The sequence below is a fragment of the Lepidochelys kempii genome, chromosome 17, assembly GCF_965140285.1.
Source record: "Lepidochelys kempii isolate rLepKem1 chromosome 17, rLepKem1.hap1, whole genome shotgun sequence".
NCBI classification, from domain to species: domain Eukaryota; kingdom Metazoa; phylum Chordata; order Testudines; family Cheloniidae; genus Lepidochelys; species Lepidochelys kempii.
The window spans coordinates 8,309,136-8,381,224 of NC_136396.1; the positions used below are offsets into that span (position 1 = coordinate 8,309,136).

Consider the following 72,089-nt stretch of genomic DNA (forward strand, 5'->3'; position numbering starts at 1 on the left):
GGTAAACAAGGGTGGGAAGAGGGGACACACCCTATTTTCAGGTGCCGAGACTCATCCTTGTATTCCTTCAATCTGTGAGGACAAGCCACCAGCAGGCCTGATCTTATGAGAAGGGATCTCAGCAAAACTGGCTGAAAACACTGGGGACAGGGACATGAGTTAAGCAATCTTATAGAGACATAGGAATGCCTTGTTAGTTAAGTTTAGGCTCCAGAAATCGTGTTATGAATTTGTTTTATATGAAGCCATTTGTTTCCAATAGTCTATCACTTGAATATCTGGTCTTTGAAAATAAGCGTATTCTTGTTTTCACTATCTCTGCATGTGTGGTGTGTTAAGTAACGTGATGATGCTGAGTTGAATCTTACCAGCTGGTGTGTATTATTCCTTTGGGAACCGTGAATCTAAGAGTTCCTGAGTGCTCATTGGAACATGGGTTGCTGTACGCTACGGCTAACCTGTACAGGGAGCGAGGTCTGTGAGGCAGTGTTTGTGTTCCCAGAAGCTCATGGTTTCAGGGAGCTGATCCACAGCAGGCACGGACACGACTTCCTCACGTGACGGGCAGGTGGGGGCCAGGTGCCTCACAACCCTGGGTACCCCTTCCCTCCTCGGAAGCATCACCCACAGCTGTGCCTATCTAAAACACAGATCGCTCAATGGGGAAGTCAAGCCAGGCAGCAGTCCTGCTGCAAGCTATCAATTGCAAGGTGGGAGCCCAGTACCTGTAAACATACTCCATAATAAAAGTAACCAAAATAATAGTTTATACTCAAGAGGTGATGTGTCCAGCTAAATCGTAGAATGGGAACAAAATCTGAAAGACAAAACCACGTAGTGCTTAAGCACTATATCTATGCAGAGATCAAATGAACAGAAACCATGCCTGGGATTTTCAATACAGCCTAAGGGAGTTAGGCTCCCAAATCCTCTATGCCAAAATCTCAGCCTACATTCTATGAACATGGTTACCCCCAAGAAACCAGCTGCAGCTCTTGGGCTGGTCGGATAGCATCAGGGCTGCTATACTTGGGACTAAAAGTCCAAGACTCGGGCAGGAGTTTATTTTTGGAGAGCGGTGAAGTCAATGGTCCTGCACTGGTAAAGCAGTCCACCTGTGCAGGAGGGGGGCTAGAGTAGTGTGTGTGAATTGATTTGCATCAAGCTGTTGTTCAAACATTCCAACTGATATTTGAGTTTATTGTACAAGTGCAATAAATGTGACAAAATGGCATGCTAAGAAGAGTATACCAACTCTCCATATTTATGATCAATCTGATTTCCAGAAAAGTTAAGGCAGAAAATACCAATTCTGCCCGTGTCCGCTGTGGGCAAGCTTTTGAAGATAGCAGTCAACTGTGATAAAAGGCTTTAGAAACAAACTCATAAAAGGCTCTGTTCTTATAAAATATACAAAGAATAAAAAGACATTTGTTTTCAGAGTGATAACTCTATATCAGATCAGTTACCAGCCAAACCAAATGGAGACAATTTACAGCGAACTAAATAGTCGGAAAGTAAATGAGATTAAATGTTTTTTCTCAGCATTGTAGAACTTTTCTCAAGAGTTTCAACTGATTCAAATAAGTTTGAAATAAATGTTTTAATGTTGCCAATAGGAAATCTCTCTCCTGGACATCTTGCATACATGGAAGCGGTGTACTTCCCTCTGGATATAATCAGAAGGCACAATTTACTGGTCATTAAAGCAATGGATTTCTCTTCCTAAGCCTCCGTCAATTCAATGGAGTTGATGTGGTTTGTCAAGATATCTTCTAGATAAGCAGCTACTACTACTTTAGCTTTGCCTTCTGACAGTTCCTCAATACCACAAATATGCTCAATAGCTCTTTTCAACAATCTGTCTCTTCCATGGGAGTTTGTGTGTATTCCTGCTTCATCTTCTTCAACCCCTGATTTCATATATTGCAAGACATAGGATCTGATCACATCCCCATTTTCTGCTATAGTTTTCCTAATGAATGGCAGGTCTGTACTGTTTGCCAAGCTTAACAAATGAATCAGAGCCTGGCAGATCTGCGTTCTCAGGCTGGCACTGTATTTGAACTCCAGAAAGTCCTCGGTGTCTTCACTCTTCTGCAAAGCGATAACCAAGGCACTCCAGATCTGGGAAACCTGTTCAGTGGTTCCGTAGCGCTCCCTTTGGGTAGGAATGGAGAGGGCCATGGCAGATTTGATTCGGACTTTGAAATTCTTGCATGATTTCACCACTGATGTAAGAGCATTATAGGCTTGTGCAGTCCAAGGAGCTTCTCCTGGGAAGCGCACAGGTTTGCAGTCAATAAAACATGCAAAATCAATGTTACAAAAGCAGCTGTTCATAGAGATTTATTACACTGATCAACCTTGTCTTCATTTGAAGACTCAGGATTTTTGCCATAAACAGAAAATTATCAATTGATTTATTGAAATAAAAAATAATAATATTCTAGCCTTTTCCTCTATATCTGAAAAAAATATACTCAAGTGATGCTACATTTAGACTCCACCTGTGTAGCTTATATAACAATTCTTCCAGATAATTAGAATGATACTTTTTGGAAGCTCAGTGATTGAGTAGATGCCATTTATTACAAGGCAGAGGCCTTAACTTATTTTGGTTTCACTGAAGGATGAAATTTATTAGTGAGTCCAATATTTTTACATTATCCTGAGTCACTAACCCTCAAATCTAGCACCTGCTATTGCCCTGATTCTTCAAACATGCACACACTTTACTACCATGAGTAGCCACATTGAAATCAATGTAGTCAAGTTAAGCATGTACGTAAGTGTTTGCAGGAATGAGGTCTATTTAATTTCAAATGTACATTCTGGGCCAGATTCTGCCCTTGGATGTGAGAGAAACATTCAGCCCTTTGAGGGTTTCTTTCTTTCTTTTTTTAATTCCAAACACATGCATATGCCAGATCAATTCTTAGTAAAAACACAACCTTAAAAGATTTTTCTTTTGCACAGCTCGTTGTGCATTCCCCAAAGAGGTCAGTGAAAAAATTTTTAAAAGGAAGATTTTACTTACCAAGTGGCAAGGCAGGGTTTTTAAATACGTTTCCCAGCGCATAACATGCATTCCACCGTACTTTCATGGTGGCCTCACTCTGGACAGTAGAAATAAGGGCCTGAATAGATTCCTTAATGGTTTCACTGAATCTGGGTTTTACTATGTGATATGGTTGAAGGAAATGAAGCAGATTTCCTAGGGCCCGAACTGCATTGCTCTTTACCTAAAACACAAAGCAAAAAAAATTTTTTTTTTCCAATTTATACACATGCATCTGGCGAGGCCTCTCAGTGCATATACAGAAATAATTAAGTGCATATGGTGCTGAAATAAAGTAATTTCAGGGTTTTTTTTTTTGTTTTTTTAAAAACCTTCCCATACCCTGTCAGAAAAACAACCCCTCAAACTGCCTCTTCAAAAAGTTCATGGGAAAATAAGACAGGCTTTACAAAATGCCCAGAACTTCAACCAACTTAGGCTGTGTCCAACGGACAAGAAAAAGCGACACTTTGCACTTCACTCAGTGCAAACATCTAGGTGCCAGCAGTCCATATCTCCAGATGAGATAGCATTATTTTATTCTACACTAATCTAATGGTAGATGTGGGTTATGGTAATTCCAGTTGGCGGAGTCTTGACATATTTTGCAGTATGGCACACAGGATTTGTTTGTATGCAAGTACTGCTGTTACCTTCCCCGGTTACGCCATTCTTTTTATGTTGTAATAAAAAGTCAAAAGCAAGTAATGAGTGATTTTAATTTTGCTCTTGGCTTTATGCTTGGATTTATTCCTTTCCCTGCCCCACTCCAGCGTACCTTGTCTTTGTCCTTGGATGCTTCAGTTGCTGACCGTAACATTTTCAATAGTAGGAGATCTGAGAATTCCTCTTGGAAGCTCTGCCCCATCATTTCCCTAACAAAATAAAGCACACATCATCCAGGATCAGAGCAGTTAGAAATGAAAAAGACCAGATCAGAGTCAAGCCTCCTGTGAAGATAAGATACAGTCCCCCTATGTAGGATACATAATTGACTGAGTTGACAATACTCTTGACTTTAACTAAAATGCTGAGATGTAAGACAAACACACTGAGCATAGTAAAAGCATATGATATTACACTTAATGCAATGATGATTTACATTTTACAGGAAAGCCTGCTGGTAGCGCAATAAGACTAATGAAATACAAAGGTTAATAAACTGCTATCTGAGAGACAGAAAATGGCATAGGAATCAATGGTAAATTTTCAATATGGCAAAAAGTTAATAGCAGGCTGGTCCACCATTCTGTACTAAGACTTGGTTTGATTAATAAATACATTCACAATCCTATTTACCCTTTTATGTAACATAAGAATAAAGGAATATTCAATGAAATCAAAATGTAATAGATACAAAAAGGATAAAAGGAAATCTTTCTTATGCAGTACATAACCTGTGGAACTAATTGCTCTAAAATATGAAACTAAGAGTTTAATAAAAAGAAAAGGAGTACTTGTGGCACCTTAGAGGCTAACAAATTTATTTGAGCATAAGCTTTCGTGAGCTACAGCTCACTTCATCGGATGCAAGAGTTTAATGGAATTCAAAAATTGATTAGATCTGGATAATGAAAACATTCACAAGCTACAGAAGGTAGGAATACAAATCCTCACGCTTTGAGGCATAAGGCAAACTCTAATTAAGAGTGGCTAGGAAGAAGCTTCTGGTACAGGCACATTCTTGCACCTTTTTCTGACATTTATGGTAATGAACACTGTCAAATACAGGATATTGATCTATTTGGACACTGGTGGCCAGCCTGAGAAGGAGCCAGAATTTACCAATGTACATTGCCAAAGACCCACAGTAATACGTCAGCAGCCCCCACATCAGCTCCTCCCCCTCCCAGCACCTCCCACTCACTGGCAGCTCCACTGATCAGCGCCTCCCCCTCCCTCCCCACACCTCCCAATCAGCTGTTTCCTGGCATGCAGGAGGCTGGGGGGCGGGAGGGGAGCGAGGGCATGGCAGGCTCAAAAGATGGGGTGGAGTGGGGGCAGGGTCTGTGGCAGAGCCAGGGGTTGAGCAGGGAGCACCCCCCGGCACATTGGAAAGTTGGCGCCTGTAGCTCTGGCCCCGGAGTCGGTGCCTATACATGGAGCCGCAGATTAACTTCTGAAAAGCCGCATGTGGCTCCGGAGCGACAGGTTGGCCACCCCTGCATTCGGACCATTGGTCTGCCCAGGTATGGCAATTCATATATTACTGGGGGGACTAACAATAAAGATCTCAAGCCATTTATAAAGTTCTATTAGCTAATATGTTGCTACCTACATGTTGACAATCAGTGTGTCTGTAAGGTTGCCCAAGGACCAGGCTGCTTTGGCACGGACGTTTGGAGACTTGTCCTGGAGGGAATTCAGGATAGCATTTGCTGTGTCGGCAACAAACATCACATCCTAGAAAATTTAAAGTTTTGTCGTTTTTTAAAAATGTATGGAAGTTCTTTTTTTAAAAGTGGATGGATTTCCTTAGCTCTGTATGCTTCACTGTCTTTATTGTCTCAGTGAAATCTGCACAAACACCAGCTCTATTAAAGCAACCTTCTGTGCTAAGTAACAACTTTATAGTATCTCTAATGTTCCCGGTACAGCTTTGTTTGATCTCTAGTTAACAATCTAACTCTAAAGTGTCCAAATTTGCTCCTCTCTTGGGTGACTGCTTCTACATGATTTCACTGCATATTTTAATTTCATTGGTACTTTAAGTTACTTTGATTTAAACATAATTACCTGGACTGACAATCTCATACTCATCAAATGCCATTGTCGAATAAGTAATTGCTTTTCCAAACTCCCTGTTGAGCTGTCTCTCTAATCTTCTCTTTCATGGCATGTTATATTTCATTTCCATTTCCTTGTCTATGATTAAAGCTTTTCTTTCACAATATTTTAGACTAAAATTTCTACTTCAGCTACGATTCAAGTTTGTCAAAATAGTCACCCATGTAAGACTTCACAACCATGTGGCAAAAACAACGGAATCCTCTCTTGCAACCAGGTGGGTTAACATGGCTCCAAAGGGCAGTTTGGTCCACCTGCACAGTTGCAAATCCACCAGCCATACGCACACACTTCCCCCGGGCCCTGCTGCATGCTGTGCTGAAGGGAGCTTTACAGTACACAGGGACAGACTCGGGCTAAGATGTTATGCTGCACCTCCTGAGACAGAACTCAGCACAGAACTCGCAGTCCTGACAAGGGCTATCCTTGCTCTGAACTAACTTTGCACCTTCCCCATTCTGGGCTGCTCCACAGCCCCTGCCATAACAGACAGTTCTAGGCCTGTCTAAGTTACGGCAACCTGTCCCCAGCTGCTCATGGGCCACAACCCTGCCTGGAAACTCTGCAGCACTACGTGCTCTGACTCTATTCCTGACATGCCCCTCCTGCTCCAGCCCCACCCTCACCATGCCCCCTAACCGAGGGCTTGTGTAGGAGTCTTCAGCCATACAGCTGCCTTCTGCAGTTCTTGCACCAAGGCAATCCTCTCCCAGCCAGATCCAGGGCTTTTAGAGCTTCCTCATACCTAGCTGGCCCTTTCACCTGACAAAGGGGCTGGAGGGAAGGTGAGGACCTTGCACTGCACCAACAGACACTCCACCTCCTGCCACATTTCACACAGCAAAAACTGCGCGGGTTCCATTGCCCAGAGTGCCCATAGAACAGAGTGGGCAGGGTTGGAAGAAGTACCAGCAAACCTCCAAAAAGATTTCGAGCTAATATCTCAGCGTGTTGTATTACCATTGGCCTAAGAGGGAGGCCTGCTTCCCACAAAGAAACCTCATGTTCTACAGCTTGCTGCTCAACAAATGCATTGTGAAGAGCTCCGAGTAAGATAATAATGGCCCACTGCTAACCTGCCTAAGACATGAGAAGAGGACGTAGACTCCAAGGGCTCGGGCAGCAGCAGCTTTCACCAGTGGATTCTCACTGTGATTCAGGCCCAGCAGTAGCGTGATGCACAGTATCTGCTGGTCATCCTGCAATTAGCAATGGAAACAGAGAGAAGCATTCCTTAAAAGAGAACAGCGGTGACAATATTGTACTGCAGAGCCCGCTCTTTGGGGGAAAAAGAAAAAGCTAAGAACTGATGTGTGTTTTAAACAATGAACACCAGGAGTCTGCAGAAGCAATGAGAATGTCCCGTATTCCCATACAGCAAATAAGTGGAAGAGCTGGCTGGCATTTGGATGCCACCCAGGAGACAGGAGTACTCCCCACTTTTAACATAAATTACCCCAAGGCTGGTAAACAGGGCATTGTTGATTTCACCAAGCTGTATCTTTGTAATACAATGGCAACCAGTTAGGGCATGTGTGCTGGGGGAAAAGGAACAACAAAAAGGATTGGGGCAGACAATAGGTTCACTACCCACCTGGATAGAACAGGAACGATTGTAACTGTAGGGGAGCCAACATGCCATGAGAGAGAGTGACTCTTCAGTGTGAAAGCATTAAAGAGGGATCATAAAGCATGTTAAAGTTCACATTTGTACGGTTTGTGAGTATACAAGCCTGCAGCCAAGTCAACTGTGCTGCATCGGAGCCCTAGGTCAAAGTGGGCAATGACTGACACCAAAGGCTGAAAGGGAAGTGGGATCAAAGTACAGAGATGAAGTACACACTGTGCTTGGAGAAGCCAGACCAACAGAATTCCAGGGATATTGCTGCATTAGCAGTTCCTCTGTAAATGAGACCTGGCAGGATTCTCTGAGGCAAGCAGGGCACAGTGACATGAATGGAGCTGCACAATACAGTGGCTATATGCTGCCAAGGCTTTAAAGCACAGAAGCATATTTCATTGTGTAGAAGGAGAGTAATGCCATCAGATTCAGTTGCAATTGAGAGAGAGCAAACATTACAGTTTCAGCTACATTTTGCTAGCCAGCCAAATGAAAAAAACCAAGTGTGTGAACAACATCAGTCCACTGCCTTCAGTTCAGCTGTCTGCATGCTTCGCTGAACTTTATCAGCAAAATAGCAATATCTTCCACATCTCACACACAGAATGAGATTCTAAAGGCCTTTGTTTGCCATGCCACACAACCAGGCTATTCAACGAGGCTATTAATATTCAAGGCTTTGAAACAGTCTATTGCTTCCTTGAGTAGCCATCTCCTAAAATGCCTCTACAATCAAACTTTTTGAATATTCCCAAGCATGCCTTTTCTAATCTTAATCGGTCATGGTTTACACAGGGTTTTTGAATGTGAAGAGTGGATGTAAAAAAAAGCAGTGACCATCCTTCATGTGAATTTAACATAGGTTCAGTATTAATATAGTTAGCGGGATAAAACCAGAGGACTCTAGTACTTAAAAAAAAGACAACCAAAAGACATTGTATTTTACCCGCAGACTGCTAAAAGCTTCCGGTAAGATAGACGAAAGAGCATCACAGGCACTTGTCTGAAGGGTAGGATGCTGAGCATTCTGAAGGGCACCAGGTAAAGGGCCATTTAGCATCATAGTCCAGAAAGTTACAACCTGTAGTGGAGAAACTATGTTTACCAACTGAAACCATTAAACAATTGATGCTGATGTCAGGTGAACTTGACAATATTGCCCACATCTCTGATCTCTGAAATGGATGGTCTTTTCTAAGATCATCTTTAAAACATACCTAGTACCACATCAGTGGATATAAATGAGCAGGAAATTGACTACTCCAACTATTGGAAATCTTAAAATAGTTATCAGAGTAACAGCCGTGTTAGTCTGTATTCGCAAAAAGAAAAGGAGTACTTGTGGCACCTTAGAGACTAACCAATTTATTTGAGCATGAGCTTTCGTGAGCTACAGCTCACTTCATCGGATGCATACCGTGGAAACTGCAGCAGACTTTATATATGCACAGAGAATATTAAACAATACCCCCTCCCACCCCACTGTCCTGCTGGTAATCACTTTAGATAAGCTATTACCAGCAGGACAGTGGGGTGGGAGGGGGTATTGTTTCATATTCTCTGTGTATATATAAAGTCTGCTGCAGTTTCCACGGTATGCATCCGATGAAGTGAGCTGTAGCTCACGAAAGCTCATGCTCAAATAAATTGGTTAATCTCTAAGGTGCCACAAGTACTCCTTTTTTTTTTTTTAAATAGTTAGTTGTACAAATAATGTTTTGGCTCGAGCTGCTTGTTTCATTTCTGTTTTATTTATTAACATTCCCTAAAATCGTTTTAAAAATAGCCTTCAGTTCACAGAAAGAATATTCTAACAGACCTACATTATTGCCAGAATCCCAATTTCTCAGCTTGAGCAAGCTTGTCAAAAACAGCCCCAAACAATGGATTTCTCCGTGATCACACGCACTAGCATATCAGCCACCTACTTAGTTCTTGTAGCAGGCAGAATACTGACGTGGGCTCTTGGAGCACTTTCCTATGGACATGTCACTGAGGCTGTAGTGTGTCTCTATCTAGGGTTTTATATAGCACCCCATCATATGTGGTATCTGAGCTCCTTGATATTCTTCCTGATCCCAAAGTTACAGCAGAAAGCAGGAGCAAAGGGAAAGTGTACAGTGAATACTGGTGTCTCATAACAAGCATTTGTCCATGAATCTAAACAACGCTAGTAGGTCTAATTTTAGGCCTAACCAAATGTGACAGAGCCCCTTTATGTATAAAATTTCTGACTCAAGTAGTCAGACAAGAGATGCCCATCATACCTTGCTGTCACTTTCTTAAATTAGCTTGATATTTATCAGGAGATTTATTCAGCTTTGACAAAGGTTGCTGTATCTATCCTAGGATAGAACATGAACACACACACACACACACACACACACAGTGTTAAAATGATGAGTATCAACAACAGCAGTTCCTGTCAGTTCATTTTAATAGCAGGAAACAGCCTATCACAATAAAATCCTACAATCCATGCTTATTTGTAGATCTTTACACTATCATAGTTTGCCGACCTCAGTGTATACCATACCAGCATCTAAAGGTACTTTGTACTCTCCCTCCACTTTACATCAGATTGCTAAACATTGACATTCAGGGTCAATCACTTTGCAGCAGCTTTCACAACATGAGGCTTAATCAGGTGGAATCCCACCTCTAAAGTCCATATACTTACCAAGTTGACAGGTACTTTCTCATTGACAGCAATGGTTGAATCTGGTTTATGCTGTTGTACTATGCCTGTGCCCAGCTCCTCCAGAAGCTGCCAAGAAAAAGAAAATGAACTGGCTCCTTATCAAAGCAAACTCAAGTATTATTTGACTATGGAAATATTTAGCAGAAACCACAGTCATTTACAGAATGAATGAAATCTGTTGTTACTTTACATTATTTTATATTACACTCTCTGACTGCTAGCTCAGAGTTAGTGGAAAAGCTCTCCTAAATAAAGTCTCCAAACTTTTATGCCAAAATGGCTAGAAATGTCTTATGGTATCCAGAACAAAATGAAAACTCCCAAATCAACTGTTGTTAGAGTAATAAATAAGGGTCCAATTCTGGAATGCTTCCATAGCATTCAATGGAATTATGAGGGTGAAAAGAATGCAAGATTGGGGCCCAAACTTGTTTTTCTTGATGTCCTAGAGTACAGTATTGCACAATTAGCTACAGAATGGAGAAGGTATAGGTCTTGTTTGTAGTGTACTGCATGAAATAGACACATAGAAGCACATTCAGAGCTCTCCTTCCATACAATTGTCTTGAATTATAATAAAGGTATTGTCACATCAAGCTTAGCTACAAATACTTTTAGAGCATATGTACAGAGCAACACTATCTAGAGTAACACTTTACTAGATAGTAAAAAGCTATCTGGATTTCTCCAAGCTCTTACTTTGGCACCGTGGAGCTGAATGGACGGATCTGTTTCCTCCATGCATTTGCAAGCCACCTCTCCAAGCTCTAATAAATAGCTCTGAGCCACAGAGAAATAGCCCTTCACAAGAAGTGCCAAGACCTGCAGAATAGGAAAAAAAAAAAATACTGAATGGAATTTACCAAAATGAAAAGAGAGAACATTTTAGTCAATGCAGTAACCATACACTAAACTCTAACATGAGAGCTAGAAAGTACAACACAAACTAGCGAACACAAAGGATATTTGGACTCTGTAGAGTCTATTGTCTTGTTTAACAGAACACGTCAAAAGCACTATCAAGCAGGAACTTGCAGTAAATTCATTTCTCTCATTTAAGCGAGCTCTCCTGTAGCTAACAACTACCTAAGCAAAAGAAAATCTGCAAAAGTGACAAGCCTTGAATCTCCTGTAGTTTGGCTGTCCGGGTTAACGAAGCCAGCTGTGACAAGCATCCATTACTCTGACAAGGAAATGAGGTTGCTTAATTTCCTTGGGATGGAAGCGACAAAATTATACTTTTCTACATTGTTGCATAAAGAAAAACAGAGGTGAGTTTATGAGTCTCAACCTTCCTATACCGTGCTTTATACAGGCCAAAGTCATCTACTGTTAGTATTTCACTGATAGCAGATCTTTCTAGTCAAGATTTAACTTATATGCAACACTGGAAAGAGAGAACACAGAGAACACTCCCAATTCTTACCAGGTGCATACACGCCCCATCATCAAACAAGGTTACCAAATCATAAGGGTAGAAGAACCGGCTGGTACTGGAGAGATTTGCTATTTATTCTTAGTTTCATACATTTAGTTGGCTCGTCTAGTAGTTTTCCATTCCTACCTGTAAAGATTCCAGTCGAACAGGAGATGGTTCATAGACAGTACCAGCTGTGAAGCTAGTATCGCTATCAGAATAGGAATCCTCTCTGGGCAGAACAACAGTGGAGATACAAAGACGTATGAGCCAGCAAGGCTCTGAAGATGAACTCTCCCAATTGTCCATGGGTGCCCCTTGTGAAGGTGGTGCTCTTCTCCACCACTCAGAGGGACGGAAGCAATGAGGGGTTGCCGCACCGCTGCTACTTAGTCCGGAAGGACTAGGCTGTTGCAGAAGTAACTGTACTTCTGGAGAAGGAGCTTGAGCAGATACTACAGCACCTAACAGCGTGAGGCTAGAAACCCGAACATTGACATCTGTTAAAGAGAATAAAGGAAAATAAAATAAAAGGTAAACACCACTGCGCGGTGGAGTTATTTACATAGTTACCAATCATGGGAAATGTTTCTAAATAAATAACCAAACAAATAAATAAAATAAAAAAAAATACTAGCAATTAAGAATTCGTGCTGAGTTAAGAATCAACATATACAGCGAGAAAATAATCCAGCCCAGTGCAATGCAAACCTTTATGACGAATGCATGGCTTTATCTGGTTCCAAACTCTTGTCAATAGACCAGGTTTTAAACGGCTGTATGGTGCATTCGATACCAAATTTGCCAGGCACTAAAACACACAAGAGATAACCACATGAGAGATGACAGAGGCCAAACTGAAAACGTGGCTCTCTCGTTTTGTACTGTGGAGTTAGGTCATTTAGGCAGCTACATTGATTAAATTTGCAAATAACTGAAGAGAGTTGGTCAGTATTCGAAAATTTGGCCCAAAAGCTTTGCTTCTAGAACAATTACTGTGATCACACATGATCAATCATAAAAATCGAGCTAGGGAAGGAATATTTTAGATTAAAAACTCAAATAAAAATTGCCATTAAAAAACCAAAACCCTTTACAACTACAGCACTATTTTGTACATCTGCTCAGCCCAGAAGCCATAAGAGAAATATGGAAACAAGAAAACTGTGTTCAAGAGAAACAATGGGAATTTCCAGGCAGACTCAATTTGCCAAGCCTTGTAAGAAAGAAAAAAAACCTGCTGTTGTGACCCAGGCAGCTCTCAGGATTTTTGCATAATCACCCTGTCTCAGGCATGTCTGGAAAGCATGAGGTCTGCTGTGAAGGTCATTAGAAAATTGCTTTGAGGCTGAATCGGAGACACTTACAAAGCGTAAGCACGTTCAAAATAAGTGTACGTACCTTGATGATTTGAGTAAGGGTTTGTGAGGAGGATTCTGCCACTAGGGCTAGCAGCAGACAGCGATGCAACTCTCTGATGCTGGAAGCAATTGTTACCGAGAAAGGAGTGAAAGCTCTTTTATGGTCATGTGCGTCTTCAGCAACAGAAAGAAACTGCTTAGAACCTTCCAAGGTGGCGGAGAGAACTTGAAGAGCGCAGGCCCGAGTCTGAAACAATACAAGATTTCAGTTCTGTTTCAATGAAAGAAACTGTGGGAAAATGTCAAACCTTCCTTATCCTGCTGCTTCACATTCTGTATGTGCCTGTTACACAGCACCTTTCTCCTCGCTGGGAAAAAAAAGGTCAGTGTGTGTGTCCAGGCTGCAGGATATGCTAACATCATGGAACCCAGCTCTGCTGAAGCATGACAGCATTTTGCAACACACTTAAGACAGAATGTCCCTGGCCTCCAAAAAACATGTTAATATGCAGAGTATGTACTCTATTAACTGCATAAAATGTTATGACTGCAGGTCAACAGCAGATATTCACAGGCCTGGCTTTGAAACTCAATTATCATCAAGTGTCCATTTCTTTTCATTATTGGGGTATTGTGATTCAACACCTCGTCCCCCAGGTTTTCTTGGATTCTCCTAGCAAAAGCTTATAAATGTTCTGCCCTTTACCATTCAGGCGTCAGCAAAGAGACCTCCACATCTGGAATTCAGGGCATTCTAAAATGCGCAATTCTGGACCTTGCAGATCTTTACCATGCATCAACTAGCAGTTTGTAAATGCTATGGGAAAGTGCCCACCCAACTCAAAACACATTCCTTTTTGGGGGTTGGTTTAACTAACACTTTCCAGCTTTTTCACCACTCACCTTACTGGACGCCTCCTCTAGAAACAAACTGAGATATCTCAAATTCACATTCTGCTTCAATTGCCTTCCCTGGCACAGCAGTCCATGTATTTATTTATCCTGTGTGTGTGAAGCACCCCCATTTCTCAATTTGAAGGGACCACCCTCACTTTTTGAACCTCTTAGGGCTTGTCTAGATAGAGAAAACGCCCACAATAACCGGTGAGCACTAGCTACTCCACACTAATTCCCCATGTGGACACACTGAGTGCGCAGTAAAAGTGCCTTTGTGCACATTAGCTTAATACGCTTTGGAAGTGTGCTACACTAAACCTCCCGAGGGCACTGTTAGTGCACAAGAAGAGAGTGTCCACAGGCGGAATTAGTGCAGAGTAGCTACTGTGGTTTAAATTCACACAGTAGCTTGCTGCGCACTAACTTTCCTGTGCAGACAAATCCTTAACATAGTGTGAAAAGTTTTCTTTTATCTCTTCTAATTTGACCAACCCCTTTCATACATTTTGGAAACTCTTTGGTCACTTCAAAATTTTCTCCAAAAAAAATATGTTTAACTCCAATAACCTGGTCTCATAATTTTAGAGTCTACATACATAACAGATCTTTTGTTATCCTAATAATGCACCTGCTCTTCGTCCAGTACAGTGATACAGGCCACAAAGACCCCAGCAAGACTGCTCTATTATATTAAAGATCAAGGAAGGCAAATCTGAAGACTAGTTCTTGAAAAACAAGGCTTTTAGGACAGCAATTTCACTTACCTTTGGAGAGGGATCCTTCAATGCAATAGTCATCAAGGACACAGACTGTGGGCTGCCTATTCCAGGTGTATCAGGAACAAATGCTGACCAGTAGCCATAAAGAACTTTTTTTTCTATTGATTTGATAGTGGAAAGGAAACAGGCTAAAGCCCCTTGACGAACTTTGGCTTGATAAGATCTTTAATTAAACAAAGAGATGAATTAATAGCAGCTCTGAAAAAATAATTGATTTGACCTCATTTATTCAGGTTACTGACTAGCTATATGAACTTCAAGTAGAATAGCTAAGGCCAAAAGGAAAAAAAAAGAAAAGAAAAAGCATCAGTTTACTTTCAAACTACTACTAATTACCACCTTTTAACTTTCTTAGTTAATAAATTATACAAATCACATTAAATGATTTCTCTAAGAGTTTCATTTAAGAATCCAGTACTGGGATTGTGTGAGTGGGAGAGTGAGTAAAACGCTGCACATGGGCAAAACTGGTGCCAGATCTACAAAAAGGACAAAGAGCATTATTTAACATGCCACGCAAGCATTATTGTTATGAACCACAGTATTATTTGCTTCCATGTTTTACATTTACATGAACAACAATAACCTCATTTTGCTCTGTATTCCACCTTCAGCATCAGAATACTCCGACTCACTGCTGCTGATCCTTTTCCAGCTGGAACAGCATGATGATAAGTGATCCTTTCCAGCAGGCATGTATGCAGCATCTAATGTGCGATTCCAGGGATTTAGACAAGGATTGTTTTGTGCATCGCCTGAACGTAACTGAAATATATCTACTGCATGGATTGCTCCATCTCCTACATCACTTTCTAATTCTTCTTTCACTTCTTCCCCCAACTGTCCTTTCTTTTGTTTCCCCTTGGACTTTTTTCTTCGGGTCTGTGTGAACAGGAAAAAACAACACAAAAGGCTGAGACGAAAGTAAGAATTTTGCACGCAGAAAAGATTTTATTATTCTGCAAATCTCTTCAAATGACAACACGGTCACTTGTGAGAAAAATAGAGACTCTAAAATCCCCAAAAGTAGAATAAACTCTAGTGTGTTCAGTACTTAAGTTCACCAACATGGAGTTGCACACTTTATAAGCACATCGATGGCATATTTTAGGGAGACAGATTGATTTTAGCTAGTCAAAGAAAAAGTTTTGGTCACAGGTATTTAGTTACTATTATGAAATAGTGTTACATAAATGAATTATACATACTCTGACACAATCAGATCTTAATCGATTTCAGCTTGCATACTCCATTTTTTAATAAGACAAAATAAACTTAATATTAACACCTTAATGTCCCATAGGTACATGTCACAAGACTGGTTTGCTTGGACATTTTGGATGCAAACCTCTAGATATACATAAACGCTAACCTCCAACTATTAGTGTAACTACAAGAGTTTCCACAATTCTCCTTTATTTTTCTTTAGAAAAATGTATTTTTACTCTGAGACACTTAACAGTAGGATATCTTTTCAGGTGTTTTATTTATGTATTCCTGTAGCTCTTTTGGATTTATCGGAGATACTCATTAACTTTAAAAGAAGATTACAAGCCAACAAAATGACCCTACAGCTTTATTTTGTTTAACGCCTTTCATGCAATCTGTAACCCAAAACATTTTACAGGGTTAAATAATAAACAGCAAAGGGAGAGAGAAACAGAGATACACAAACAAGGGAGGAAACTCATTTTTAGATGAGCCTGACTTCCCCAGGAAAAAGTAAAAGTGATTGTGTGTTAGAAGTAATGTAACTTGTGATGGAAAATGCCACCATCAGTCCCACATCTTCAGGCCACAAGTTCTTGACTACAAATGAATAACTGATGCACACAGCTAGAGTCAATCAAATCAATCTCTGCAGAACCCTCTGTTTTAGTCATCTGACTTCACAGAGCAATGTGTTATTCAATGCAGAAATTTATAATCAATGCCATTTAGGCAAGCAATGTGAAATACACCAAATTCCGAGAATGTGAAGGAACTTTCAGCCATTAACACCATAATAGGAAATATACAGTCAAAACAAATAAACACACAGAAAAATCGACATGTGGTATAATTTAAGTTTACCCCTGTTTGTTTAATGGTGCTCAATTCCGACTGCTCCTGTTTGACAGGTGATCGTCCATCATACTGAGGAAGTGGAGCTGGGTACAAGACTGTAGGCATTTCCACGTTCAGTCCAGGAAGCCCATAGAACATGCATTTCTAAAACAGTAACAAGAACACCAGCGTTCTGGTCCATTTGGATGTGCAAAGAATTGTCGTATATTCAGGTGCTCACCAATTCTTTTCAGTTTACCTTATGACTTTCTTCTCTGGGACTTGTCTCCCTACGCTCACACCCTAGCTGCCAATGGCAGATAAGTCAGCACAAGGAGACTCAACTAGCACAATAAAATGCCTGTATAGTAATTCTGATTCTCTAATCAAACAAATTTTGGCAACCAAATTCAACTATTTCTAGAAGGATTTTAGCAAGGGTCCAACACTGAAGCTAATGAGAGACTTGCCTCTTAACCATCAAGGCGTTGCCACCACTTTCTTTGTGAGGGAAGTCCAAGTGAGAGAACTGAAGGCTTTATCATATTCTAGAGAGAATTTTCCCCTTCTTCCATGTCTTTCATTCCATTTTTCAATCTTACCCTCCTTCCCCACACATCAGCTCTCCATCTGATTCTTTTTTCTGTCTTCTCTACCTTTTCCCACTTAAAGTGAAACAGGAGCACACACTACACAGTCTCTCTCTCTAAAAGTGGATTTAAACCAAGAAACTATTCACCTTTAACACAGCAAGAAGGGACCCAAGCTGATCAGTCTGCATTAGCTTCATCTTCCCACCGTTTAAGAGCGACTGGATACCTTTCAGAGCATTCTGTAACAGCTGAAAATAACTTCAAATTAGCCAACACACACAAATACAGCATCTGTTAACTTATGAACTTCATACCTTATATAGTGCAAAACAACATAACTGCTTAGCATCACTGAGATACTTGGAACTGTTTTCATGTTACTCAAGTAAAATGAAGTTAGAGATATTAGCCAAGTCTTAGCTGGCAATATTCCAACTCACAAGACGTGTACAGCCTCTGGCAAACAGGAAGCCTTTGATTATAACAGATTTACTTATTTCAAATCAAATTTTAAAAGCTGTCTAGATGTTCCACTGCAGATGTAGTATAACTTTAAAATTAGTGTATTTCAGCATATTAGCCTCATACGTACCATACAAAAAGTGATGTCATCTACATCAGAGGTTTTTGAAGACTGTAACATGTTTAGGAAAGTTTGAAAGCACTGACTTCTGTAAGACTCATCTAAGTATGGCTGTCCAGGCACACTAAAATGAAAGCAAATACAGCTAGTCAAGCTGTGGCTCTCAATATAAAGCTATACAAATTGTTCTTACAGATAACGTTACAAAAGCTCAGATCTCTCCTTCCCCAGCATAGCAGAGACACGGAGTGGGACTGCACATTGGCACCTAAGAAGGATGAAACTCTAGCACCGTAAATACTATCTGGAAACACTGGTTAGTAAAATTTCAGTACGCCTAAAATTTACTCTAGCTTCTGGCTTCTCCTGCCTGATTAAAGTGGATTCCTATGTTTGGTATTCCAGGCTGCGAGTAGGTGCAGAATGACACTAATGGGAGCAGTGTCACTATTCTGCTGGGAATGTCCTCATATACAGGTGCACAGGTGATTTAATGAAGCTGCGTGCGTATATCTTGGGATACAATTTAGCCCTTACTAGGACCTTGAAAGGTTTTTACATTTTCCTTCGTTTTCACAAAAACATAGACTGCCTTAATGCCGTGACAAGTTTACCTTTTTTTAATTTAAATAGCCACCCATCTTTCTTTACTAATGAATATAAAGAAGGCAATCACTACACCACTTCAATCTGTGCTACCTGCATATCATCTTATCATAACATGAGCATTACTGGAGTGGCTCTAGACTCATTAAACAACTTTTTTTGTGCTGGATCCCTAAGCAGCTGGTCCCATATGTTTAATTACCTCAAGTCACTGGTGTGCAAGTTTGATAAGGTTCACAATAAGGCTCAAATACTGCAAGTGATTTTCCTGACAGTAGAATCCAATTAGAAAATCACATTCAAAAGCGCCAGACGCTGCACTTTGCTCATATTTAAGTGACCTCATCGGTAGACTCTTCCTTTTTAAGGGTCCCATTCTGTGGGACATCAAACCTTCCTTCATAATTGCAAAGCTCTTTAGAGCAGCTCCAAACTCCTGCTCGCTTAGACTGATTGTCATAGACAAACAAGAAAAAGCTTCCCTCTGTATTCGAATAGTTTAGTGAAGGTTTTCAGAAGTAATGGGATTTTGCTCTGGCATCAACTTATTAATTCTTGGAATCTTATAACAAATCGTTCATAGACCAAACATTCCACTGCAACAGATAATCCCAATGCAAGATGTAATCAATTGTTTCATAAACATTAACAACCACCACATCAACCAACTACTGCCTGCATAGACAGGTAGTAGCACAACATACCTGCCTTTTTCCCCCCCTCCCTTAAATTAAATGTCTTAAGAAATAATTTTAGTTTTGGAAATCTGAGAATTCCTGGTTTTCCCCAAAATGAGTATGACAATGGCTAGGAGCACTGCAGTTTTAACTTTCACACACAAGTCATGTTTATAACTTCCAGGATGCAACACAAAACAAAGCTGTTAGAGAAAAAAATCTTCTCCTTTTGGCTTTCATCAAAAGGCGAAGTCCCATTAATCAATGGGACTGTTCAAGGCAATGGGACCTGTCATAAATATAAAGGGAAGGGTAAACCCCTTTAAAATCCCTCCTGGCCAGAGGAAAACTCCTCTCACCTGTAAAGGGTTAAGAAGCTAAAGGTAACCTCGCTGGCACCTGACCAAAATGACCAATGAGGAGACAAGATACTTCCAAAAGCTGGGAGGAGGGAGAGAAACAAAGGGTCTGTGAGTCTGTCTTTATGCTGCCTTTGCTGGGGATAGACCAGGAATGGAGTCTTAGAACTCTTAGTAAGTAATCTAGCTAGGTATGTGTTAGATTATGATTTCTTTAAATGGCTGAGAAAAGAATTGTGCTGAATAGAATAACTATTTCTGTCTGTGTATCTTTTTTGAAACTTAAGTTTTTGCCTAGAGGGATTCTCTATGTTTTGAATCTAATTACCCTGAAAGGTATCTACTATCCTGATTTTACAGAGGGGATTTCTTTACTTCTATTTACTCCTATTTCTATTAAAAGTCTTCTTGTAAGAAAACTGAATGCTTTTTCATTGTTCTCAGATCCAAGGGTTTGGGTCTGTGGTCACCAATGCAAATTGGTGAGGCTTTTTATCCAACATTTCCCAGGAAAGGGGGGGGTGCAAGTGTTGGGAGGATTGTTCATTGTTCTTAAGATCCAAGGGTCTGGGTCTGTAGTCACCTAGGCAAATTGGTGAGGCTTTTTACCAAACCTTGTCCAGGAAGTGGGGTGCAAGGTTTTGGGAAGTATTTGGAGGGAAAGACGTTTCCAAACAGCTCTTCCCCAGTAACCAGTATTTGTTTGGTGGTAGTAGCGGCCAATCCAAGGGCAAAGGGTGGAATATTTTGTACCTTGGGGAAGTTTTGACCTAAGCTGGTAAAGATAAGCTTAGGAGGTTTTCATGCAGGTCCCCACATCTGTACCCAGCGTTCAGAGTGGGGGAGGAACCTTGACAGGACCTATTTATATAGCCCTGAAACCATTGCATTGATCTCACCTTTACTGTGCTTAGCAGGTGGACTGAACAGGCTGGCTGTCAGCATTTCCAGATGCCCATCTTTTAAAGCACCCATAAAATCACTGAAAAGACTTGATTTAATACCTGAGACATAGATTTGCCATGCTGTGTACTGCTGCCCTCCTGAGTTCCACATCAGGCTGAGCAAGATCACTGAACTGTACCAAGAGTCCACTCTTCCCCAGCAAATCCGGGAGATACTAAAATAAACCATTAACAGTCACTACGGGCCAACAAGATACACAGTCAGGTCTGGTGAATGCAAATCAATTGGCAAATTTCCTTTTTACTTCAGAACAACAGATCTACAGTCAATATGATATAAATCAAGCTACTCCTTAAATCTTATAGCTAGATATAGATATACCAACTACAGAATAGGTTTGACTGATATTCAAACAGAACTAGGATTTACATATCCTCTGATTAGAAATGATGTTCATTTGCAAAGTTGTCATCCATTATTATGGAGGCATTGGTCATGACCCTATAGTTAAGACTGAGTTCCATTTTGTACTTAAGCAGAGATGCAACCTCCTTGTTTTGTATGAAAAATATAGCACACCCTTCCCAAATTTACAGCACTTGCTCTTTGGGTATAGACTGAATTTTCTGAGCATTTAAAAGTAAATCCGTAAAAGTAAAGTAAAATTAATTTAAAAACGTATTAAGAAATGTACTGTCTGTGTCAGTCTCTTCTCTGCCCCAGAAGATCTTAACAATGGAACACAGACACTTCACATTTTGCAGATAATTAAAGTTAATTAATACCTCGTACAGAGACTATATTTGAAGACACTAGGTTGTAATTAAGCTAAGTTATTAACGATTGTTGTATCTAATTGCTATTGTTATACAGACTTCAGACAGGTTCAAGTCAACAGCTCAGGAACTCTTAAGAGGTATCTTTGTGACATCATAGATAACTCAACCCATTAATACCTGTCTTCTACACCTAATTTGCAAGCAAAAATTCTATTGGTTGTAATGAGTCAGTGGTGTCAGGGAGACTGTATGTGTGTCACGAGTTCACAGTGGTAGGCCACTTGGTGCAGCTGTCACTGCTCTTTAAAAAGCCCATAGCTTCATGCTAACTCTGGCATCTGTGCTTGAAAGGCTCTCATGGCACTGCTATTTCAGCTCCATTCTACAATGAGGGTTTGATCCTTCTGCTGCGTGAACCTCAGGTTCCCGCTGAGCGCACGGAGCCCCAAGGGAACATGCTTAACACCCTGCAGTGGCGCATAATCCAAAGCCCACTCCTGTGATGGAATCTGCCCTTATAGCAGGAAATAACTCTCACAGGGAGGCGGGGCACATGCTACAGCAGGGCAGTTCTGTCTAGGTCACCTCTCCATCTGGCTGAGATGGGGACACCATGGGCTGGCCAGTCTTCACACAGCACTGGTCTCATCAACACAACCCTTTAAACCAATAAGTCAACTGCAAATTAAGGTCCACATTCACCAGTGTGCTGTAGCTGCTTTGTGCTGATCTGGCGATGCAAAGCAGCTGTACAAGCAGATTAATTGGCTCATGTGCTCTGGGGTTACTTTGCCCTATAATGATGCTAAAAGTGGAAAAAATATGGAAAAAAATCTAAAGTAAAGTATATTAAAACAGTTTAATCTCATCTGGAACAACAAACAGTAAAACAACACTATGGTTATTGTACAGCCTCACTATAGGGCAAAGTTAAAGTTGTTTGGTGCCTTAACTGTGCATTTCTTACCTTAATATGTTTGGATTTTTCTTCAGTGCAACCTTAACTTTGAATTTCATGGAGTTGTAATGCTTGATTATAGAATTATTACAACATCCCTGTAATGCATTTTACCCTTCAATTACTGACACTGTGTTAAGATGGAGTTAATGTTGAGAGTATGTGTGTCTGGGAATATGACATTTTTATTTTCTTTTGGAGGAAAGACACGGGAAGGGAGTCTAGGGATCTGAGGCTTTGGAGATCACTTTCTCTTAGCAATAAATTCAGGACAGCTTTCAACCTACCTTCTGACAATTTGGTCCATTATTGTAAAGAAGAGCTGCTAAGGCTTGCAGAATTTCAGTGTGTGTCCAAGAGCTGCACTGTTTGAGAGCAGAGATGGAATAGGATACAAGAAAATCCAAATTCTGTTCATCAACCACTACCTGTCATCATATAAAAACACAGAATTAAAAAAGTTTCCAAAAGGCATCCTTATTATATTGCACATTGTTCAAGTCAGGGTAACATTCCTCTAGCTGGGTAGTGACCCAACTGATTTGGCTGTTAGAAATTCATGCTGCTACAGAAATAGCCTACATTTAGGAAACGGCCATGGGATCTTGGTTTCCCCAAAACTGAAGGCATAATACACAAGCTTTTCCGTCTCCTGTGAGAGGGTCAGCACATGTAGTTCTTACATCAGCAACCCTTTAGCCAGGCATAGCCAAGCTAGGACTGTAGACCAGAAGAATGGTAGGATGAATAGGAAGGTGAAAATCCAAGCACGTTCATATTAGATCCTCTTTATTGGTTCTGCCTCATGGAGACGAGAGCCCTTTTGGCCCACATCCATGTGCTTGGAAGGGTAGGAACAGAACCATCAAATTTTCCATACCTGGAATCTGTTAAGTAAATGATGAATGAGCTGACAAACTTTGTTGACAAGATGTTCCTGATTGAGATGAACCAGTTGACAGGCTTGAACAAGTAGAGCACAAACATCCTGGAAAAAAAAATCTGTTAAAGAAAAAAGCCAGAAGCCTTAATGATTATTTATCATTGACCCAATACAAAATTGTGGCTTCAGAGTAGAGACCATCCCATCAGCTAAGGTCTCAATTGTGCAAATGGATTTGCATGGGCAGAACACCTGGATCCATGGTCTAGATAATATTTAGTCCTGTCATGAGTGTAGGGGACTGGACTAGATGACTTTTCGAGGTCCCTTCCAGTCTTATGATTCCGTGTGGAGCCCAACTGAAGTCAATAGAGCACCTAGTGAGTAGACTGTCCCACTGACTGTCCATATGACACAGGCATCCACGTGCTGGATCTGCCGCTAAAATATCACTTAAGAAACCAGCACTGAGAGAAATAATATTTAAAGACTAAAGCATAACATATAATACAGACCAAAGAAAAAAGAGGAGGTAGGAACCAAGAAACAGAGGAAAGAAAAAAGGAGCAATGTATAAAATATTAGGGTGAAAGGAGAAGATTATCCTAAGCACTTCCCAAAATTTAAAAGAAAAGCTGAGCAATTGCTGTGAAAAACAAATAGGAAGACTAATGGGTAACTAAAGATTGTCACTGCTTCAATGTCAAAGTAGCATGCTATATACAAGGTACCCCCAATAAATTATCTTCATTTTTGCATAGTTAATATGTTCCCCCTACAAAACAATTACTAAGATGTTATGCAGTAATTGAGAATCTAAATGCTGCAGAGACAGGAAATTGTCAAAGAAAGTGCTAACAACCATCTCAATTATGTCCACCATCTTCTCCTACCCACGGCATATAAACCAGAGATGTCTGCTACCACTCACCCTACCCCACTGCACATGACTACTACAACTCAGCCTGGCTTCCAGGCTCCCTGCTGCAAGTGCGGGAAGCATGGCACTCCTAAAAGCCGTGACTCTCAGAGTATGTCTATGTGGCAGGTGGGAGGATAGACAGACTTGAGCTAGCATGCTAAAAACAGCAGCATGGTCAGGATGGCTTGGGTTAGCTGTCTGTCTACACACACTTGAAAGTGCCCTCCCAGCTGCTGTGTAGACAGAACCTCATGGTCTAGGCTTCTGACACTACAGTAGGGAGCTTGAGAGGCTAAACTCAAGCTGGGGCTCTCAGGACTTCCAGGATTTCTGCTACTCAGCTGGGCTCCCCAGGATGCCCAACTCTCAGGGCAGCTGGCTTCCCAGGCTATGGGATTCAGGCAGCCCAGGGAGCCAACTTGCCCAGGAGGTTGGAAGCCCTGGGATCCCCAGTCCTGGGGGAGTGGTTATGGCCAAGCTGTCCCAGAGCTTGCTAAGGGGGTGGGAGGAGGGAGGAGACTGTGAAACTGATATGAATGATGACAATTTCACAGAGGGACTGCTGGGGATCCAGGAAACTTACTTCCTTTCAGAAACAATGTATTTTGGAACTTCTGGTTCTTGGGAAATTTTGAAAAAAGTCGGGTTTGGTCTGAAACCAAACTTCAACATGATAAAATTTCCCATGAACTGGAAATTCCAAATTTTGGCCAGCTCCAGAGTGTCATGACCTATAGATAAGCTAGTAGATCTATTAGCCATATGAAGAGAGTAGATGCGGGGAAACAGGCAGAGTTAACATGGTTATAACACCGGGAAGTGGGCAAAGGGCACCTGACCTATAAGTGAATTGCAGCACAGGAGCAGAGTTAAGGTTAATGTTAACGTTACAATTTCCTGACTGGTGTTTCGGTAAGCATATGGGGCTGCACCAGCAAGGAAACTAGTTCAACAGTGGATTGCCAAAATGACCTGGGGTTAACACTTGAAAGTTGTACCGATATAACTGTGTTGGTTAGGGGATTTTTTTTTTTTTTTTAAACCTAAACAGTTATGCTAGTTAGTAAAAGCGCTAGACATAGCCATACTGGTATGAAGGCGGCTTATGCCAGTATAGTTAGTCCCCTTCCCATATGGGAGTAGCTATACTGGCATAAAGCACAACTATCCTGACAGAAGTGCGTCCAGACTAGGGGTTGTACCGCTACCTACACCGTTATAGTAGGAAAGAGGTACAACTTTCTAGTGTCGGCGTGGCCCTTCTGAACGTTTCCAGCCTACGGGTGGGCTGCAAACAGGCCTGCACCGAACCATTACGCTCAACTGGGGCAACACTCATCCCCCTCCGTGGTACGGTTTAAATCACGATCAGTCTCTGGGGGCAGGTGGCGACACGTGGGGAGCAAACCTGGGGGGGGCGGGGGGGATGGCGGCGGCAAGGGAGCACCTGCCTCAGGTGCAGCCTGGCAGCTGGTGAGGCGGCCGGGTATTCGGGGACAGGGCTTTACCAGGCCCACCCCGCTTCCTTTCCTCCACACTCAGGCTGCCGACCCTGCGGCCCCTGCCCCACGGCTGCCACCCCACACGCCCCTGGGTCCCATCCTGCCCGCCCCCCCCCCACGGGCTTATTCCCACCCCGTTCCCCCGGCCGATCCCCTGTTCTCGGGGTCCCCGCCCCCCCCGGGGCGGCCTCATTCCCCAGCCCGGTCGGGACCCGTGGCGGACTCGGCCCCCCGCTACCTGCGGGCTCGGCGCCCCCGCGGGCCCCGGCGCCCCCGGGCCGCAGGTCTCGGAGATGAGCTGGTCGAACAGCAGGTGCAGCTCGGTGCGGCGGCCGCTCCCGCCCTCGCCCTCCCGGGCCGGGCCGAGCCGGGGCCGCAGCGCGCCGAGCCGGGCCAGGTAGCGCCGGATGGAGCCGCTGGGCTCGGGCTCGGGCTCGGGGCGCGCTGCCTCCTCCCCAGGCCCCGCCGCCGCCGCCGCCATCTTCCCCAGCCGGGCCGGCGTCAGCGCTATGGCAACCGGGTAGCACTTCCGGGTCGGGGTGCCTGTGGGCCCCCATCAGCCCCCAGCTCCCTTGAGCTCCAGGGGCCCAGTCCCCATCACCCCCCCCGGCTCTCTGGCCCCCCAGGGGCCCCATCACCATTGCACCTACGGGTGCAGCTCCTCTGGCCCCCCAGCTCCTTTGGGGCCCAGGGGTCCAGCCCCCATCACCCCCCAGCTCCTTTGCACCCAATCGCCCTCCAGCTCTCTGCCCCCCAGGGACCCCATCACCATTGCACCTAAGGGCGCAACTCCTCTGGCCCCCCAGGGACCCCATCACCATTGCACCTAAGGGCGCAGCTCCTCTGGCCCCCCAGCTCCCAGGGGCCCAGTCCCCATCACCTCCCAGCTCCATTCCACCCAGGGGCCCAGCCCCCAGCTCCAATGCCCCCGAGGGTCTCCATGTTCCCCAGCCCCAATCATACATCCTAGCTCAATTGGACCCCATGGGTCGGATGACCATCTTTCTCTGCAGGGCTGGCCCAAGCTCTTCCTCCCACCCCAGGACTGGCCCAAGCTGCTCTCCCAAGCCTCCTTCCCCATGCGGGAGGCAGGCAGGGCTTGGGCGAGCAGCGACGCACATACTAGATAGGGTGACCACATTTCCTAAAGGCTGGGACAGGCAGGGACTGTTGTTGCTACTCGCCCAAGCCCTGCCTTCCTCCCGTGCCCAAGGCTGGCATTGCCGCTCACACACACACATGTTCTTCCATCCCCCACTTTTTTGACAAAAGTGGGCATTTGTCCCGATTGCTCTTGCCAACTGATCAAAAGAGTCGGGACGGCTGAGACGGGGCTTAAAAAAGAGATTGTGCCAGCCAAAACAGGATGTATGGTCACCCTATCCATGGGCTGCAGCCCCCATCACTCCCCCCACTGGACATATGGCCGATGGAGGTCAACCCCAGCTCTACATGTGTACCTATCACTTAGGGTGCCTGCAATTTGGGGGGCCTGTCACCTGTGATTATTAAGATTTGGGGCACCCATAATTTTGTTCAACAGAACCCCCCGCTCTGGGCACACAGCAGGGGATTGGTCCCTAACTCAGGCGGTCTCAACCTTTTCTGTACTATGACAGGTTTCAGAGTAACAGCCGTGTTAGTCTGTATTCGCAAAAAGAAAAGGAGTACTTGTGGCACCTTAGAGACTAACCAATTTATTTGAGCATAAGCTTTCGTGAGCATCCGATGAAGTGAGCTGTAGCTCACGAAAGCTTATGCTCAAATAAATTGGTTAGTCTCTAAGGTGCCACAAGTACTCCTTTTCTTTTCTGTACTGTGTCCCAATGTTAGTGCAGAAAAAAGTTTTGGGACACTCCCCTCCAATCTGGCTGGGCAGAGAACACACTGCCCAACTAATACAGCAGATAGATCTCTATTTGATTGGAAATCCAATGACTGAAAGAAGGAATAAAATCCCAGACCTCTAATAAAGTCATCCATGTACAAACGCAGGCCCTGAGCCGGCAAGGAGCTCCTCACACATATGAATGCACAACCCCTTCCCTTACACAGCTCACGGTTTTTTGCTCGGAAGAGTTTATATTCCTCATTGAAACACACAGTCAAAAAATATTTGTTCTTATTTTATTTGTTTGTTTATTATATAGGAAGGAAAACTTAAATGCACACATACAAAATGGGAAGTAACTGACTACGCAGTAATACTGCAGAAAAGGACCTGGGGGTTATAGTGGATCATAAATTGAACATGAGGCAGAAATGTGGTGCAGCTGCAAAAGAGGTTAATATCATTGGGGGGTGTATTACAGGAGTGTTGTATGAAAGACATGGGAGGTCACTGTCCCACTCTCCTTGGCACTAGTAAGGCCCCTGCTGGAGTACTGTGTCCAGTTCTGGGCACCCACTTTAGGAAAGAAGTGGACAAATTGGAGAGAGTCCAGAGGATAGCAACAAAAAATGACAAAAGGTTTAGAAAACTGACCTATGAGGAAAGGTTAAAAAAACTGGGCATGTGTAGTCTTGAGAAAAGAAAACGTAGGGAGGACCTGATAACAGTCACCAGATATGTTACGGGCTGTTATAAAGAGGGCAGTGGTCAACTGGTCTTCATGTCCATTGAAAAGTAGGGCAAGAAGAAACTGGCTTAATCTGCAGCAAGGGAGGTTTAGGTTAGATATTAGGAAAAACTTTCTACCTATAAGGAATAGACTTCTCAGGGAGGTTGTGGAATCCCCATCATTGGAGGTTTCTACCCAGAGTAAGAGGGCCCCAAAGAGCTTACAATCTGAATAGACAAGACAGACGAAGGGTGGAAGAAAGGAAATAGATGGAGACTTTAAAAACTGCCTTAAAATAAATCTAAAACGATGAAGTCTTCCTCCATAGGCAGTGTAGCCTAGTGGCTAGAGCATTGGACTGGGACTGAGGAGCCCTGGATTCTATTCGCAGCTCTGCCACTGGCCTGCTGGTGACCCTGGCCAAGTCACTTCACCTCTCTGTGCCTGTTTCCTCATTTGTAAAATGGGGATATTGCCCCTGACTTCCTTTGAAAAACGCTTTGAGATCTACTGATGAAAAGTGCTGTATGAGAGCTAGGTATTATTATTATAGGACAGATCTGCGACAGAGCACAGGATACTAAAAGAAAACTATATGCTTCAGGGGTGAGAACAGGCGTACCTGTCGTTTGCAACTACTCTGACACTTGTGGACAGCTTTCGGGGAGCGCGGACACCGCATTCGCATACACATTTGTTAATAATCTATGCACACAGCCATATTTTCTAGTGCTCATGTTGTCATTGATAGCTGAGCTGCTTCCTGGTTATATTCCCCAGCAATATTCTGCAGCTGGTCAGAACTGTCCTCATCCTTTGTTTGCAGGGAGAAAGGCCCAGAGCTTCAAGGGTATTTAGGCCCTTAACTCCTATTGATTTAAATAGGAGTTAGGCACTTAAATACCTTTGAGGATCTGGGCCAAAGTGTCCAAAGTCAGAATGAACATGCAACAGGGATTCAGGGATGTGTGGGAAAGGATGCAGGGATTCAGGGATGGGTGTGAAAGGATGCAAACATAGGCGATTTGAAAATGGTGAGTATATGGTGCCTTTGGGTAGGATGGGAATTAAAAATTTTCCTTTTCTTGAAAAAAAAAAATTGGGGGGGAGCAAAGTAATTTAAATTTTGTAAAGGAAAAAAACCAGACCCCCAATTTTGAGTTGTCAGGTTTTGTTTTTTCCCCCTTCATTGTTTCCCTTTTCCATTCTGTCACTAAAACAAAGGGGGGAAATGTAAAAGGGAGAGAGAAAAACAAAACCTGAGAAAGTGAAGAATTTTCAATTTTTGGTGAAAACCAAATATTTGGGGTTTTTCAGTATTCAGGGTTGGGGAGGGAAAGAGGGCTGGAAAACTTCCAAAAATTAAAGAGAATCTATTTCTCATTGAAAAAATGTTTTAAGCAGGTCTAACTGACTACTCACTATGGTTAAGTACAGGTTTCAGAGTAGCAGCCATGTTAGTCTGTATACGTAAAAAGAAAAGGAGTACTTGTGGCACCTTAGAGACTAACAAATTTATTTGAGCATAAGCTTTCGTGAGCTACAGCTCACTTCATCGGATGCATACAGTGGAAAATATAGTGGGAAGATTTTATATACACAGAGAACATGAAACAATGGGTGTTACCATACAGACTGTAACAAGAGTGATCAGGAAAGGTGAGTGGTTAAGTAGGGCAGTTGCTCTCACTGAAATCACTGTAAATTTTAACACTGACTTCCTTGGAAGCAAGGGTAAGCCCAAGGTTAGCAAGAATTCTTTTCCAAGCCACGGCAACATATGCCTCTTTCTTAAAAGGTGTCTTAACATTTCCATCTGCCTTCAAGAAAGGAAAGCAGAAACATGCTACTGCTATTCCAGTTTGGAAAAGGAGAAAGTGCCCTATAGCGTTAAATACTCTCTCTTTGTACAGGGTGACTGGTCACTTAAGTCATATGGCAGTGTTTCTGTTTCCTGATTACAGTATTTCAAAACACACAAAGAGCTTTCAGGATGGTCATGTGAATGCTTCATTTGAATGCTCTGTGTTAGTACATATTTGCACAGGAAATATGCCTTATGAACAAAATTTTGCTCACACAAATTATTATTTAACCCTGATATTATCATAGTATGCAAAGTCCCCAGTCATTACCAGAGCTCCATAGTCTCTGTCTAAAGACATCCGAAGGGTCAGATTTTTTCACATAAAGCAAACAATAGTAGACAACGATGCTAGATACAGTATTTACTATTCTAGCAAATTTGCAGTTATACAGATAAGTGTTTGCAAACACTTTTACACAGCATTTGCCCAGCTCTAGTACAAATGTCTGTATAGCACATCTAATTTAGTGAAACATCTTGGAGGGAATAGCATGCCACACTGTTTCTTTATTTAGAAAAAAAATTAATGTGTTTAGCCTCGCTGAGAGTGATTTTTAGGGCCAACAGATGTTTAGTGGATTAGATGATGAGATTACAGTCTAACATTCACAATGGTTTTCTCAACTGAGTGTTTGATGTTGTAATTTTCCAGGATATTAAAAAGCATATGACATGCTGTGAGGACAAAGGGCCTTTTATTTAATATGTTTGTTTCTGGCTGTATTTGCTAGTTGGATTAGAAATATCCCTAATGAAATGGTTTTCAGGCCAACACTGGCTCCATATCAGAGAAGCTGTGTTGTGCCTTTTCTAATGGATATTACGGTGGCTCTGGTTGGGGCTCTGTCTTTGTAGTTTCTATGCATTTTTGTAATGTCAGTGTGTTGATTTATTTACCTAGCCATCTATCATGAGCCATATGATAAAGCCAGACCATCAAATACTGGTTAAAAGAACAAACTCTAGCCAACTGTACACTCAGAGGGATTGGGTAGGAGCCTAAAGGCCCACAAGGCAATCTGCTCACCTCAGCAAAAAATCAATTCCCAGCGGATAAGAGACAGAGAAAGAGAAAACAAACAAGCAAAGGAGAAGGACCTCACAGTAAATGATACAGAAAATGTATTCCTCAAAGTCAGCTAGCAAAGGACTCCATTTCCTTTGACAGGTTTAGAAGCACGGTGCCTGTGTCATTTTGTACAGGCATAAGTAGGCTTGGAAGAATTAGATTTTTATTATTAAATGTTAGTAAATATTTATTTCCCCATACACCCACAAACTGCAGAAACAATAGTCCCATTGATAATTGAAATATACAGCTAGGCAAAGTAAGAAAAATATTGCTTGAGAACTTATTAGAGTCAAAATCCAGTGATTTAGACTTTTTTGAACTAGGCTTGTTACAAATGGACTAGTGAACAAATGGTAAAAACAGGTCTGGATTTAAGGACATTTACATTCTATACTTTGGCATGTGATGCTGATCGTTCACATTAATGGTTTATAAAGTTTTAACTTTTTGAATCTAATGGTCTACTCTCATTAAATATTTGTCTGTCCCACCCGTAATTTCCCGCAACTGTGAAAATTTAAATCAATACAAATCTAAAAGACATCAATATCTGTCAAAATGATAAAAAAATTAAAATCAAATTCCACCAAGCCGAGGCATAAGTGACATCTTGATGTCCTTGACGGAATTCTAATTTATTTCATTGTTAAACAGCACTATTTAACAGGTGTTTGCCTTGTTTCACAGCTGTGGTTTTACAGATGAAAATAAAACAGACCAGGTTTGGAACTGAATGGGGTGTGGTGGTAGGTGCAAATCATGCGGAAGCCCTGGAGATGAGAGTAGGAAACAATGGATAGAGCATGGGATGCTATTCATGTACCTGTCACAATCCAACTCACGTGGTTCATATATGACCAAGGAATGTGAGTTTTAAGCATGACACATAAATTATAAAATTCTACTTTGAGATATTGAGTCTAAGCTAACAGATATGAAGGAAACATGGGACAACACTCTCTTCTCTACCCAGGCCCAAATCTGAGAACAGAGCAATGGAATGACCCAGCATCAGCGCACTGAAAGTTTGCCCAACGAAACCCCTAAATAAAGGACAGCTTGGAGAGTCTATCTCTTCTCTGTGGGAGGAGGCATTGTGACTCTAGGTATATGGCATCTGGTTAGTGCACAACAGGGTCTTCATAAATGTAATGATAGAGAGACCATTCATTCTAAGTCCTCCCTGTCCTTAACAGAGCACGGAGCCATGAGTTACTTTTCAAAACCACCCCTTTCCTGACTTTTGGATTTATTAGGGTTTATCTCCGCATGGAGTTATTCCTGATGTTCCTGATTAACTCCATGTGTGGACATTCTTATTCTGGAATAAGGATTTGTCTACACTTGACAACTAATTCTGATTAGGGTAGGGTATGAATTTAAAATGCAAAAGATATTCTTGAATAATTCCATGTGCAAACAAGCCCTAAGAGTGCTTTCTTCCTGTTTATCTTAATCGACTTTCATAGTTAATCAGGAATAACACCATAGGTTATTCCGGAATGAGGTAGGATATGAATTTAAAGTGTAATAGCTATTCTGGAGTAACTCCCCATTTGGACTCTTATTCCAGAGCAAGAGTGTCAACACAGGGAGTTATTCCAGAATAGCTATTCTGGTCAGTTTTCTCGTATAGATAAGACATTGGTAAACTCAGAAACAATAACACAACGTAAACCTTCCCACCCAAACTCAGCTGTCCCTGCAGCTTCACGACTGGACTTCATCTGCCTTAGTTTCCTCTAACCCAAAGAACCACTCCCTCCCTCTTTATATCCTGGTTAAATCCAAATGGGCCTGCCTGCAACATGACTCAGCAGTAATGTACCATGAATCTTAATGCAAGGTTTACCACCTAAAGCCTAGGGAGATACTACAGAAGAGCCCTACATTCCTGTATAGGGTCTTATACCCAGCTACCTTGTTACAGCTAATGTAAAAATATCCTACATGTATATCGCTCCCAAAGTGTATAGATCTCAAAGTGCTTTATCAATTAACCAGTTGCTCTAGAAACTACATAAGGATCACTTCATACACTACCGAAAGGCTGTCACATCTAGGATGAAACCTAGCAGCTGTTTAACAGTGCACAATTACATTACACAGCGGTTTAGGAAAGTGTGTGAAGAAGAGTTCTTTATCCATTGGAAACTGGAGGGAGAATTTAGGGTAGACGAATAAGTATTTGAACTTGAATGTAGCTATGATGTTAGGGCTAACACCCTTATTATCACAAAAAGTACCAGGGGATTTTTAATGCGCTTGAATGTTCAGGATCCTGGTTTTACTTCTCAACTGAAAGGTGGGTGCTTCCCTGTGGGATTCTGAGGCCAATGATGAGGTGAAGAAAGGACACGAGGAGGAACTATTTGCAGGGCTTTTGCATGGTTTGCAAAGTAGCCAAGCATTGTGGCTGATAGGTGGATTAGGTTCAAGCATCTGCAGACTAATCTACAGTAGGTGGCACTAACTGACTATGTTTCCCATCTGCATTGTCACAAAGCCCCAGGTGAGTAAGCAATAGACTCTTCAGTGTGAGTTCAGTCAGAAAGGCAAAGTGAGAGGTGGCTGGGTTTGCCTTTCTCTGCTTAACAAGGTGACACAACTCTAAGATCAACTGTTTAGAAAAGGATCATGTAGCTATTGATCATAGATAGGAATTTTTTAAAGTGCTTGTTATATTTAATTGGAGAGAAAGGAGAATTGACAACACTGGGTACAACAGGTGATACATATTATGTCAGGAAATAAGGCCTCAGTCCATGGCTCTTGGCCTCCATCACTCCCTGGTCTGCATATGTTATCCACCTGTTACCCTTATTTTATAACTGACTTGAATATACTCATAAAAGGTGACAGATACTCAGCACTGGAGAGTTGAGGAACTCGGAATCGGGATACAGAATCTTTCATCTCTAGGACATCGGTCTAGATTTGGGCTAGACAGATGTTAACAAAGCCATTCCTTTTTTGATGGCTGTTTGGTGGGTGACATTGCGGGAATTGGTGATCTCATTCCATTCCCTTGAGAATAATAAATTTCAGCAGGAAGCCAAGGAACTGAAGGGGTGGGATGTTGTCCCTCTAAGTTAAAAAGCCTAATAGAGCAAAGCCTGTACTTGCTACCAATCATGCTGTACCTGCTCTTTGCATAGAGGAATTCAAGTAGAGGTAGAACAGGACACCTTGCAGTGATTTGGTGAGCTGGTGTTTTTTTGTTTTGTTTTGTGGTAGCCATTATCTCATGCTCCAGCTCATGGCAAGTTTTCATTTGAAAAGAAAAAGTCTCCAACCCTTATGGTTGCAAAAAGAACCTTCCAAATGTGAACTGAGCATAAAGCAATGAACCTAGGCCTGCCTGAACCCGCAGACAGCCTGAAACAACAGCTCTGAGAGTTGTGACCTGCTCCCATTCATTTCAGTGGGATGTCAACTCTGGAGCCTAACAAGATAAACATCAGCATGGTTAATCATTTTCCTGCTGATTGAACCAAGAAAGAAGAGGGACATATATATTATGACAATCTGTGGTGTCACAAGTGAGTGGAACTTGGGTTTTGGACAGAGCTTGGAAGATGATCACTACTTTTTTTTTCCCCTCCGTCTCAGTTCAACCCCTGGATTTATGGATGCAGATTCAGTGGCTTTTACCTGCTTTAAATTCACCAGACATCTCAAACAATAACCGCACATGATTTAACACCAAAAGTGTTGCATTGTTTTCTAATTTGTTCTTGCCTTTTTATTTTGGGGGAGGGCTGTTTCATTTCTTTGCTAATTACCTTTGTAATTATAATTATTACTTATTAGTTGTACTGCAGTAGCACCCAAAGGTCCTGATTGGGGCCCCAGGGTGCTAGGGACTGTCCAGCACATCATGAAAAGCATCCTTTGCCGTAGGAGCCACCTTACTATTCATATGTTGTACTAAGGCAATTTTAGTGAGCTTTTTACCTTCCCAGTCAGACTCTTGCTCTCAGGGAAGCATCTGCTTCCGGTAATGTAAATATGCTGGCAAGCGGACTAGAAAGTGGAGCATATGGCCACCTCCGCCATGGCGCAGACTTTGTCTCAGGCTCATGGTAATCATTTTAGACACACTCTGGCTTAGTTTCAGAGTAGCAGCCGTGTTAGTCTGTATCCTGGAAGTTGTTAGTGCTCTATTCAGCCAGATACCACTCTGTAAGTACTACATTCACTGTGGACAGAGATCAGGAACAATTTCTAGTACAATAATTGGGAATGGAAACCTATGGGGCTTACCATGTTACAGTAAAAACACTTAAATACTAAACCCCAAAACATGTGTCATTTCTGTCCTTCTTTTCAGACTATCTATGAGTCCCATATACCATGTATGCAGGAATTTAGCTATGCAACTTCCATTAACACCAAAGGGAGTTAGTTAAGTTGCTTAATTCCCCGCATGTCACTTTGAAATTAATTAGACCCCCATTTTCTCAACACCGATGCCATGGCTTTTGGGGTAATTAAGAAACATTATAAAGTGAAAGTCTTATTCAAGTGACACAAGGTCAGTATGTTGCCAGCTGGAAAATTATACATCATGAACTATGTTTAAGTAAGCAAAAGGGAAAATATATATAACAAAAGCACATGGATTTATACTTCTTTATGAAAATCTTTTGGTAAGCATGGCTTATGCCACTTATGGCATCTTTACTTTGGAAAGATGACATGCAGTGGTTCTTCTGTCTGTGCTCAGTATCTGAGTGCAATGTTCCTCTAAACCCTGTGGCCAAAATTTTAAAATATGCTGGAGATTTTGGGTGCCCAGGTTGACACAAACGTAAAGAAGCCTGATACTCAAAAAGTCCTAAGCAGCTGACCCCTTTTAAGTGCCTCCAGTTGATCACCCAAACACTGAAGGCTCTAGAATCACTAGTCACTTATTAAAATCTTGATCTGTGGTTCTTGGAGCATTGTCTTTGGGTGTTACATAAAGGCCTATTTAGATTTAACACTTAGAACAGTGCCTTGTCTATAAGGCGGTAGTCAAAGTATTCATTTTAAGACCGGGGAGGGTTCAATATTCATTGATGTCAATGGAAGTTGGATTAGGCGCTAGATAAACTGCACAGAAGAACTTCATCAAACTCCAGAACACATACATGAATAATAACAGAAGATGACATGAAATGTGGCGTGGTTCGCTTCTAAAAAGTGACTATGCAAAAATGGCAACCTCTTGCCCAACCCCTGTGTGTATCTGTTGTCATTTCTGTCATTACTGACTAAAATAAGATTTGACTACTGTCAACTGCTGCTGGCACTGAAAAATTGATACAGCTACAGAGAGAGCTCACACATCTTTGACATAATTTTTACTAAGTTTGGATTGTAGGAATTGTTGGTGATGCATGAACCAGAAAAACCAAGGTCAAGTTTCAGGTCACAAGTTGAGTTTCCAGGGCTGGCAGCTACTAAAAAATATCTTTTTTTACCTGGAAGTTGAGCATATTCTATCTGGGAGTCATAGATATAGGACCTCAGAATGCTATTTGTTCAGAGTAATTTCTCAGAATGGAAACACGCTTTGATGCACTGGTTTGTGCAACAGCTGACAACTCTCTCCATTTCTTAATTTTAATTTTGAAATACATGTTCAGTGCCATCTTCTCCCTGTCTCCCACTCCCCTTAAAAAAGAAAAATTAGTTTTCTAGGCATTGTGACATTCCCCAGGGTACAATCTGGACTGCTGCACAGCTGTGTCCCCTCAATTTTCCAACCTGGGGTGCCTTTCACACTGCTTCACTGTGAAAGCAACCACTCCTGGCCTGCTCACACACAGCCTCTAGCATGTAAATTACTCCCAGCTGAGTGATATTAGTGCTTTTAGCCAGCCATTCCTGAATTATATTGCAGAGTATCACCAGTAAATTTCCAGTCGCAGACTTGTCCCCAGACATGTGCATCTTGTACTGCCTAGTACCCTCCTGGACAATACAAGCTCATATAAAAGCTCATACAGAAAGCCACTAGCCATCACCTTCAGCCCCCAACTAAAACCTCTCCAATGCATCATCAAGGATCTACAACCAGTCCTGAAGGATGACCCAGGACTCTCTCAGATCTTGGGAGACAGGCCAGGCCCTGCTTACAGACAGCCCCCCAACCTGAAGCAAATACTCACCAGCAACCACACTCCACACAACAGAACCACTAACCCAGGAACCTATCCTTGCAACAAAGCCCGTTGCCAACTGTGTCCACATATCTATTCAGAGGACACCATCATAGGGCCTAATCACATCAGCCACACTATCAGAGGCTCATTCACCTGCACATCTACCAATGTGATATGTGCCAGCAATGCCCCTCTGCCATGTACATTGGTCCAACTGGACAGTCTCTATGTAAAAGAATAAATGGACACAAATCAGACGTCAAGAATTATAACATTCAAAAACCAGTCGGAGAACACTTCAATCTCTCTGGTCACTCGATTACAGACCTAAAAGTTGCAATTCTTCAATAAAAAAACTTCAAAAACAGACTGCAACGAGAGACTGATGAATTGGAATTAATTTGCAAACTGGATACAATTAATTTAGGCTTGAATAGAGACTGGGAGTGGATGGGTCATTACACAAAGTAAAACTATTTCCCCATGTTTATTCCCTCTCTCTACCCCCCACTGTTCCTCAGACATTCTTGTCAACTGCTGGAAATGGCCCACCTTGGTTATCACTGCAAAAGGTCCCCTCCCCACCCCCCTTTCCCCTCCGCTCTCCTGCTGGTAATAGCTCACCTTAAGTGATCACTCTCTGCTTTTGAAACCACGGAGTTCCTTTTGTCTTTTCAACGTTCTGGCTTAAAGTGGGCATTTAAATATTCATGACCAGGGATCCCTTTCCTTTGAGTTCATTGTGTCACAGCTTTATTTTCTGATATATTACTTTTAAAACTTTATATTTGTGGCCTTTTTCATTGTCCTTCTCTTTATTTCTACTATAGAGCCAAAATATGACTTTTGACTGAAAACCCCTTTTCCATGATTCCCTGACTCAATCTTTGAGCACAAGATTGAAACATTCTGTGGACTCGTGAAACAAACAAAACCAGACAGCATGCCATATAAAGACACTGAGCCAAATTCATTGTGGGTGTAATGCCACTGAAGCCAGTGGGGTTGCACCAGGGATGAAATTGCACAGATGTCTGCTAGATTGGTCAATGTTTGCTCTCCCCTCCAAGACCAAAAAACAGAACAAACATTACACAATATCCAGTGGGGGGGGGGGGATAGCAGAAGTTTGCAATTGTTGAATAAGCTCTGCTAGTCTCATGTAAATACATCTGGTAGCAGAGAAACAGACTTCAAAGGACATATAAGTTTCACAGTTATTAGACTCACAGTTCAAAGAAAAAAGTGAGCAGCTGGTTTAAGCCATCTGGTAGGGGACATAAAATGGTCTCTTTCTTCCCCAGTCAATCTATGAAATTGTCATTAATTGTGTGAACATCTTCCACTATCAACTGCTATAACATTGTTAAAAATGAAAGTCTTAATAAATCATCAAAACTCCTTTCTCAGGAGAGCAAAGCTTTTACAATCCAAAGCCTGTGGGTTCTTTGCACATGTATCACACTGGGCTATCATTAACATTTTAACTTGGGATTTTCAAAGAAGCTTAAATCAATGGGATATCTAATTCCCATCAGCTTCCTTGAAAATCCTCCCACCCATAGATTTGAGTACAGATTAGGTAGGCAATTACTTATGCCATGGCTGAGTCTCCTGCACTGATTCATACTGCATAAAGGAACACTTTTTGACTGAAAAAATCATATATAATGATAATGTTCTTACCTGGGTTATTACACCTTAGATGAAAAAAATTATGTATCATTATTATTTGTATTAACAGTAGCACCTATAAGCCTCAACCAAAATCAAGGTCCCATTGGGCTAGGAACTCAGAGTTTACAATCTGAAAAGCAAGACAGGCAAAGGAAATAGTGAGTCCTTCACTGAGCCAGGAGACAAGTGTTGAAATCCTGGCCCCCTTGAAGTCAAAGGCAAAACTCTCATCAATAGAGCTGGGATTTTGCCCTTGGAGTCTAGACACACAGGTTCTACTCCTGGTTCTGCCACTGACACACTGTGCGCAAGTCACTTAGACCTACGTTTGCAAGAGTGGCTTCTCATTTTAGTCTCTAAGGTGCCACAAGTACTCCTTTTCTTTTTTCCGTTTTGGGAGTTCCCCCCAGAAAGCAGCTGAGATTTTCAGAGCTGTCACACATACTTTGGCTTTTGCGGGGTTTTTTGGTCAAGAGATCAAATTCTCTTTGATAAAAAGTATCGGACTGGCAGACAGACCCCTGTGTATTCTCTGCAAAACTCCTTCACCAGCTCATAAGAATAGCCCTAGGTACGGTACACTGCAATAATCTACCCTTGATGTAGCCTCTTGATTCAGTGGGTGTACTAGACCAGGCTGCTAACGGGGCAGGAGCACCCTCCAACCCAGCACCACAGCCCTCATCCCCGTCCGGGGAGGAGGGGTACGACGGACAGGCCAAACCTGAGTGGTGGTACAACCCTGTGCAGCAGATTGCAACACTACTCACTCAGATTTGGCCCACTCTGGGCGTTGTGACCTAGGACACAGGGTCGCAGCGCCACTCAGGTTTGGCCCAGCCACCCATCCATCATGACGGGCCAAACCTGAGTGGCGCTGAGTCCCTGGGCGCCAGGTCGTAATGCCCAGAGCAGGGAGCCAGCCCTGTGGGACAAGGGCTGCTGCTGCAGGGTGAGTGCAGGGCTGATTGGCTGGCTCTCCAACGCTCCCAGCACCAGGGCTCCGCTCCTCAGCAGGCCAGGAGAAGTGTATGTTTGTCTGGTTTTGTACCCGTGGTTTCATGATTTCTGTGAGTGCCACTGAAGCCCTGAAGTTCGAACTCACACAAAAGCCATCGTTGCTGTGGTTCAGCATGATGAGGTCTTCATTAGAGAGGAAGGTTCATTGTCTCTGATTAACCCACATTAACACAGTGTGGCTCTTTGTCCTCTTCTAGTGTGTAGACCTGCACTGAGTACATGCCATAGCTGGCACCCGTATATCTAGAAGCAGCCATTGGTCCAACAACACACCCAAGAAAGATGCAGACCAATAATGGCAAAGGCCAGGGAAACAACTTCAGCACAGATCACACCCTCAGCCAGATACCTGCCCTTGTCTCTCAGCGTCCCCACACAGGATGAAATGTGCTCTGTAATGCCAAGTTATTATTGGACCAGATCCTGCAGTCCTGACTCAGGCAAGCGGATTTCAAATGAGAGTTTTCCCTTGAGGAAGGACAGTAAGATTCAATCCATTAACATTGTTATTATTTCAAATAACGTACACATAATAACTAACGGCGAGGAATTTTCAGCCAAGTCAATGGCTTTACAACTGCCTGGGGGGCAAAATAAATATGTGTCATTATGATGTCTGGGGCTGAACCACAGAACAAGAGGGGTGTTTTCACACCAATGGCATGTTAAGAATCCTTGTTGATGTCATCTTTAAGTTCAGAATACTTCTGACCTGAGCCCAGGCCTGCCAGCTTCCCCATGCACATGCTGGAATTGGATACAGTCCCCTGAATCTTAGCAGATGTCAAATTGGAGAAAAATTCAACTCTGATACGTAAGAGCGGATAATTCCAGTCTGAGACATCCATATCCCAGAGACTTGGATAGTCTCTTGAGACTGAATGTTCCAGTTGAATATATTGAAGAGTTCCTTGAAATTCGGTTAGGTGATTTGATAATATGGGAAGGGTGCCAGCTGCCAGGGGGAGTTAAACTAACATGTGACTATGATACGCTGCTCTTGTGTATCAATGCCATGGGTTCATTTTGACAAAATTACGACCAGGGATCATTTCTATATGTCTTCTTGCATTTCATATTTTTCAGCCATGTCTGTCCCTATAAAAGAGGGATGTGGAGAGAATTCAACTTCATCACATCTATCTTTGCAAGACCTTGATAAAGAGAATTGCTAAGGGGAAAAATTCAAATCCGACTCCTTTTTAGTCCAGGGATCTCCTGGCCATACATACTTAACCATTTCATCAAGTCGTCCTTCAGTTCTTTATTGCTGAAGACTTTCCAAATTTACTATTGTCTCATCTGGTTGTATCAGTCTTAGCTTGAGACAAGTAGATGGAATACTCTGACCCAGAAAAGCTCTGACTTTCTGATATGACTGTATGTCTGAAGAAGTTAACGTAGATATATTAATAACACTTTTCACTTACCTAGTGCCTTCCATTGGAGGAGTTCACACCGTATAACATCCATCAGTGAATTTATTTCACTAGTCCTTTATGACCTATTATCACCATCAGTTTACAGATGGGAAAAAACAAGGCACAATGATTTTTAAGTGATTTGCCCAAGATCACATGGCAACTCAGTGGCAGAGATGAAAACAGAACCTGATCTCTCAATTCCCAATCCTGTGCTTTGGCCAGAAGTCCATCCTTCTCCTGTTCTAATGTCATTAACACACTATTACTCTTCCAAGTTTCCGAATGTTCCACCATGTGTCAAATTCAAAGGAAAACCAGTATTAAATTCCCAATCAGAACACATTGTATGAGGGGTGGCCAACAGGGCAGGCAGCTGGCCAAGGCTCCAATCAGGATGGAACACTGCATGCTGGGAATGTATTCTCCACAGAGTTCTTCAGTGCAGCCCATGGTCATGCTGGTGGAGCGTGCAGGTCCCAGAATGCAATGCTCCATCTTGAGCAGAATCTATCAGTACAAAGTTTTGCACATCTCTAATCCCTACCAAAACTAAGGATTCTGCAGCTCCACGACTGGTGGCTACAGTGGAGATGTTCATGCAAACCAGCGTTTCAACCACATGTTGTCTGACTCTGCTCCTACCCTGGCTGCACTAGACTCATGGGATTTCACCCCATTAGCAAATGGTTGGCACTAGCAGTCCCACTGAGGGAGCTGCACCAGCGGGGAATTTTAAGAAACAAAGCTAAGTGTAGACCAGGCCGACATGTTAAGTAAGAAGGTGCCATTTTTGCAGTCACTTTTCTGAATAAAAACTGCCATGTGAGGCAGAGAAAGCTGGGTCTCGCTGGGCTTAGAGGAGAAGAGAGAAAGAGGAGGAGCTGACTTCCACATGTTATAGTGTAGCTCAGGGGTTCTCAACCTTCTTCTGACCATACATGCTATAAAAACTCCACAGCCCACCTGTGTCACAACAACTGGCTTTCTGCATATAAAAGCCAGGGTCAGCATTAGGGGGTAGCAAGCTGGGCCAATTGCCTGGGGCCCCGTGAAGCTATATTGATCAGGCTTCGGTTTCAGTCCCAAGTGGCAGGACTCAGGACCCCTGGCTTCAGCCCCATGTGGCAGGGCTTCGGCTTTCTGCCCTGGACCCTAGGCTTGGCAGCCCCCCTGAAACCTGCTCGCCACCCCCCAGGGGACCCCGGACCCCTGGTTGAGAACCACTGGTGTAGCTAACAGACACAGGTGCCATTGCATGATAGCAGATCCATTAGTAAGAAAGGCTTTTGCTTTCACCCTGTATGGCAGAATGTACTCCTGTTACAATCCACACACCTGAATTAGAGTCATGGTTTATGGGAGCAATGGGCCTGGGATGAAGACTATTTACTGATTTAGTGAATTCCCTTGCCTTGATGGGTTACTGTAAATATTAAAGGGGACATTCTCCAAACGGTATTTGTGGACTCAACTGAACTAGGAAGCGTTAGCTTAACAGATGTCAAGGGAGTCTCTCAAAATGCTTTGGGAATTTCAGTTACTCTCGTGTTCCTCAATCTATGGTCCATGGCTGGATGGTCAAATGGCTCCAGCTCCTACTTGTTTTCAGATGCTAAATCCCATTAAAAGACAGACATAGATACTTTAAATACTTTCTTAATCTTTTATTTCCTCAAGTAAGCAATTGTGCTTGTTGCCTGGGGAATGTCATGCAATTGCAACTGGGCTAGAAGGTGGTCCATACAATTCTCAGCAGGAGGCTTAGTGCTCTGTGATATTGTGAATGTGAGGGTCAGGGTCCACAGGAAATAAAAATGTTTGAGAATCCCTGAGTTATTCCATTCACAACCAATGGACAGACTGCATCACCCTCTTCTGCCAGGGGTGTTTTTTAGCGATGTCATCCTGAACTGTACGTGTCATTCTCTCACTTAGTAATAATACTGTGTATGTTCACAGCGTAGCAGTTTGGGGGAGCTTCGTATGTACACCTGCCCCTCCAATTGACTTCAACTGGAGCTGTGGGCACTCAGCCCTTCTGAAAATCAAGCCTTCAGGGTCGCATTTTCAAAGGCATTCAGGTACCTAAAGATTTAGATAGGCACCGAGTGGATTTTCAAAACCACCTGAATGGGTTAGTTGATGGGACTAAGGTGCCTAATCTGCATTGGTGCCTTTGAAAACACCCCAAGGTGCCTCTCTGGGTCTTTAGACACCTGAATACCTTTTAAGATGTGCCCTCAGGTCACAAATCAAGAGGCAGAGCCAGGAACAGAACCCAGGAGTCCCGATGCCCAGCCAACTTCTCTAATAACTCTACCGTGCAGCGTTGTTTAAATTACACCGTCCCAGGCCACTCGTACTAACATTTTAACAGAACTGCTACCGCTGCCTCATCAGTAATATTACTATATCATATGCACATCCACTGATCTTTATGGTAGGCTGTATATATATGAGAGTGTGTATGTGACAGAGTGCATGTGTGTATGTGTTTGTGAGTTAAAAGTGGAAAACAGACATGTGACAAGTGTAAGCTATCGAAGCCAAGGGCTTGTGTGAATGACAGAACATGCAGTTGGCTGCTTTTCTCTCCCTAAATCTCTCTTCATCCTCCTTTTGGTCCTCTATGTCTGTCTTCCCCCTTCAGCACCTTTTGAACTGAGAACTCCCAGTGCAACATATTTAGGAGCAGCCAGCAGGCACTTTTGATTGGCAGTTAAAGCAACAAATCGGCACCGAAATTTCAGGTCATTATCCTGATGTATCTCAATTCCTCTTCTTGCCAGTACCAAATTAACACATCTTCAAAGCACTAGGATTCCACAGCATTGGCTGCAGTTTGATGGACAATACAATCAACATGGTTTTCTAATTAAATTGCCAACGCCATCAGAAAGCTTTACAATGAATGCATCATCTTAGAAACACTGTTGTTTTTAAAAAAGAAAAGGAGTACTTGTGGCACCTTAGAGACTAACCAATTTATTTGAGCATAAGCTTTCGTGAGCTACAGCTCACTTCATCGGATGCATACTGTGGAAAGTACAGAAGACGTTTTTATACACACAAACCATGAAAAAATGGGTGATTATCACTACAAAAGGTTTTCTCTCCCCCATCCCACTCTCCTGCTGGTAATAGCTTATGTAAAGTGATCACTCTCCTTATAGTGTGTATGATAATCAAGGTGGGTCATTTCCAGCACAAATCCAGGTTTCTCCCCCCCCCCCCCCTTCCCCCAAAAAAAACATTCTCCTGTTGGTAATAGCTTATCTAAAGTGATCACTCTCCTTACAATGTGTATGACTATCAAGGTGGGCCATTTCCAGCACAAATCCAGGATTTTTCCCCACCCCCGCCCCCAAACACACACAAACCCACTCTCCTGTTGGTAATAGCTTATCTAAAGTGATGACTCTCCTTACAATGTGTATTATAATCAAGGTGGGCCATTTTCAGCACAAATCCAGGGTTTAACAAGAACATCTGAGGAAGGAGGGGGGGGGAACAAGGGGAAATAGGTTACCTTGCATAATGACTTAGCCACTCCCAGTCTCTATTCAAGCTTAAGTTAATTGTATCCAATTTGCAAATGAATTCCAACTCAACAGTTTCTCGCTGGAGTCTGGATTTGAAGTTTTTCTGTTGTAATATCGCAACTTTCATGTCTGTAATCGCGTGACCAAAGAGATTGAAGTGTTCTCCGACTGGTTTATGAATGTTATAATTCTTGACATCTGATTTGTGTCCATTTATTCTTTTACGTAGAGACTGTCCAGTTGGACCAATGTATATGGCAGAGGGGCATTGCTGGCACATGATGGCATATATCACATTGGTAGATGTGCAGGTGAACGAGCCTCTGATCATGTGGCTGATGTTATTAGGCCCTGTGATGGTGTCCCCTGAATAGATATGTGGGCACAGTTGGCAACGGGCTTTGTTGAAAGGATAGGTTCCTGGGTTAGTGGTTCTGTTGTGTGGTATGTGGTTGCTGGTGAGTATTCGCTTCAGGTTGGGGGGCTGTCTGTAGGCAAGGACTGGCCTGTCTCCCAAGATTTGTGAGAGTGTTGGGTCATCCTTCAGGATAGGTTGTAGATCCTTGATAATGCGTTGGAGGGGTTTTAGTTGGGGGCTGAAGGTGACGGCTAGTGGCGTTCTGTTATTTTCTTTGTTGGGCCTGTCCTGTAGTAGGTGACTTCTGGGTAATCTTCTGGCTCTGTCAATCTGTTTCTTCACTTCCGCAGGTGTGTATTGTATTTGTAAGAATGCTTGATAGATATCTTGTAGGTGTTTGTCTCTGTCTGAGGGGTTGGAGCAAATGCGGTTGTATCGCAGAGCTTGGCTGTAGACAATGGATCGTGTGGTGTGGTCAGGGTGAAAGCTGGAGGCATGTAGGTAGGAATAGCGGTCAGTAGGTTTCCGGTATAGGGTGGTGTTTATGTGACCATTGCTTATTAGCACTGTAGTGTCCAGGAAGTGGATCTCTTGTGTGGACTGGACCAGGCTGAGGTTGATGGTGGGATGGAAATTGTTGAAATCATGGTGGAATTCCTCCAGGGCTTCTTTTCCATGGGTCCAGATGATGAAGATGTCATCAGTGTAGCGCAAGTAGAGTAGAGGCGTTAGGGGACGAGAGCTGAGGAAGCGTTGTTCTAAGTCAGCCATAAAAATGTTGGCATACTGTGGGGCCATGCAGGTACCCATAGCAGTGCCGCTGATTTGAAGGTATACATTGTCCCCAAATGTAAAATAGTTATGGGTAAGGACAAAGTCACAAAGTTCAGCCACCAGGTTAGCCGTGACATTATCAGGGATAGTGTTTTTGACTGCCTGTAGTCCATCTTTCTGTGGAATATTGGTGTAGAGGGCTTCTACATCCATAGTGGCCAGGATGGTGTTATCAGGAAGATCACCGGTGGATTGTAGTTTCCTCAGGAAGTCAGTGGTGTCTCGAAGGTAGCTGGGAGTGCTGGTAGCATAGGGCCTGAGGAGGGAGTCTACGTAGCCTGACAATCCTGCTGTCAGGGTGCCAATGCCTGAGATGATTGGGCGTCCAGGATTTCCAGGTTTATGGATCTTGGGTAGTAGATAGAATATCCCTGGTCGGGATTCCAGGGGTGTGTCTGTGCGGATTTGATCTTGTGCTTTTTCAGGGAGTTTTTTGAGCAAATGCTGTAGTTTCTTTTGGTAACTCTCAGTGGGATCAGAGGGTAATGGCTTGTAGAAACCCAGGAACTTATCCTTGCAACAAAGCCCGTTGCCAACTGTGCCCACATATCTATTCAGGGGACACCATCACAGGGCCTAATAACATCAGCCACACGATCAGAGGCTCGTTCACCTGCACATCTACCAATGTGATATATGCCATCATGTGCCAGCAATGCCCCTCTGCCATGTACATTGGTCCAACTGGACAGTCTCTACGTAAAAGAATAAATGGACACAAATCAGATGTCAAGAATTATAACATTCATAAACCAGTCGGAGAACACTTCAATCTCTCTGGTCACGCGATTACAGACATGAAAGTCGCGACATTACAACAGAAAAACTTCAAATCCAGACTCCAGAGAGAGACTGCTGAATTGGAATTCATTTGCAAACTGGATACAATTAACTTAAGCTTGAATAGAGACTGGGAGTGGCTAAGTCATTATGCAAGGTAACCTATTTCCCCTTGTTTCTCTCCCCCCCCCCCCCCCCCCCCCCCCCCCCCGCCTTCCTCAGATGTTCTTGTTAAACCCTGGATTTGTGCTGGAAATGGCCCACCTTGATTATCATACACATTGTAAGGAGAGTCATCACTTTAGATAAGCTATTACCAACAGGAGAGTGGATTTGTGTGTGTGTTTGGGGAGGGTGGGGAGAAAACCTGGATTTGTGCTGGAAATGGCCCACCTTCATTATCATACACATTGTAAGGAGAGTGATCACTTTAGATAAGCTATTACCAACAGGAGAGTGGTTTTCTTGGGGGGAGGGGTGTTGCGGTGGGGGGGAGAAAACTTGGATTTGTGCTGGAAATGGCCCACCTTGATTAACATACACACTATAAGGAGAGTGATCACTTTACATAAGCTATTACCAGCAGGAGAGTGGGGTGGGGGGAGAGAAAACCTTTTGTAGTGATAATCACCCATTTTTTCATGGTTTGTGTGTATAAAAAGAAAAGGAGTACTTGTGGCACCTTAGAGACTAACCAATTTATTTGAGCATGAGCTTTCGTGAGCTACAGCTCACTTCATCGGATGCATACCGTGGAAACTGCAGAAGACATTATATACACACAGAGACCATGAAACAATACCTCCTCCCACCCCACTCTCCTGCTGGTAATAGCTTATCTAAAGTGATCATCAAGTTGGGCCATTTCCAGCACAAATCCAGGTTTTCTCACCTTCCGCCCCCCCGCCCCCACAAACTCACTCTCCTGCTGGTAATAGCCCATCCAAAGTGACCACTCTCTTCACAATGTGTATGATAATCAAGGTGGGCCATTTCCTGCATAAATCCAGGTTCTCTCACCCCCTCACCCCCCTCCAAAAACCACACACACAAACTCATTCTCCTGCTGGTAATAGCTCATCCAAAGTGACCACTCTCCCTACAATGTGCATGGTAATCAACGTGGGCCATTTCCAGCACAAATCCAGGCTTTCTCACTCTCCCCCCAGCCCCGGGAATACACACACACACACACACACAAACTCACTCGCCTGCTGGCAATAGCTCATCCAACCTGACCACTCTCCAAGTTTAAATCCAAGTTTAACCAGAACGTCTGGGGGGGGGGGGTAGGAAAAAACAAGGGGAAATAGGCTACCTTGCATAATGACTTAGCCAGCAGGAGAGTGAGTTTGTGTGTGTATAGGGATGGGGGGGGTGAGAAAACCTGGATTTGTACTGGAAATGGCCCACCTTGATTATCATGCACATTGTAGGGAGAGTGGTCACTTTGGATGAGCTATTACCAGCAGGAGAGTGAGTCTGTGTGTGTGGTTTTTGGAGGGGGGTGAGGGGGTGAGAGAACCTGGATTTATGCAGGAAATGGCCCACCTTGATTATCATACACATTGTGAAGAGAGTGGTCACTTTGGATGGGCTATTACCAGCAGGAGAGTGAGTTTGTGGGGGGGTGGGGCGGAGGGTGAGAAAACCTGGATTTGTGCTGGAAATGGCCCAACTTGATGATCACTTTAGATAAGCTATTACCAGCAGGAGAGTGGGGTGGGAGGAGGTATTGTTTCATGGTCTCTGTGTGTATATAATGTCTTCTGCAGTTTCCACGGTATGCATCCGATGAAGTGAGCTGTAGCTCACGAAAGCTCATGCTCAAATAAATTGGTTAGTCTCTAAGGTGCCACAAGTCCTCCTGTTCTTTTTGCGGATACAGACTAACACGGCTGTTACTCTGAAACCTGTGTGTATAAAAACATCCTCTGAACTTTCCACAGTATGCATCCGATGAAGTGAGCTGTAGCTCACGAAAGCTTATGCTCAAATAAATTGGTTAGTCTCTAAGGTGCCACAAGTACTCCTTTTCTTTTTGCGAATACAGACTAACACGGCTGCTACTCTGAAAACTGTTGTTTTTCTTCACCCATGTGGAGGATTGGGGGTGGGGGGGGTAAAAGAGTGAGGGACAGTGATGCAGGACCCCTCACCTCCCACAAAGTCTCCTGATTGGGAATTAACAGTTCAGAAATCATGTAGCAGACTCAGAGGCATTAGCAATGAAAAAGGCTTATAATATCTGTCAGTCCATGACCATGCCGGAGCAGGACATAAAGCCTAATCCAAACCCCATGGAAAGCAATGGAAAGACTCTCATTGAGTTCAGTGGGCACTGATCATCCCTCAGTCCCTAGCTCCAGGATAATAGACGCTACTCTTGATTTTACACAAAAGGTCCCTTTGGCCTTGCTGGCTCCCACTAAGCCAGCAAAGGGTGAGGAAGGAAGTGTTGTCGGATTTCAGTACATCTTCATGCTGTGTTTTTCCATTTGCAAAAGCAAGAAAGAACTAGAATAATAACATGAAAACAGGCATACTGTGACGGACCAATGGTCCATGTAGCCCAATATCCTGTCTTCCTACAGCAGCCAATGCCAGATGCTTCAACAAGACTCAGAACAGGGCAGTTATCGAGTGATCCATCCCCTACTGGCAAGCCCCAGCTTTTGGTGTTCAGAGGCTTAGGTTCACCTAGAGCATGGGGTTGCATCCCTGATCATGCTACTAGCCATAATGGACCTGTCTTCCATCAACTTAGCTATCTATTTTTGAACCCAGTTATATGTTTGGCCTTCACAATATCCCCTGGCAATGAGTTCCACAGGGTGACTGTGCACTGTGTGAAGAAGTACTTCCTTTTGTTTGTTTTAAACCTGCTGCCTATTAATTTCATTGGGAGACCCCTGGTTTTTGTGTCATGATTTTATAGACCTCTACCATATCCCCCTTATTTCTCTTTTTTCTGAGCTGAACGGGCCCAGCCAGGTATGGAAGGTGGAGAGTGCCAGGCAGGGAGGGTCAGATGGGTCAGTCAACCCTGCACCCATGTGAGAGAGAGGTATACAGGAGTGTGTGTGTGTGTGTTACCCCTCCCCATGTGTGTGGGGGAGAGGGGTGTGTTGTGTCACCCTTCCCCATGTGAACACTAAAGCCTAAAAGATAAGAAGGTAAATAGAAAGAATCCAACTACGGCAGGATTTCTTTTTAACAGGGGCTCAGTCAACTTGATGTTAAATTGAACGTCTGTACGATTGATTGCCCTTGAACTCACTTGAATACGAGTAATTTTACCAGGTGTCCCGTATGCCGCATAGGGAAATATGGTCACCCTACCAATCAGCAGACAGCTGTGTCCCATGTGACAGTCTCAGGGCCATATAGTAAATATACTGTAAATACATTGTGTGTAAATAGGAAATATATTGTGTGGCTGTGGCCCAAATGACAGTCAGAGAGCTGCATATGTGGCCCGCAATAGGCTGAGAACCACTGCTCTAGGCTCTGTGTGTGTCTGAAGTTATGCCAGTAAAAGCCGTTGGGCCTGAATTGTACTCCGCTGCATAAATACTTTACCTTTATGTTGCATGGGCTTTAATCTGATGGGTTTCCTTTATCATCCTCTTTGCTGGGCTTTATCTTTATAGACTCCAGGATATGCTGGTATATTTCTCATTACCACTTACCTTGCTTCCCAGAAAAGGTGGCAGTAATTTTCCTTGGCTTTTGACTTTCTTATGTACTAGCCACCTTTCTGACTTTAAGGCTGAGATTTTTCAAAGCTACCCAGGCGTAGGAAGTATCTGCCTAAAGGATTGAATATATTTTCCCAAGCGTATATATAAAATAGCACAGACTTGCGTTGTTCTTATTATTATTACCATCACTAAATCTTTTGCTATCTATTGCATGTATCTTTGTTGGTGGGTTTGTTTGTTTGTTTGGAAGGAGCATCACACACTGAGGCAGCAAAATCACTTGCTCTAGGTCTGAAATCAGTTAGGGAACATAAGGTGCCACCTTTAATAATACTTTTGATTTCCAAGATCTGAAATTCTGCCTGAGGTTATTGCCCACACAAAAGGTATTATCAGTGAAATGTGGCAGTTTTCAGCCATTACCACTTAAATTACTGTGAGCTGCTAGCATTCAGAGAGTATGTTCAGATGGCTACAGAACATATAGAAATTCGCTGAGGATTAACACCAAACATGATCTAATCCCTAGCAAAAGCAGAAGTGAAATCATCGTTCATATGCATAATTCATGTCCATAATTTTATCTTTGCTATGTATTCTCCAAGGATGTAAGATAGAAAGTGCTTTTCTTCCCTTCTTGCCCTTCGCAGAGCCATAGCTGCAAATCACTGGAGATGGCAAGAGATACTAGCTTTGCTGAATTTCTAAATAAATGCTAAACTTGTCTGAATTTCTAGCCTACATACTGGCAAGTTACACAGATTGAACATACACATGCATTTGAATATACACACTGTCACAGAGTCCCTGGGCAATGCTCTGGAACTGCTCCCTATGAAGCCAGGCAAGGGTCTAGTGAAGTCTCCTCTCTGTGAGCAGACTGTCTTCAGGGCAAACAGCTCACACAACTTTCACCTTCCTGGGTCTGACCTCTGAGCATTCAGCATCCTCTGCCCCTCCATGCACTTCCCACAGCGAGTCCACCCAGATGGGGTCCTGGGGAAGCCAGAGGGTCCTGCACCCCAACTTCGCAGTCAGACGTGACTCTTAGCCAGCCAGTAAAACAGAGGTTTATTAGATGACAGGAACATGGTCTAAAACAGAGCTTGTAGGTATAGAGAACAGCACCCCTCAGCCGGGTCCATTTTGGGGGGCAGTGAGCCAGACAACCACGTCTGCACTTCACTCCTCCACTTCACTCCTGGTCCCCAGCCAGCCCCAACTGACTCACCCTCCAGCCCCTCCTCCTCTGGGCTTTGTCCCTTTCCCGGGCCAGGAGGTCACCTGATTCCTTTGTTCTCCAACCCTTTAGCTCTCACCTTGCAGGGGGGAAGGGAATTGTAGCATTTTAATTACTTTCATTGCGAACCCTGGCTTCTGACTGTATCTGCATGGAAAACTGTAACAGTTTGCACTTGTAAACATTAAAAAATGTTAAACAATAATGGCAATTAAAGATAATTATAGTTATTCTGAAATAAGGATTCAAGTTAGATTCCAAGAAGACAGCTGAGAAAAAAATGGAATTGCCCTGTTTATCATACAAACTGCAGGCTGCTTTTTGTTTGCTGAGAGATCAGCCAGATTTAATTGTTTAATGATTTGCTATAAATTATTGTATGTAATATAATATCTTAAGATGACCCAGGCTTTTCTTGCCTCGCATATGAGTCACTTCTGCTGAAGTACAATCAGAACCATGAAAACAAAGGCTCAGCTTTGAGCATCTGCTGAGTCAAAAAATATTTTCTCCTTTCATGCTAATTATTGTTTACAAAAATGCATGTGGCCTTTCAAACTCTCTTGCGCTGCCTTCCTGCCGGCGTGCTGTGGCCCTGCGGTGGAAGAAATCATCCCTAGAGGTTGAATGAAACCTTCAGTTCCTGTGATGCATCTATCTTGGCCTCCCTCTTAAAATGTCCAATTCTGGGGGTAGTTTTGCAATGTGAAAACCTGTGGCTCTAGATGGGCTACAATCTTCTCTTCCCTTCCAGTGTGTGTGAGACCACTGCCATTCTCCTGTGATTTACTGGTGCAAATGGAGATAAGTCAGAACTCATAATCTATTTTCTACCTTAGGCTATGTCTTCACTGCAAAGTTAACTCAAGTTATCTACGCTAGAGTTAACTCTGCTCGAGTTAGCCTAGCTCAAGCGAGAGCAGCCATGCTGTGAAATAACTCTCAAGCTGCACAGAGCAGTTGTGTTAGCGGCAGCTTATTCCTCCAGACCGGCCAGCCAAACCAAGTGAAGGGTGTGCGTGGATGGGACTTAATTTAGGGGCCATACTCGAGCAAACTCAGCAGTGAAGACAAGCACTATGGGTACGTCTTCACTCAATTCAGCCTCTTACTCAGGTATTGAGCCCTGACCCCCTGTATCCCTTGTGACACTCTGTACCCCATGTTCACCACTTGTATGTGGTTATGAATTATTTTGTACAAAGTATGCCTTGTGAGGTATCATTTGAAAACTCATAATAAGCTGAATATGCTTATCCTGTGAAATGCATGTAACAAGGCTGTATGTAAAATTATGAGATTTCGCTGTATGATTGCTACTGAAATATGTTGTAGCTCTGGGTAACGTCCACAAACCAGTTTCTTGGAGATAAAGACACATTAGCATGCCAGCAAGGTACTAAAGGGCCATTACCTGTTTAATTGGCTATCAAGCAGCAGGGGAGAAGGTATAAACAAGACATTTACATTTCCTTCCAGAGACGGTTCAAATCTCACTGTTTGTCTATATCACGGCGAGGGGGAGGTAATCCTCAAAGAGAGGAAGAGCATATAAAAATAAGTGACAGTTACCTTCACATCGCCCCTCTCTTTCTCCCTTCTCTCTGCTCATGACATCAATGAATACCTGAAGAACACTGAACTGGTGGAGGGGTCCCTGGCTGAAAGGAAATCCACTGCCGAAACTGTTACAGCTTATGGTGAGAGAGACATTTTTCTTTTTAGTTCATTTAGGTATTAGCTTGCGGTTTTACCTTTTTATTTCTTTTGAAACCAATTCTGATTTTTATGCCTTATCACTTGTAATCACTTAAAATCTATCTTTCTCTAGTTAATAAACTTGTTTTATCTCAATCCGTGTGTTTGGATTGAAATGTTGGGGAATCGCTACTTTGGATGACAGTGCATAATCGTTAACCAGTGTTGGAATGACAGGCTTCCTATGAGTTTATACTGTCCAGGAGAATACTGAGCAGTGCAAGATGCACATTTCTGGGGAACAAGGCTGGGACTGCGGATATACAGGTGTCGTCCTGTAAGTAATTTATGCATGGCGATCTTACAGCTCTCAATACTGTGTTGATGGGAGCAAGTTACCTGCTGGAGGCTGTGTGTGAGCAGGTCAGGTGTGGCTGTTCTGGCAGCAAAGCAGTGTAAGAGGTAGCCCAGGCTAGAGAATTAAGAAGTACTGCTGTTCAGTAGTCCAAATTGTACCCTGGGGAATGTCACACCCCTCTCCTATCCACACACAAAATCTCACCCAAGTTTGGTGCTGTTTTCAGCCTGGGTTAGCTGGTCTGTCCTCGTCTTATAGACTAAAATCGATGGAGCTTTCACTCAGGCTGGTAACCCACCCACTTTGCAATGAGGATGCAGGCTAAATCACTGATAATCCTCCTGCGTCTTCCCACAGTTCCCCCCATGCACTCAGAGGAAGAGACAAGTTCTCCCACAAATTACTGGGAAGGAATCCTAGAGCATTCAGGTCACTATAGCACAAAGAATCGCCCCCAGAAGCCATTGTGATACACATCGGGGGACTGCAGCACCAGCAAGGACCCCGTATGGCAAGATAGGTAGGACTTTGCAATGTAGCTGCTCACACCCAGGTGCCAATCACCAGAGTTAACGTCGCAGTGAGGATATCACAAATGGCCAGACTTTTATCGGTCCTCAGCTCCTTTCTCACCAGCAGTGTGGCCTCCCACATTGGATGCATCAGGGCTAGCTGGCTGGGTAACAGATCAGACCTGTGGTGTTCTGCCTAGCTGGGCATGATATTAAGCATTCCGTTTATTAAAAAGTGTAATCAAATGTTTAACATCATGCCAAGTGCAAAACATCTGTTTAACATGAGATTTCCATTCCTCAGCTCCAGTTTATGGAGTAACATGTTAAATCTCTGTTTAGTGAACATCATCTTGAAACATCCAACGTTGCCAGCTAAACTATTTCCATTTATATTATCACGGCTTGGCATAAATCTGCTTAACCTTGATATTTAGTTGTAAAGAGCCAGGGTTTGCAATTTAATTTAGTTTTGACTTTGCAGCGTCTTTTTATTGGTAGGATACTTTCGTGGGTGGCTGGCAGGGACCAGTGATTACTCCCTGTAGTTATTAATGGTGATACCTAGTGGTTTGTCTCACTTTGCACCTTCAAAGTACTTTGCCCAGGTTGGGCCATATTCTGCTCTTTTGAACACCAGCATCAATCCAGAGTCACTTCAGTGAAGCCAGCAGAGTTCCTCTTCATTTGTACTAGTATAAATGGGGGCAGAATTTGAAATGCTAAGCAAGGCCTAGTCTAAACATGCTTTTCATACCCGTTTAACAATTTTGGTTGGGGGGGTGATTTTTTTTATACAAACCCTGAAACTGATACAACCTCCCACACAATGTGGACACAGTTACAGCCGGGAAAAGGTGCAGTATAGGTTATTCCCTTCTCCTACCAATAGCTATACCAGAATAAAGCATAGTTATACCAGTATAACTGTGGGCACACCAAGGAAGTTTTACCATGTTAGATATACCAGCTTAGTTAAAGCAGTACAGCCTTTGTGTGTAGACCTCACAACACCTCAATAAGGTAGCTAAGGACCATTAGCTCCATTTTACAGATGGGGAAATTGAGGCAGTATCGGTCTGGTGAATTGAACATTAGAGTGAAACCAAGGAGGCCTGGGTTCTAATACCAACTTCTCCTGAACTGCAACAGGATTGTAGCAACTCACTCAGCCTCTCTGGGCCTGTTTTGTCTACACAGATTGTTTATCCTTTGGAGCGGGGACTCTTTCTCCCCACATACCACACTAGCACAATGGGGCCCTGAGGCTGGTAGGACTGACAACAAGAATAGCAAAGGTTCAGAGGCATTTCCCAGGCTACAAGAGGCGTTGGTGTCAGTGCAAGAATTAGAGCTCAGAAGCTAATCTGGCACAGGCAGATCTAATAACTATTTGTGATGTCTGACTTTGGGTTCCAGGAGTTCTTATCTCCCAGCATTGTGCTCAGCTGTCTAGAAAACACTCCCTGTTGTCTATTAGACAAACATCTGTCAGGGATGGTCTAGATAATACTTAGTCCTCCTGCCATGAGTGCAGGGGACTGGACTAGATGACCTCTCAAGGTCCCTTCCAATCCTACAATTCTACAACAGTAACTGCCTATACAAGACCTGGGAGAGTGGGTTGGAATTTACTTGTATAGATCATAAGAATAAATAGACTGCTTGATTAATGCTTGCAAAGTGCTTTCAGGACTGAAAGCATGGTATAAATGCTGACTGCTATAATTATACACTGTGACACCAGGAACTGGCTTTAAATGAAGCTGAGGAAGTTCAGGAAGAATGGGAGCTAGGAATTGCCATGGTGAATTCCTTGGATATTTTGATGGGTCATAAACAAGTGTCAGGACACATAGCAACTCTTAGGGAGCTCCTCCCACTCCTGAAATCATTCCATTCAAAGACAAGTGAGAGGGAGGAAAGTTAGAGGCAAAACAAAAGGCCACACACACACATATACATTCCAAAAGGATGCTACAACAGAGCCATTTTTTATACAGTTTGCACTTTGCTTTTCAGTCTGAATAGTATGCAAGTGGGAAGAAAAATATGGGGACGTTCCTGTAATGCTGCAGCTTAGGGGGTGAGCTGGGGCGCAGGGCCGAGCAGGTGATATAGGAAGGCAGGTGAGCTGTAATCTGGATAGCTGAGGAGCAGCTGTAAATCTGCCACTGTGACTCGCCTCCATTGGAGGCAAGAAAGGAACTGGAAGGATGCTGCTGCATCTGGTGCTGGTGTGGGGAGGGGAAGAAGTAAGGAGCGTAGCAGCTGCACCCAGAGATAAAGTTTTCTTGAGGCTGTTGGGAAGCAGGGGCTGACGTGTAACCAGGTCAGTGGGGTTACAATGCATATTATAAGGAGGTCTATGATGGACCAAGAAATAGGAGCTGGGGAAATGCTCAAATCTGTTGAGAGCCTCCTCCTATTAGCCCCACGTTACCAAAACTGCTTCAAACTTGCCACCTGGACCTGGGATCTAGGCTTTTTGCCCAACAAGGGAGACTCTTGGGACACATGCTAGGGTTCAGCTCCTGCTGGGCAAGCTGCTGCTTAGCATGTGAACCTGGGAAGCCTGAAGCCGAAATCCATGTCCTGAGCAAGAGCTCTGTTGGTGCCCCACGGGCATCCCTTGCAGTGCTCACGGGCTCGGGACAGCAGGTTGCACTAACTTGTTTTAGCTGCAAATACACAGCATGGGGGCTCTTTTCCAATGTCCCCTTTGCGAGGTGGGGAAGCAAAACACAGGCACTGTCTGCACAAATGCACAAGCCTCAGTTATCCAAAGCACAGGGAACCAAATCTCTTTGTTACCGTGTTCAGTACATAGCCCGTATTTTCAGTGCACTCTGCACAGCTCCTGAGCTCTGCAGCAGCATGGCTAACAGCCTTCAAGAGGTCACACAACTCTCTATACCCAGGAGTCCAGGCCATGCTCACCTGTCTCAAGGTTTCCATGGCAGCAGGATAACCAGATAACGTAGAGCTACATGAACCTGGCAACCAAAACACAGAGGAAAATGTAGCTCACATCCTGGGCTTCACTGATCTTGACATTGACCCTCTCCAATGAGTATATCTGTATGCTGGAAGCCAGCTGAATGGTAAAAACATGCCTTGGCAAAGCTTCCCCCTAACCCCAAAAGTGGCTCAGCTTCCTGGTGGGTGACCACATATGTCAACATATTTCTGGTGATGAGCCCCTTTAAGAAGCTGACAGCCTAAATGAGACAGTCATATAAAAGGTCATATTCTTACAGATAGCGGTATGGCCTAGCTGCCTGAAAGCCAGACTGGCTCCCTGAGACTCCTGGATCCTAGTCCAAGTACTGACACCAAAGCCCTCTGGGGTCTTCAGCAAGTTACTCCTGTCTCTCATTTTCCCCACCTGTAAAATGGGAATAATAATAGTACCAGCTGCACAGGAGGTTATGAGGTTTAGTTTGTAAAGTGCTCTGAAGTGTGGAGGTGCTATGTAAGTTTGAAGTCTAATTACTGTAAGCTCCATAGGTGAGCCCTTAAGCATGTAGGCCCAGATCCCCAATGGTATTTAGGCACTGAATTCCCAAAAAATTACATCCAGTTGTAACCAATGGGAGTTAGGTGCCTACATACCTTTGAGGATTTGATAACTCCCTGGGCATGGTGATGACCACCCCCGCACCACACACACGGCCCTGCTCATGTAAAATAGCAAGAGGAGTTTTAGGAAGTCACTAAAGGAGAATCTCCACCCCAGCCACAAGGAGGTGAGCAACATGAGAGATGGATATAGAGTGACCAGACAGCAAGAGTGAAAAATCGGGGTGGGGGGTAATAGGAGCCTATATAAGAAAAAGACCCAAAAATCGGGACTGTCCCTATAAAATCGGGACATCTGGTCATCCAACATGGATATAAAATTGTCCGTTGAGCATAAGAGCAGGCCAAATCCAAGCCCATTCGTGTAACAGGGAGCTGCTCCACTGGCTTCCATGGGACTGTACCTGCTGCCATCTGCGCTGTACAGGGCTGCAAGGTGTGCACAGAATAGGGAAGTGACTCCTGCAGGTAAACATGAGCCTAGAGCTGTGTTACCATGAAACTGAGTGCTAAAGGAAGCCAAATCCATTAAAAAAAAGGCACTGTGGATCCTATCCATGGTAACTCAGACACTGTGGTGACAAGGGCCATAAAGAAGACAGATTTCAAGAGACAATCTAGGGTGTATTTCTGTTCTTAGGATGAAAACGGACATTTTTCCCCTTGTAGGGTAACATGGGTTAGTGCTGGTGAAATGTACAAACTAGACCGTCCCAGTCTGAAGCCCCTAGACACCAAGACAGACAGAGCATGGGCAGAGTGTGCAGACGCCTGCCTCCTAATCTGGAAAGAACATCTTCACAGGTGATGAGTGGGTCGTTAGCTAGCCCTGCTTATTGCATCCTTAGCCTCTCTCCGCTTCTAATTACCCCATGGATAGCGTTCTGCTTAACAATGGACTGAGACCTCCCACTTTCATACTGACCATGGCACAATCATCAGATGGGCAGGACATCTGAGGTCACTAACGAGCTAGGCTGGCTTCAAACCAGTGACCTGGTGATAAACAATTATGTGTCTCATTTGTAGTGACTTACTGTTCATCCTCAGCTAGACACTGCCCGAAGGGGAGAACCACTCTGAATTTTGTTTAATGTAGATTGTTCTGTCAACTCCTGGAAAATGGAGATAATGATATTTTCCTCACTCTGAGATCTATGGACTATATCTACCATCTAGACATTATTACTCAACTTGAGTAAAGGTATCAGAATCTGGTCCTAAATACATAAAACAAAAACTGTAACATCCAAGTAAACAGGGAGGGATGCAACATTGATATCAGTACACAGCAGGTCAGGCTCCCAAAAGATTTGCAAAGCGAAGATAGAGAAATATGCTTTCCACTCCCCTACTTCCCCCCAAAATGTTATTAACCTGTCCCCATCCCTCCATCACCCTCCATAAATGTTCTTTGTTTACAAAGGTAACACACCCAGATATGAGTTCTCTTCCCCTATACGTGAGACTGACCAGGACTGGTGCCAGTAGTTTATCGATAGTATTACATATGTTCCAGCAAAGGACAACTTTGGTATGAAAAGGAGAAGCAGTCGTGCTTCTTGGGCTAGCCTGTGATATTGAATAGCACCCTGCACCATGAGTCAACGGGACACCTGAGTACAGCACTGCTTAGTGTAAGGGTAGTGTAATTGGACCCTTCATTATAATCCTCTGGCCCTTATGACCCTGAATGTTAAGAGACTTCAATATTAGCCATCACTGAGTGGGAAAAACTGCTCAGTTCTATGACTGACCATGGGTATTTCTGCCCTTTTCTTCTCTTCTTTCCCATTCTTCTGTTTCTTTCTTTTTCCCCTTCCCTATATCGCTTCTCCTTTGAATCTCTCCCCCTGCAACAAGTGCCTGTTCCCCACTCCATCTGGGGAATTAATCAATCAGCACTGAAATAATTAACATTAAGGGCCAGATTGCCAAAGGTGCAGAGCACCCAAATTCTAGTTGAAATCAACCAGAGCAGCAGGTACTCAGCACTGACAAAAAGTCAGAGCTTGAAAGTGTGATCAGGAAGCTATAAGGTTGACATCTCAGGGAGGTAATGGGATCACACCTGCCCCTGGGGAAAATCACTGCTTTAGTTTAGAGGCCGACTACATTTCTGAAAGTTCTTTGAAAGCATAAGAACTAAAGTTAAAGTGAAAGCTGAAAGGGAGCAGGATCAGAACCTGTCATGAATGTCACATAACCACATAAAGTGGGCTGGGTGGTTGAACCAGGTTTTCTTCATTACTTTCACTACCTCCTCCAATGAAGGCCTGGGACAAAGTCCTTTAAATCAATAGGACTCTTTCCTTTGCTATTTAATAATACGTGCAAGTGGGGAACCCCTGAGTTTGATGTGAAGTAGGTTTAGATAAATCCACTTTCTCCCCCAAATTAATTTTTTTAAGGAGTCGATATAGCTGGTAAAGTCTCCTGATTTCCAAGAGGAAGATTGTTGAGCTAAATACTGTGTGGGGATTTAAAAAAAAAAAAAATCAATTACTGGTCATTTTTTATGTTTTGTAGATTAATGTCTAACCCTGGAGGTTTTCCTTCCCTGGCAGATTTGGACAGCACGCAACGGCTCGTTCAAGTGACTTTCATAGGTCAGGTAAGAGTAGCACAGAGGCTGGGAGCACTTGCTTTGTCGGTGAGTCTCCCCCTGCCCCAAAGTCACAGGAGTAAAGCCCGGTGCAGAGTTAGTTTGGAAATGAAGACATGGAAATCCTCCAGAGAAAGCGCTGTCTTGCGCTACCCAGTATTACTGAGCCTCCCCACAGCCCCGACAGCCTAAATATTCCCCTGCTTTTGGAGCTGAGGGGTAAACGGGTTACCTTAAAGTTAGGGCGGAAGTTTGTGAGGGGGCAGGCTCTTGAGCACAGATTCACATGGCTGCACTTCCCTGCACAGGACCATCCCTCCACCTGGGAAGGGCTATTGAGGCCATTCCAGGATGAGCAGTTCATGTTGAAGGGAGAGAGAGACTCGCTTCTCCCTGCCTCAAGCGAGCATCCCACCTTGTGAGAGGCAAGATTGATTGCTGGTGTGTAAATCCTTCAGCATAAGGAGCAGTCACACCCTTGCATTAGTCAAGATTCCCCTCTTGATTCATATTCTTACCTGTTTTCCCCCTGTTCCACCCCCTAATGTGGATTTTTTTTTTTTTTAAAGCCAATTCCTCCAGGCAACCACTGATTTTAAGTTACAAAAGACAGCTCATTCAATCTTTAAATTCAGAAGACCACCACATCTCATTACTTGGATTACCTTTTTGGACAGACCCTATTTATCTAACAAGCAAATCCAAGAAGGAGCCAGGACTAGTTTGGAAGCGTTAACGCTCCAAAAAGGCTTGATCAGTTGTAGTAGCTAATGAAAGCTTTAGTTGCTACATCAAATTAGTCTGCAGCAAAGCAGTTTAGGATTGTTAAGTGATTTTACAGCTAGCATGTCTGGAATACAAATGACAGCCAGCATCTGGTTAGGACCCTCAGCCTAATGGGGTTATTTCAGGACCAGTCAAGTGACACTCTGGAAGAGGGTCTAAACTCACTTCAGAGAGCAACATCTTAAGGTCAGTAGCTAATTTTGATGAGCTGGAGACTCAACCATGCAAAGAGTATTAAGTGTTGCCTGACCTACAGAGTTCAGTAGATATTTGTAACATTTAATATTAACTGTTTCTCCATAACGTAGCCAATTTAGATTTCCATGCCTTTGGAGTCTTCCACCCTAAGCATTCTGTAGTTCAATCTGCTAAGTATGGAAGTGTTGTTTTTACTTTGCAAGTCTAGTATGAAAAAGAAACTAGAAGCTTTTTAAATGTGTCAATTCACCTTTAATGTTTGAAAAATAAAGAGATATTTGAGCAATTGCAGTTATGAAGGGAACATCTCTTGCTCCACAGAAGAGTGTGAACAGGTTCACATCAGACTCATGCTTGGAAAAAACAAACAAACATTCTCCTTTTTAGATCAAAAGTGGAGTTCTGTATAGACAAAAGTCGCCAAAGTGCCCTGGTTAGTCCAAGGCATCTCACCCCCAGATTGGAAGTTTTCTGTCAACGTGAAATAAATTAAGACACCACATCCTGTCTAGTTACAACATGGTTCTATCAATATTACAAAGTTAGGTATACTTTGGATTTTGCACAGTCTACAGACACAAGGACTTTTACTTCAGGAAGAAGTCAGCCTGGGTCATCAAGTCATTTCACAATTAATAGCTACACTTTCTCCCTTCTCCCAATACAGCAAACAAAAAGCAGTGGCATGTTACTTTCAACAATCAACTTGGTTCATCTCGAGAGTTAGGAGTCACCTTGCACTAGAACAGAATTCACTCCATTCTAGAAATTTTGCCCATATTAACCACCAATCAATAGGCTCTTACTGCAAGCACCAGGTTTTGCAGAAGCCACCACAGGTGTTTTGTTTGTTTTTTTTTTCTTTTTCTTTTTTTTTTTGGGGGGGGGGGACACCTGACACCACCCTAGGATGATCCAGAAGAACCTTCTTGCAGTTTGAACTAGAAGACAACACCGCTGACCCTACTGGAGATAAATGACCTTCTGTCTTCTGAGAATATATTCAGAAGTTTCCCCTCACAAAACAGCTTCTGCTAAGAGAGGAGAGAGATTTGGAACACAGAAGCTATTCCTGAAGGATTTTCCACTGTAGCTGATGGAGACAACAGTGGCCATCTCCAAGTCTTCCAGATGACTAGGTTACTTTAGGGAAAGACCAGAGTTAAGGCAGTGTTGTCTTGATAAAGACATGCCTGATCAAGTCTTTCAGATACTAGTATCAATCACTACATTTAAAATTTTCTAGTCCATTTTGGAACAGAGGCCAGTTGGCCTAAGAGAGTTAGTCTCAGTGGCAGCAACTAAGATCTGGATCACCCCATCACCAAGCAGCCAAGGCCAGGAGATCCTTCCTCCTACAAAAAAACCCCAAATAATAATTTAGGGGGAACATTTAAGTTTCAGACTAGATTAAGTTGCTGTGAGTTTGGTTGATCCATGTAGGCTGATCTGAGGGCAGTGGTGTGGGCACTTTCTACAGAAAACATCAAGGCCCAGTTGTATGATTTGCCATGCAGTCCCAAGACAGGATATACTTTTTTGAATGAAAACCTTGTTAAAAAGCCTCCCTGCTAACTTACATGGGCATTATAAGGCCTTTCTCCCCACCAACAGCTGAGATGGCCAGCGAAGCCAAATTGGCACAGCTCCCAAATCCAACCCACAGACTAAAACTGAAAAGGAAAGTGGACGTTCCTCCATCGATACACACACAGACGTTGAGACAGTCTAATAAGAGTATTTACTATGAACGCAATAAGATCTCTTTTTGGGCTGCTGAACAAAAAAAAGTGTTTTCCCCGCCTTACCCAAGAAAAGGTTACCACTGGGGGAGCTGTTTGTGAAACAGGTTTATTTCTTCCCACTGAAAGGCCATTGTTTAAGCATTTACAGTTTTCCCTAGTGCAATACAACCAAAAAAAAACAAAACAAAACCAAAAAGCAGTAACAAAAAATGCTGCCTTCTTCCCAGGCAACTACACAGAAGTAGATTTTACTGCAACATATACACATTAAATATAGTATACAGTCCATGCAGCGGCACAGCCATGTTAAAGGGAATCTTGGCTTCAGCCATCAGTGCATTACAGTCCAAATTTCACTGGCTCCGACTTCCTATCCAGACTTGAACAGAAGAATTGCAACCTGACCCAAGTAAAAATAGATGAAGTGCTTTGTCTCATGTGTTACATAGCTGCCAAAATTTCTGCCAACAATGCAGTGCCAGGTAGGGTTGTATTTCTTGTCAAATTCCTAAGAGGGAGAGAGAGTACAGTAGTTAAGACCAAGAAAGCCCACACCAGGACAGTCTGAAATATACATTCCTAACCAGTTACTGTTAGATACAAATGCAATGGAAATCTGAAGACACAGGTGGATGCAAGCTACTACTACATTACTGACGTGCTAATTAGCAGGCGACAAAAGCGCCGCATTGGAGTGTGGAAGAGTTCCTATGCCAGGTACTTATTGGAGTGATTTATACACAAGCTCCAGGCCATAACTGCAGATTTTAAAAGTCCCCTTGACACAGTGGTATTCAAGCCACATGCATAGGCCAGTTGTTCCACAGAACCGTTTAAACCCTCCCATTCCAAGCTGACACTCAGAAACAGTATTTTGGAATGCTTGTTCCAGTAAGCCACTGGAGTATGCATCCGATGAAGTGAGCTGTAGCTCATGAAAGCTTATGCTCAAATAAATTGGTTAGTCTCTAAGGTGCCACAAGTACTCCTTTTCTTTTTGCGAATACAGACTAACACGGCTGCTACTCTGAAACCTGGATCTTAAAGGTCACTTGAAAAAGGAAAAAAAAAGGCAGGCTTCAGGCATTCTTCATAAAGCAGCAGAAGAGTTTGTGAGGAGACTTTCTAATGTAAACAAGCAGAATAATTCACACATTGTCTGCCTTGGGAAGACTTCAGCAAAGCCAAACACTGAACAAGTGAAGTAGTGTTTCATTGGGATAAACAATTTAAATAATTTAGCAATTGAGAGGGAAGGGTTTCTGGTAAGGATTGAGAGCTCTCATCCCTTCAGTTAAGACGGATGTCCCATGACCCAGTCTTCAGGCAAAACTAGGGAAATATCAGACTCAACAATCCTGATTTTGGAGGGGGGGGAGGGGAAGGAGGAGGAAGAGGGTAAAAGAGTGAGAAAGCTTCAGACTATACACCAAAAAGCAGCAAGGCACCAACAACAAAGACAGCTGAAGTCCTTTGCGAGTAACCTTTCTTCCATTTCATGTGCAGTAACGCATTTCCTTTATATTAGCAAAGGAAGCAAATATGCAACAAGCCATTTTCTTTCCTGAGCTTTAGTTGTCTGAGGTTTTATTCCATGCCCTTGTTGCACTGTCCCAAGAGCCTTCTGGATTAGTCACTTTTTTGACCTGGAAAGGCCAGATTTTAAGAAAATATAAAAGATATGCTCAACTCGTTAAGACCATGGAATTTCAAATTGAATTAGAGTTGAACAGAGTTAAGTAGTTTCAGGTCCCACATTGGGTCCTAAACCCCCCGGCCTACTTTTGGCTTTATAATAATATTTTCCTCCGTTTCCCTCCCCTCAATGCTCTCTCCCTTGTTGCTGTGTGAAGGGTCTACACAAACAGGGGAAACCAACTATGCCACAAGATGCCATCAAATGCATAAGGTCAACAAACTGAAAGATACTTTAATTAGTCAGTTCCTCTAATCTTCAGGGGTTCCTCAGATAAATCCAGGTAAAGAGTTCAGACAGACATGAGATGTTTAAGTTGCATCATCTCCGCAGGCCAGCTCCATTCACCTCAATTAGAGCTGGTGCTCAGAACTTTCAAAAACTCAGTGTTAAGAATATGTCAATAGGTAGAGAAGCCTGGGGCAGAGGGTGGGGAGAAAGAGGGTGAAAGTGGAAGTTTACTTAGCCTAGAAATGCTATGCAGAAGCAAGTAAGTTTCACTTGACTAGATGAGTTGGGTTTTGTTTGTTTTAACTACAGTAGCCACACAGAGTTTAAATCAAGTCACACCTTCCAAAGATTCAGAAGATTGCAGAGAGATAGCAACAATACGGTAAGTCGCTACTTAAGGTAAATAGCAACCAAGTCCTTTTAGCTTGGCTAGCCAGAAAGAATGGTCCATTGGTTAAGGTGCTAGCTGAGAACTTGGAAAACCCGAGTTCAAGTCTCTCTCTACCTTAGACTGCCTGTGTGATTGGACCCAATCATAGAATCAGACTCAGCTGCCATCTGAGAAACAGGGATAACAGCACTGTCCTATCTCAGAGGGGTATTGTGAGGCACTCCGGTACTATGGGGATGACTGATAGTCAACATGTCCCAACGAACCTATACCATTTTATAGCAGCTACAGAATACCTTCTTTATATAGGCTGCAATGTCTTTCTCGATGTTGTACTTCTCCATTGCCTGCGTAGCACAGTCTACAGCATCCTGCTGCATGTCCTCAGACATGTCTGCATTCTTGATCACAGCCTTTCTGTCAGACATTGTGAACCTAAGGAAGAACATGAAGTATTAAGATTTGCCCATAGGATTCTGCTACAGTTCTTTCATGCATTAGAATACAGTGTCTACATGATGTAAAACAGTTCTGGATACAGCGTTCTGTATTTATATTGCAGGTTACACCAAACCCATCTTGCCCAGCATCTGGTACTAGGCACACTATACAGTATATCCTAGGATATACTATTAGGTTGTGGAATGCTGTAGTACATGAAGCTACTGAGAGATTAGACTAGAGACAGCCAAGTATCACCACTTGTACATACATTTTTAGCTTTAAAAACCCATAAATCCTATGCAGGGATCTTCTACTCCTTTAAGTTACAGGAACAGCAGTCCTGCAAATCAATAAGCAATGGCTAAAACCACATTTCCTTACAGGTATAGCCAATGGAGTGGAGCAGTAATATGGCTCTACCAACAGCAGCCCCCAGACTATGTTTGTCTCCACATTGATTATAGGTCAATGCATTCAATGGATATAGTAGCAGAAACCTTTAGTATTTCACTCAAGTGTGTACACATTCCCTTTAAATGTAAGGTTAAGGGTCATACGTTCCAGCTGTTCTTGCTAGTTCAGACCAGAACTGCAGCAGTTTCAGATCTAGTTTACCTCCCTGTGTCATGGATTCCCTTTTGCACTTTGCTCAGCTTAACCAATGAAACCTAAACAGTTTTGCTTGTGTCTCATGCACTGCACAACACTGCGATATTGGGATGTTAGGGTTGACAGTTCTGCTGTGGAACAATGCTTCCATCCAAGATAAGAGAGCCTACCTGGGACCTTTTAAGAGCCTGAACTGTGGCATGCTGGAAAGAGGTAACACCCTGTCACTCTGCTAAAACTAGTTAGGGAGTTCTAGGCTAGCCAGTGATAAGCCACCCATATGTAGTTCTCAGATCCCCTGCTAAGGGCACTAGTTGTATATGCAATTTAATGTTTCAGTCCTTACTCGGCCAAAACACCCACTAAAAACAAACTTGTGAATTTTGCCTGAGCTAAGAGTGGACCTGTGTTGATTAGTACTTTTGATGTATGACCCATTTTAACTAGCACATGGGCTACATACAGCCACTTTGAACTCAGGTCTCCATTGTTATTTTGGTGGAACAACTGGAGAATCAGGCATGATATTGGACCAGTTTAGAGCCTTCATTTGAAGGACTACACAAGTGAAGGGCAGCTGTCTAGATGGTGCCCATGGCTGCTGGTTATCATATTTTGCTTTACCATAGGATCACCACAAAAAAAGTTACTAACGTTTTAAGGATGTAGCCTTTTTACGGTGGAGAATGTGTCAAATTAGGTTTGCAGAGCTCCATTAAGTTTACAGTGCCCTAACAAGGCTTAGTAAACCTTGAGCTATATTACTAGCACTATATGTTTGGAGATAGGAAACCCATACGTGTTTAACTCCATTAAGGAGACAGTCCGCTACAATGATCGTTTCCTAGAGCAGTCCCAGAAAAACTGAAGGAGTAGCTTTGTTATAGCAACTAAAGGAGCCTGCTATCCAGAGAGAGGACGAAAGAAAGAATCTAGTTACATAACAGCACTATGACAACAATGCTTCAATTCTTTATTCTGCCTGCAGTTGAAGACTCCTAGTGCTCTAATTTATAGATTTTAGATACCATGTATAATTGAGCATTGCTATTAACACGCACTAACAGCATTAAAGGAATAGGATGGGAATTCATCTAGAATGCCAGGAAAGAGCATGTGCATTTGTAAGAGTTTTTAGGAAACCAGTCACAGGTGCCTTCCACCCCCCACCCTCCCAGATGATTGGGGTTTAAAAATCACTGTTTAGCAGGAGGGGGTAGATTTGGAGCCTCAAGTATGTCAACAACCACAAAGGAAAGCCCTAGAGAGACAGCCAAGCACCCAGGACAAGCCACATGTGGCAGCTTCAAGAGTCAATTCAGAGGCATCTGTAATTACAGGACTGTCAGTGAGAGACCTGCAGAAAGGGTCCTCCTTCCTGGTTCTTATTTAGAATGGGAATTCCTGGAAGCAGGGACAAGCCTGCCAAGCACTAGTCCTGCAACAACTGAAAACAACTCCCTTCTGCTAAGTATGTAGATGTCTCCTCTCCTTTCCTCACCCGCCCCTTTTTGAGCCATACTCGCCCCTCTCCTGGCTACAACATCCTTTTCACGATAGCAGCTGAGCGAGGATGCTGCAGACACTTGTCTGGAAAGGGGAGGGTGGAAGCGTGAACAGGTTAGGGAGCAGCATGCAGAGCCACAGCACCAGAGGCCAAACATCATTCTCCTTGGCACTGCCAAGCACAAGTACTCCACCTGTAGATCAGAGCAGCAGCTCCTCCCCTAGCCACAGGGCTGGGCCTTAACAATACCACAACACCCCTCATCCTCCTAGAAAGGGCCAGAGACAGCTCACTCCCTACCCAAGGAGGCTTGGCTGCTGTTGCCTTTTCCAGGGGGAGAAGCCACCAACACAGGCCTCAAGAGAGGCTGGCCCAGGCAGAAACCGACACTTAAACTCATGGGGAGAAGCTGGTCCCTGAAACAATGCCACAGAACAGGTAGAGGGAGGGAGCCTTCCTCTTTACCCCTGAAACAGAGACCAGAGCCACCTCCTACGAGCACAGGACCGGTCCCCACACCGCCCTAGTGCGTTTCCTCCAGCGGCAGCCCCGCCACTGTTAAGCTGTCCCAGGGGAGGAGGTTTCCATGCAGTCCCCAGCAGCCCAAGGCTCGGGGAGGTCTGGAGGGGGGGGGAGAAGAGGCGTGACCTGCACTTTCCGAGCCCCCAGGGGAAGCGTCTGGAGCTCGGCTCACGAAGATGACCTTGCCTTCGGAGAACGCGGATACTCGGCCTGGACAGGGCAGGCCAGATGATGCAGCCCCGGCTGAAAGCCACGGGGTGGGGGCTGCACGGGAGACCCATCCATGCCCCGATGGAAACGGAGTCATCGGAGCAGCAAAAAGCCGCCTCCGGCTGCGAGAAGGGGCTGAGCAGAGGGGTCACCCAGAGGCTGCAGCAGGAGGAAGGGGGAGTGGGAGGAGGAGGGGGTGGGGAAATCTGAGCAGCTCCAAGGAAGGGGGCAGCTCCCAGGGGCAGGGCGGCCAGCTGAAAGCGGGGGGGGGGCGGGGTGCAGCCGCCAGCTGGAGCCGTGTGGGGGCTGGAGAGAGGTGCAGCCACCCCCCGGATTGCAGCCCACTCGCTTCCCACCCCCACGAGTTGCAGCCCCGGGGCGGGGGGAGAGAATTGCAGCCCGGGAGGGGGGCGCCCCCTGCCCTGCTCGTGAATGCACCAGGCCAAAAAAAAAAAACCCAAAACAAAAACACGCCCCCCCCCGCGCCGGGCGCGCTCGGCTCACCTGCCCCGCGGGAGTCACCGGCAAACGGACCCGAAGCGCCTCCGCCGCGCACTGGCTCTGGCACCGGCTTCCCCCCGCTGCGCTGCCGCCCTGTGCCCCGCTCAGCCCGGCGCTCGCTCGCTCTCCGCCCGGCCGCCTCCCCCGCGCTGAAATAGCCGCCCCGCCCCTTGCAGGGGCTCCGCCAGCCGCCCTCGCCATTGGCTGCGGCGCGGCCTCGGCCCACCGCGACCAGCGTTCTCCCCTCGCCCGTCTCTGCCTACATCTTGTTTCATCCCACAATGCCGCGAGCAGGCTGCGGAGCGCGTCTGGCTCACGAGGTGGAGGGGGTGGAGAGCGAGCGGCGGGGGGGGGAGTAAATAAGACTCAGGGATTGGGGTGGCCTGGACCTGCGGGACCTTCCTGCGAAAGACCTGGTTCCCTGTGGGAGCCTCGTGCATTTTTTTTGGGGGGGTGCAATCAACAGATTTACTGCTCGTTCTGGGGCCTGATGGTGCTCCGGCCCCAATGCAGTGTAAACCCCCTGGACCGAAGTGGAGTCACTCTGGATCATAACCGGCCAAGTGGCCTAAGCTTAGGTCAGATTCAACCTCGCCTGCGTTCTACACGCCAGCGAGGATGACTCCCCCCCTCTCCCCCCCCCCCGTGTCACATTGGTTGCTGACAAGTATTGACATCAGAAAGTGAGGGTGATGGCCATTGTTATTTGCACTAAAGTAATGGACCCAACATCCATTTTGGTTTCCTGCACTGTTCATTTTTTTGTGAGTGCCTCGTTTTGGGTCTTTGTCGCACACAGTCCCTGTATTTGGACTTTGGATTGCTCTGGATTTACACCTCTGTGACTAGGAGCAAAATCTAAGCGCTTGTCCTGAAGGCCTGATTCTGATTTAATTTACACCAACAGGTTTCATGCTGATGTGTCCCTGTGGATGTCAGCGGAGTTACTCCAGGAGGAGATCAGTGGGGCCTCTTAAGTCCAATCACTGTGTCTGGCAAGGATATAGGACCAGTGCTTTACTCTGTGTTTGCTTGTCTGGGTGCATTCGTCGTGCTTTGTGGTTTTATCACGGAGCGGTGGTGCCGCATGTCAGCTCTGATGTGCACTAATAATAGGACTATGCACTGGCTCAGGGAGATCAGTATTGTATTCCTGGGTCTCCGAAAGATGCCAGGGCACTTTTTATACAAGAAGGGATTTGCTGCAGTATCTTTGGCCATAGAAATCTCCCCGCCTCACGGTGGCGTGCACTAGTCATCTGTGCTCTTCACCCCAGAAGTTGGTGCATTTCCATAGTGCCATATGTATACAGGATCTTATCCTGCAACTGGATCTACACAAGCAGATCCCTGCACCCATATAAAGCCTCAGAGTTCAGGGATCCACACGCATGGATCTGATTGCAGGATCGGGGCCATAGTTTATAAAGTATTCTTGGGATGAAAGGCATTACATAAAGTAAAAAGTGTTTTGCCAGTGTTAATTAATTGTAATGATACTGCACGCTTCTACAGCGCCTTCCACCGGAGTGTATGACAGACATTAATTAAGTAAGCCTCACAAAATGCTCCTGTGAGGTAGGTAGGCAGGCAGTATTACAGTGTGTGATTTGTCCAAGATCACACAGCATGTTAGCAGCAAAGTCAGGAATAGCTCCTGTGTCTCTTAATGCCCAATCATGTGACCCTCCTCCTTCCATTGACATTATATCAAAAGCCACTTGTAAGGACCTCGGATAGAAATGTACTATTGATTGACACCCTGCGGTGCCTCTGCCACAACATCTCTAGGGCAGGAACAACACATATTCAAAACCCTACCATACACAAGGACAGCAGAAGAGGCAAGTCTGTCCTTTGTTCAACAGGTATGGCACTGCGCTAGGTGTCAGGATTCCATTTTTGGCTCTGATGCTGACTTACTGGGTGACCTCGGGCAAGTGACATCCATCTCCCTGGGCCTTAGTTTCTCCTATGTAACCTGAGGATAATGATGCCCTCCTTCATCAAGTGCTTTCAGAACTCATTTGTCTCGACGGGACTTAAAGGACTCCTCACCATATAAAAACCAGGTGAGGCCTTTGACCAAACTGAGGAGGACTGGCTGTTTCTGGAGGTCTAGATATCAGTGGTGGCCAAGAGTGCTTCTCCTGACCATTCCTTGTCTTGTGGAACTGGTGACAGGTTGGAGGGAAGGGGGGTGTCTCATGTCTAATAGTGAACTCCAATTTGCTCGGTAAACCCCATTTTGTTTCAGGGGTTCTGCTTTGTATTGTAATCTTCATTATGCAGTGTGACCTTGATGTTCTATTGTAGCCTCTTTTGTGGATTAGAGCATCTGGAAGCTGGCACAGAACAATGTAGTGCCATCAACATTGCATAACTCTTCCCTTCTAGAACAATGGATTTTCTACCAGAAGGGCTATTGACTTTGAATGATTCTCTGCACAGAAGCTGATGGGATAGGGGCTCGAACCCAGAATTCCTCCATCTGAAGCACATAGGCCACAGAACAGGTAGGAGAAACACATGCCAGAAGATCAAGCTAAGAAGGAAGGCAGGAAAGGCTGCATCACCTCTGGTCGCTGTCCAAACCCAGGACTTATGGAGGGGTGAGATCAGATTTGGAGGGCTGCATTCAGGACTCTTTGCTATGCAAAGATCTGTAACTCTCCAGTGTGCTTTGTTAAGAGTAAAGTGTTTGTGGTTAACAAATTTCTCTGTTAAGACTGTGTTCCTGTCTTTCCTGCCATGTTAATTGAGAAACCAGAACTCCCACAGCCAGGTGAATTCTGGGGGAATGTGTCTAAGCAGCTCAGGAGATC

General features: G+C 43.8%; 2 protein-coding genes across 3 annotated transcripts; both read right to left on the reverse strand.

Moving 5' to 3' along the window:
- Positions 1–1,168: 1,168 nt before the first annotated feature.
- On the reverse strand, positions 1,169–25,928 carry HEATR6 (HEAT repeat containing 6). 2 transcript variants are annotated; one of them, XM_073316049.2, is made up of 20 exons: positions 25,677–25,928; positions 23,012–23,119; positions 22,419–22,559; positions 20,493–20,608; positions 17,856–17,970; positions 17,410–17,511; positions 16,698–16,835; positions 15,211–15,506; positions 14,610–14,787; positions 12,989–13,195; positions 12,299–12,398; positions 11,735–12,087; positions 10,870–10,992; positions 10,150–10,236; positions 8,416–8,550; positions 6,925–7,047; positions 5,340–5,464; positions 3,840–3,936; positions 3,041–3,245; positions 1,169–2,276 (listed from the first exon to the last, which is right to left on the reverse strand). In XM_073316049.2, the coding sequence occupies exons 1-20, from the start codon at positions 25,917–25,919 to the stop codon at positions 1,726–1,728; spliced, it is 3,543 nt and encodes a 1,180-aa protein (XP_073172150.2). In that variant the 5' UTR covers positions 25,920–25,928; the 3' UTR covers positions 1,169–1,725. The 2 variants fall into 2 exon arrangements, with proteins under 2 accessions (XP_073172150.2, XP_073172151.1); XM_073316050.2 differs by lacking the exons at positions 20,493–20,608; positions 23,012–23,119; positions 25,677–25,928 and having other exon boundaries at positions 22,419–22,524.
- Positions 25,929–61,637: 35,709 nt separating this feature from the next.
- DYNLL2 (dynein light chain LC8-type 2) lies at positions 61,638–69,418 on the reverse strand. The gene is made up of 3 exons (XM_073316051.2): positions 69,268–69,418; positions 65,768–65,906; positions 61,638–63,661 (listed from the first exon to the last, which is right to left on the reverse strand). Exons 2-3 carry the CDS (start codon positions 65,897–65,899, stop codon positions 63,524–63,526), a joined length of 270 nt encoding a protein of 89 aa, XP_073172152.1. The 5' UTR covers positions 65,900–65,906; positions 69,268–69,418; the 3' UTR covers positions 61,638–63,523.
- Between the last annotated feature and the right edge of the window lie 2,671 nt (positions 69,419–72,089).

Excerpts from the sequence above, each read along its gene's own strand:
- HEATR6 (XM_073316049.2), bottom strand. The coding sequence starts at position 25,919 with ATGGCGGCGGCGGCGGCGGGGCCTGGGGAGGAGGCAGCGCGCCCCGAG. Across the intron at positions 23,120-25,676 it reads CGGGGGCGCCGAGCCCGCAG|GATGTTTGTGCTCTACTTGT; the intron begins GTAGCGGGGGGC and ends TTTTTTTTCCAG. Across the intron at positions 3,246-3,839 it reads CATCCAAGGACAAAGACAAG|GTAAAGAGCAATGCAGTTCG; the intron begins GTACGCTGGAGT and ends TTTGTGTTTTAG.
- DYNLL2 (XM_073316051.2), bottom strand. The coding sequence starts at position 65,899 with ATGTCTGACAGAAAGGCTGTGATCAAGAATGCAGACATGTCTGAGGAC. Across the intron at positions 63,662-65,767 it reads TTGCAGCCTATATAAAGAAG|GAATTTGACAAGAAATACAA; the intron begins GTATTCTGTAGC and ends TCTCCCTCTTAG.